The sequence below is a fragment of the Solea solea genome, chromosome 5, assembly GCF_958295425.1.
Source record: "Solea solea chromosome 5, fSolSol10.1, whole genome shotgun sequence".
NCBI lineage: Eukaryota > Metazoa > Chordata > Actinopteri > Pleuronectiformes > Soleidae > Solea > Solea solea.
Genome location: NC_081138.1, coordinates 17,604,796 through 17,676,884, shown reverse-complemented (window position 1 = coordinate 17,676,884; position 72,089 = coordinate 17,604,796). Strand labels below are relative to the sequence as shown.

General features: G+C 38.6%; 1 long non-coding RNA gene across 2 annotated transcripts; it reads right to left on the bottom strand.

Annotated features, from left to right (window-relative positions):
* Window positions 1-29,314: 29,314 nt before the first annotated feature.
* LOC131460008 (uncharacterized) lies at window positions 29,315-56,690 on the bottom strand. Of its 2 annotated transcripts, none has more exons than XR_009240312.1 (4): window positions 56,553-56,690; window positions 56,285-56,327; window positions 50,585-50,708; window positions 29,315-29,434 (listed from the first exon to the last, which is right to left on the bottom strand). It is a non-coding gene; the product is annotated as an uncharacterized LOC131460008 (long non-coding RNA). The 2 variants fall into 2 exon arrangements; XR_009240311.1 differs by lacking the exon at window positions 29,315-29,434 and adding an exon at window positions 31,319-31,832.
* Between the last annotated feature and the right edge of the window lie 15,399 nt (window positions 56,691-72,089).

The window sequence follows — 72,089 nt, the reverse complement described above, 5'->3', positions numbered from 1 at the left end:
CTCATTTCACCTCGTTAGTCCTTCTCTCTCCTCCCTCTCCGTGCCCCACCTCTCCTTTGTCCCCTGTTGTTCTTTCACCCCAACCGGCCGAGGCAGATGGCTGCACATCTTTGAGTCTGGGAGTTTCTTTTCTCTCCACTGACAGCTAGTGCTTGCTCATTGTGTGATCAGTTGGGCCTCTTTCTTTCCTTTCCTTGCCGTGCCTTACCAGGCAAGACGCCTTGTAATATTTATCTGTGTGAAAGAGACAGAGGTATGTGGAAGGAGACACAGGCCACAAATGATATGGATTAGGGAGTAAACAACTGTACACATGTATGAGGCACGTATGTTATTAAAGAGGGCACCCCGTTTTTACAGAGAGAAGAAGAAGAAGAAGCATGAGTACAAAATTGAGCAGCCAAACACAAGGGGAGAGAGAGTGAAAGAGAGCGAGCTGCTGAAGGAATGTGATTAAGTCTGTTTATGGAGTCCTATCACTGCCACACAAGAGCAGGACCACCTGCAGTCTGGAAGTCATTACTCCAGGGTCACGGGATATCCTACATGTAAACTCTGAGTCACTTCACCTCAAATTGGGTGTAAAGATCCCATTTCCTCCCATCGACAAACTGAACCACCTGCAGGGTGATAGGATATGATGTTGTCGAGGCCTGCGGCCTGCACTGCTTACAATAATATATACAACGATCCTTTATCTTGTACCATGTGTCTATTTAAAGTGAGGTCCTCTGTATACACGGTGTATTTTATGAATGTGTCAATATTTTTGCAGGGAAAATGCACTTGAGTCAATTGAATGCATCCAATTTTTAAGCAGGCCTATCACTGTCATGTTAATGTTAATACATTTTCTCTAAGTTCAGTGACGCACAAAATAAAACCTGACCTGTTATTTTTTGTAGTAAATCACAAGTGTAGTCATAGCCACTGCGACTCATCTGTATTTGAGTATAGTGAAAAGTATTTTCCTATGACTTTACCCAGATTCAAACTTAGTTTTTGGTTTTTTTGTATTGATGCAAAAATGACATGCAAAAATATACAATAAAAAAATAACACAATGTTAACACTCTGCTCTTGCAATATAAATGCTGATGAACTGACACTGAATCTAAAAACAATCTAATTTGAACTCCAGAATACTTTTATATAGATGTACGAGTAAATGTATCATCTCCCATCAGCAGGCAGCAGAACTTTAAACTGGGTGCCTAGAATGTTTTGACAATCATACTCCTTCTCTTCAAAGGTTTTAGACACCGATGTATACAGCAGTTAATATGTTCTAACATTTAAATTAAAAAAAAACAACCATACACTGAAAAACATTATTCAAAGTGTAAATGCATCAAATATCACTTTTTACTTTAAAAAATAACTCATCTTTGTTGTTGCAGTGGTTGAATTAATTCTATACATAAAGCTATTATGAATAAACTCTAAAATCTACACACCAAAAGGCGCACATACCAATCAAGATGGTGTATGCGCATATGTAAGGTAAGCAAAAGAAAGGTTAAGTTTCTCAAGTGTGGTAAAAAGAAAGTTTTAGTTTTAAAATTCTTCTATTCTCCCTTCACCATGGCAATCTATCCATTTCCAGAATAAAATAGAAAAGATACATCTACGGGACTGGCAGGCGACATGAGCCTGAATCCTTAATATTCTACATGTAATATTAACATAAATCTTTTACTATTATAATGACTCACTTGAGGTAAATTAATATTCCGATTTTACTAGGAATATTTGTGGAGAAAATTACCACCACAAAGGACCAGCACTAGCTTACATTACTTTTTTAAAAAACTAATATAAATGTGGCACTTTACTAAAGCTCTGGCACGAAACAGAAAAGCGCAAATGGAAACAAAGCCTCATATTTGTTGTGTACACTTCTCGCCCACAAAGGCAGGCGTATGAGCTGACAGTGTGGTGAGTTAGACTGATGCATCTCCACCGCGTGACAGCTCTGAATCATGGCTCTAGTCGCACACAGCACCAGCAGCTCTGGAATGTCTGATAAAATGATATTAATTCCACACATTAATGAGATTAATGAATCAGTGCAGCTCAAAGCAGAGAAACCAGCTTTTCCCTTTTTCGTCTGGCCCTGAAATAATAACACAAAGGTAATTATAGTGCATCCATCAATCTGCTGCTGGACAGTCTAATTATCTGGGCATTTCTGAAGTGCTCTCACTTCTTCACACCCATTTGTATTGTGTGATATGTTATTTTTTCATTAATGGAGAGCTCATCTGTGGCTCTCCCTGCATGTTACAGTGGCTGCCTGTCACCAGCAGCAGGGGCAATGATTGAGAGCGGAGGCCGTAGCAATTGAGAGATCCAAAATTTCCATGATGGATAAAGACATCATACGGCTAAGAGGTACACATCATCGACTCATCGTGCAACTTGACAAAGCACTGTTATCCTCCAGGAATAATGAGGACGCTGACAGCACATTCACTATAATCAATGGTTTTCAAATGAATAATCAACCCCACTAATTGAACAAAGAATTTATTCTTGGCTTAAGACTCTTAGTAAAACTGACTTACTAAATTTATCTTTTACTGCGGCAACAAGTTTAGTCTGAAAATATACAGCAGTCAGTTATAGTTAGCCATTTTGTGGAGCCACAAATGTTTTCACAATACAGGACAACTGCCTGTGGTCAGTGCACAAAGACAAATTGGGGAGCTTTACTGGTTAATCACTACTACTGGTTGTATTGTTTGGCAAAAAATGAAACGTGAAAATAATACAAACCTAAAATTCAGAGTATTCCCAGAATTCATAAAAGCGTGGAGAAACCATTTGAACCTAAATGTCACAAAAGCTGGAGTTCAATCTTTCTAACCCCAAGCTCACAGAATAGTAGTTTCAACATATTATATCTGGTAAATCCAACAGTACCAAACCCCTTAATGTCTTTACTGGTGTGCCAGAGCAGCTGCATATACCCCTACCAAAACTCAGTCTTTCTCAAACAAACTCTTGAGCTCCATCATCTGGATTGTAATGGATTTCTAAAACAATAATAATTACGTGAGTTGACCGAGGCGGAACAAGGTCTGACTTGGCCTTCCCTCCAACCCAGCTAATTGTGAAGCATACAGAGAGCCACTTCCTGGAGCTTCCTCACTAATGGTTACAGACGACTGACATTTCGGAACAAATAAAATGTCCCCCAGCTGTCTAAATAACCACGTTTAAAGCCTCTTCTCTCTCTATTTTAAATTTTCTACAGGCACGAACAGCAGAATTTATCCAACTATAAGTGTCGCACAGAGACTCCAACAGTTAACCTACAATTTACACCAGTCTCTAAGAGGAACTACACCTGAACAAACTATGACACAAAGTACATCTGTTACATTTCTTTAACCCATTGTTTAAGGAGGACGACACTGGCCAAGTTTCCATTAGCTCAAAAATGAATTGAGGAGAAATGCCTTTAAAAGTCTTTATACACCAAGCACGCCACAAATCATTTGACAGACAATGTTATGATGTGTCTCCTGGCTCGAGGGCAGAGTCACCCCTGACTGATAAACACTCTCATAGCTATCTGTAGCCACAGCCTGAGGGGAGTGAATGAGAAAATGCACAGTCTGTACTTGGGTTACAGCTGTAGAGTCAGCCCGACAGGTTAATAGTAATATCATGTAGCAACTTTAATTTCAATAAACTCATTAAAATTTGAGACAAGTCATTCCACTTGATTCAAGTCTAGTAAATGGCTCATAAATGTCTTTTCCCTTTTATAAACACCAAGGTCAGTTACTTAGTGTCCCTCTGCCAGGCCAGGAAGAGCGACTCTTACTCAAAAGAGGTCCTCTTCTTTGTTTTTACATAGAAGCAGCACAGTTGACAGTAAAATAAACAAATGGAGAGGAATATAAAAGGAGACACAGGCCTCATCCTGTCAATGTCAGAAAGGCCCTTACATGTACACACGCACACAAAATGAGGAGTTTCAGAAACACGAGCCCTCCGGCACTGTGCTGTGAGTGACCAAATCAGGACAACGGGTCACATGATGGCCTCGGATCCTAAACAGAAGTTATAATGCATACATTTACTATAACATAAAGCCATTACATAACATTTTCAAAGTAAACAACAACATTTTTAATAAAGTCATATGTATTTAGAGCGTACGTATATTGCAAATGAAATATTTATGCTGTTAAACCTTTGTGCAGACGATGAGCCAAATGCAGCCTCAGAAATACCATTAGTGCACGTACTTTTAGCTCAGAAGTAAAAAGTCATAGAAACGGTTTGTTGTAAACAATTGGTATAAGACCTAAAAGCCTCCATGTTTGGATGTGTCACCCAGTGTTTAAAGTCCCTAAGGAGCAGAAAAGCATCCTATTAAACTGACAGCTGGTTGGCAACCACTTTATCACAAACGGGTTCAAATACAGCTCAGATATTACCAAAAATACTTTTAAATACAACTGTTATTTATATGCCAGACATCACAAACACACCCTTCATAGTGAACGATCTCAGGCCATCGAGGTGACACTTGTGAGAGGGACCTGATAAAAACATGTTGCCGTCAATGCAAAACAGTGGATGTCAATGTGAGGGACATGAGTTTTCAGCATTGGTGACCAAATGTAGACTACATCAAATGTCACAAATGTAGACTCAAGCTCCTGCTATCCATGCTTTATGATCGTCAAAATACATCATGAAATAACGTGGAAAACACTGGCCAACTCTATATAATCATGCTTAAATATATAGAATAATATTTGAGTGGACAGATGACAGAAGGTCTCCTTTTTTACTTTACTTTCCTCTACTCTAGTCCATTCATACTCAACAACAAATGCAAAAATAATTCATAATTCTTAAATAGTAAATGCAGTAATAAAATGGCCATATATGGAGAAGAGGCCTGAACCTCCACTTCCGCCTTTTGTCTCCACACATCAAATCCAAATAAGGAAAAATGCATCGCTACTTACAATGTATGATGTTCAAAAGACACATGGTAAACATCAGGCAATACTCAATGTGGTTTAAATGTTTGGAGATTAAAGGAGGAAGTGGACGTTCAGGCCTCTATTTAAAGGGGTACAGTGGGAGGTCCTATCACATCTACTTCCTGGATACCTGGATGTTGAGGAGAAACCTGCACTTTTTTAACTCACTCAACCGTCTGTCTCTCACCTGGTTTGTTCAAAGTGAGATATTTCTTAGAGCTGAAATCAGCTGCCCAAATGTCTGCAATATGAGTCGGCCACAAATAAAGAAGCTACACTGATGAGTTTTGATTGTCTATATCCTATTTTTACTCATTTGCATTGGAAATTGCTTGCCCCACAGGTTTCCACTTATTTTAAAAGACATAACAACCCAAGACTGTTGCACCACACAGGTGAATATTACTAGGAAGGAGGGGTTCCTGAGATATTTCCTTCACAATGCAAAGAAATGTGTTAATCAGTCCAGGTAAACATGTGTACCAAATTTCAAGAATTTCTGTCAAGGACATCTTGAGATGTCAGTGTAAATTCATAGTTAAATCATTGAATCAGAATCAATGTTAGGGTTTTTTTGGGGGGGTTCTTGAGGTATCATGGGAACCCGGAAAGGTAATACCTCCAGCCCCAGAGTGACACAAACAAAGAAGGCATTTCCACAGCCATACACAGAAAACAATTTGCAGTCCAGTACTTTGAAAATAAGGTATTTCAATTACTATATTTACACATCAATCACTAGCATACTTCACCAGCCAACAAAATTCATACAGAGACCAAAGGCTCACGAGAGTCTAACAACACAACATTAGTGAATGTGACAGTTTCAAAATGTCCCATGTGAACGCCGCACAAGTCAGCATGAAATCTGCAATCCTGGGCTATACACGTCTTTGACTCAAACACGAGGAATTCAGCTCAACCAAGACTACGGGATCTTTTAGGCTGAGTTATTCGCTGCAGTATCTGATCGATCACCTTCCAAGCTTGACTCGTGTGGTTTGAGGCGATTTCATTTTCGAACCCCTCTCCGAAGTTATCTAAATGGATTGTACAATAATCTGCTGTGCCCCGAAACCACACAGCAAATAATTATTCTGTGTTCAAATGTTTGGCAGGAAAAATTAGTAACAATCACCAAGAGAGCAGGTGTTTTTCTTCCCCCCACCCATCACCTCCCCCTGAGTGCCGGCAGCAGAAAGGGTTGTGTACAAGGCTCGTATTGATTTTGAAACCATTTGACGAAGGATAAATAAGATAGGAGAGGAGGGAGGCCTTAGCGTGTGGCCATAAGCTTTTTGATCAATCAACATGTCACAGCTGGAACTAAATTCAATTCTTATTTATCAAAATCCCCTGCTTGGTTAGAATGCTATGCAACAATGCTTTGCAGAGGCCTTTAACAACACTCTGAGCCACAAGCATCACTGTCACTGGCATAGATTTCATGACGGAAATACTTTGCAGTGAAATCTTAATCTTAAATTGCATGAGCTCAGTGCATTTGGTATTCATAAACAAGTCTGCCATTTCAGGGAACCTACAAACCACTGCGGTGCTAGAGAGTTAGATACAGCACAGGACATAAGTATATGGACACATTTTGGATCTTAAGGCTTGGTTTACATCCAAAGCCTTCTGCACATATAGTGCCATTTAACATCTAATTGGGCATTTGCCTAAGATATGGTTCTTAGATATTTCATTTCATGTCAAATCAACATTGGTCCATTCTCAAATAGTTCAAACAAGAGTTGACAGAATAGAGAATTGGCTCAAATGAATGTGGAGTTGTGTTTAAGTACAAGGGGTAAATAGGTACAATTGTATCAGAGATGTTATGGAGAGTGTGTTTGCTGAATTCAGCAAATAGATACTCTCTTATTAAAGGGTAACTAACCCCCCCCCCCCCTCTAAAGCTAAGCAACACGGCATCTGGTTAACATGCTGGTGATTCTGTGGCTTTGGCTTTGGATTGGTGTGTGTGTGTGGCTGCCAGTGGAACTGGCACAATTGTGGTATTAATTATTTATTTCTGCTGAATGAAAAAAATAAAAAAAGAAGTCAATTGTATATAGCTTATTCCCAGTTTCCACTGCTAAATAGAGCAACGTGATCATTACAAAATTATGCAGGACCATTCCGGGGCTATCAGTCCAACGTATTAAATCCCAAACAATATTTCATTACTTATCAGTACGACAATCTAAACAACCAAAGTCACCTGATCTTTGTCTTTGACAAAGATGAGCAAAGATGTGCATTAACGCTCATCTTTTAGCTCATTGTAGATCAATGTAGCTGCAGTGAAGACCATCACAAAATATTAAATATGATGATTTCTGTTCTGTTTTCTCCTAATCTTTGAGACAGTTGTCACACTCAGGGTTTTCTATATCATTGGAAACCTACACACCTCAGATTTGCACTTTGATTAAATATCCATGTTTCCAGTAACCAGTATGACTGTCCCGAAACCCTGTAATTTCAAAAAATATATGTTCATAAAACATCAACCAGAGGTCAAGATACAACCAGTAATTTCACAACAATACAGTCTGATGAACACTGAACACCCAGAGCACCTCCACACAAACACACCTGATTAAGAAATCAATTTTCTGTCATCTACCCACAAAATTAGATAAAACACTTGCTGACTTGTGTTATTACTGAAAGAAAAACTGAAAAGAGGTCATGATTTTACAGTCCTTTAATAATCAACTTACTCACCGGCCTTTGCTCCGACAATAACCTTCATATACCTCTACTCAACCTATGCTGCACTCATCAGCACTGTAACATTCTGTGGGGTGCGCAATGCATTGAATGCCAAGGAAGGAAAACAGCCCCCTTTTGACAGGTTAAGTATATACTCATCACAACAAACCCCCGGATGACTAGTTACCTATATGGGAAATGTCTTTGGACTGAAACACTGAGTTTCTGGAGGAAAAGAACAATACAACACTGATACAGAGGGGGAGCAGGGCTGATATTAAAACCCAGAGCCTTCATATTAATATATAATATTAATAACATCAAGTCAAGCATTATAATTCATGACCACAGCTTTGAAATTAAAATAATAACATCCTGGTTAATAGTACACCAAACACACATTGGTCATGTCACAGGCATTACAATGAAGGTAAATTGAACTAAATGCTCCTCTGATTATAATGGTTAGTTATTGCTGGTGGATAATTGCAGTCCTCATAAGTACTATGAAGTATTGTATGCAGACAAAAAGCAAATGCCAAACTGACAAACTTACTCATGATGTTGATCATGTTGATTTAAAAAGAAGAACAAAAGATGAACAGGAAATTAAGACTGATGAGTCACACGTTAATTATCGTTTAGTCCCAGGTTAAACTGCTTTTTATGTGAGCTACATCAGAGATATGCACATAGGCTACACTACAGTATTCTGAAGCCACTGTTTTCACTGAGACTTTTGACTTAAGATTTTCTTACATTCTAAAAGTCAAAAGAATTAAATATTGAGCAAAACATTTCATCAACTTCATTAAAACTGAATCATTTTCAAATATAATAATACATATAAGCAAGTCATCGATTAATCGCGAAAAGTAATCAACAGATTGATCAATTATGAAAATGTGTGGCAACTGTGTCATGGATTTTCACAGAACACAAACCCACCAACCCATGTTTCTGGGTGGACAGAAGGGAAGCGAATTTGAGGAAGGAAAAGATATTAAGTAGATATTTCAGATTAATGTCTTAGAGTGGAAATATTTATCTTGAAAATTAATTTAGCTAATATACCCCTTTAGCGGTGTGAAAATAAAATTAAAAAAAATCCCTTGAAGGAAGGTATTTGAATGACATACATATATATTACAACAGTAAAAAAAAAAAAAAATCATGAATGAATTCCCATATGTGAAAATAATCAATCTGGAATGCTTATGACAATTACCAGTGTGAGATGCAATAAGAGCTGGGTGTTTTGACAGCTTAGGTTAGGATTAAACCTGGCTTAATAGGATCATTTTTCTCACAAAAGGTACTCCTTCAAAGCAGGGCAATCAATTATTATGAATTATACATGCATTGAATTAAGTGCCTAATGTCATTAATATGTCTCATTAGTTTGCACTGAGTGCAGGAGATTTTCCCCTCTGCGACTCCTTCATCAAAAGAAAGATGAGGCGGGGCTGGCGGGTCGGGGGAGAATAACAGTATTTGCATTGAGCAGAGGCGCCATTGTGTCAGTGTCAAATGGAGTGTTTGTAATGTCCCTCTCTCTCTCTCTCTCTGGCTCGCGCTCTGTTGCTAGAAAGCATGAGCTTTATTCATTTCAAATATTTTCAGTGATGCATTAGTGTCAGGATGTGTCGGTTCCATTTCTCAGAGACGAGCAGAAGCCTGACAGTCTGGGTGGATGTGTAAATACAACAGAAAACACTTAACTATGAGATCATCTGCATTGGGTTATTAATCTTGCTTTTTAAAGGGCTTGTGTGGCCTGACTCCATCTATGATCCTGCTGGCCTGGTGCTGCTATTTTCTGAGCCATGTTATCCACTAGAAAGAAAAAAAATATCCATTAAGGAGATGGATGTATTTTGGGGATGGTTAGAAGACAAAAGGAACACACACAAGTGCTGATTTGTTGGGTTATGGGTTAAGAGCACGTTTACAATGGGCTTCTTTGTTTGCATGGACTACAAGAAACCACACAGGGCAAAATGGCTAGTGCTGCTACTGATGCTGCTGCAAATCTGCATCTAAAACTGATTAAACATGCAAACAGAAATGTATTGTAGTATGATTTTTACTGATATACCTGAGCTTAGTGTCTTTTCGTTACACAACAGCTCACACAAATACAGTTCCACACATTCACACTTGTGTCAACCACATTATTGCACGGATTAGTATTCACGGTCATGTCCCCTCACAGAGAATGGGTCTTCTATTTATTCAAGACACATCTAAAAACTCAAAACAGCCACTAAGCATGTATTGCAATGCATTAAATGTGGATCCCTCACATGAACATTGAGCCATTAGCACTAACATTATAGACTGCTCAAAGAAAAATACCTCTGATTATTTCATCCTAAATGTATTCATAACAACTCACTGAGGTCATTCTCGGCAACTCCAGTACAAGCCGCGGCATATACTGCATCAACTAAATCACAACATTGACTTCTCGATGCAAAATGACCTCATGTGTCATATCTGGTGATGCTCAGTCAAGAGGTGATGACATCTCTGCTGCAAGGCCCAAAGCACTAAACCACAGGTCCATAGTGATACTGAAAACTCCTATTATAAAACCCTCGAGAGATAATAATCAAATGACCAGCAGAGATTTAAGCAGGCAGCCATCAAGACATGTGCTTTTATCCATTAATGATTTTCTATTCAAAACGGCCAGGCAGTAAAAACACAGTTGAAGAGCACAGCGTCAACATAATACAAGCGGCTTTCTGTGAGATGACACAGCAACCTTTGCCTTGTTGAATTCAATCCAGGTATACTTCAGTTAATTAGAACTAAATAAATAATGTGCAAAGAGCCTATTTAGAGGTTTTATTCTCAAGACATAAAAGCCATTAATTATGTGGGTCAATGTGAGACAGGGAGATAACAGAGAGGATGCATCAAAATGAGCGAAACGGGGAGAATTCTGAATGTCGGTTAAACAAGTAAACTTTTTTACCAAATAAATCGCATCTGAGGAAACAATAGCAGACCACAGACACTTTTTGTGCTAATGGCCGTCTCACAGATGCCATTTTTTTGTCTGAAATGAAAATATGGTGCACAACTAAAACAAATTAAAGACAACAACATTACCCTGAAATTACTCTTCCTTGTTTTTGAATGTCCAGGACGGCAGGTGAAGTCTGCCCTTATTACCAATGTCAGAGATTCGATTAAGCACGAGGAAAGCAAATGATCCCAATGAACTAATGATTAATCCGGCAGGTCTATTTACTAATGTACCCGAATGCATTAGAGGAATAAGTTAATCGGGACAGGACATCAATTCAAATACAAATGAACCACATTTGCATTGGATGCTTATTGACTGGTGTAACAAAACGAATTACAAAAGGTAATCTACTTATAAACCTTTGAGATGAATGAAACATGATTCCTAGCATATCTACAATTTAACCTGGATCCACACTCGCCTCCAGAAATGCAGCATCAATAACTGCAGATTGAAAACTCTGTTGTTCAAATAAAACATGACAATCTGTCCAAATGAAAGGGGGAGGCTGGAAATAATCAACCTGGCTTCCTGTCAATGCATGCAGACAATTGTTTCATCGAACTGAACGGTACAACCTACCCAGTTAAACTCTAACCTTTGAGTATGATTGGCTGGGAAATTAAATTATATCGCAAACTAGCAAAATATCTGTGTTTGTACACATAGTATTTTTGAAACCAGTGCCCCGCCGTGACCCTCAGGTGGTGGATTAAGCGGTAGAAGATGAATGGATGGTAGTTTTGTGACTCACTGCCATGATCATGTCAGTTAGTAGAAGAAATCTTCCCACACCCTGCCAGACAAAAGAAAGTGTGGGGGATCGTCAAACCTGCCCAAAGCGACAGTGTTAGGGCATTCCTGAAATGGCTCCAGCCGAGTGCAGGGCCTTCCCAAGGGGTGATTAAATAAATAAAAATACTCGTCTTATGCTTTGTGGATGAAAAGACCAGCTGTAATCCTCACTTTGTTCTTGTACATAGACGAACATGAAAGCCCACTTCTGTGGATTGCCTCTCTGGACCCAGATCAAGTTTTATCAATAGTGCTGCACTCGTAACTACGGGCTTAAATTGGTGGAAAATATTCCACAATTTGACAGAGATCTATCCATCCTCTCTTCCCAGTGGTAATGACACTTTTGCTAGCTTGTCGAATACCATCTAGTAAGTGATTTTTTTTTTTTTTTTTTTGGTAAGAAGAGGAGGGGGGGTTTAAACAGAGAAAAGCAGCAGTTCTATTTGATGTTTCGATCTGGGATTGATCTCAGAGGAAGGACTCACATTCTGAAAGTAGGATTATTGGCTTCACTGGCTCTCCTCAGATGTCAAAGATCTTTGAACAGCCTTGTAAAGTGCACTACTTCCAGGCTGCTGGTGAACTGCTTATGAACTCATCAAAAGAGCACCTGTCTCCATATTAATGAGGCACCCTGCACTTGACAAGGGTCCTCTTCCCACACATACCTGTCTCCCTGAGAACCTAAATGCTTTTCCTGGAAACCACAGCGCTTCTCAATATTCACACTTAAGGGATAGACCGACTGGTTTGTCAGGTACAGAGTGCCAGATTAAGAGCAGGTACAGTAAGAAATCATGTTCAGAAAAGAGTAGTACGGATATATAAAGAATATCTGAATGCACTTACATTTAACAGTAGATGGGACAGCATAAGGTTGTTAAGCATCATGCCAACATCATGCCAACTACACATATTGTTAATATGTTCAACAGCTGAAAAGCTTATGTACTTTATATATACATGTACCTCGAAAACGTAGTGGTGAAAACATTTTTCAACATTCCCTCGTGTGCAGATTTTACTCAAAACTGTAGTGCCTAACTTTTAAATATAGACAAATTATCTGTTACTTAACATACATTGTTATATTGTATGGCCACTAGGGGGCGACTCCACTGGTCACAAAAAGAAATCTGTTTGAATGGAAGTCATATGAGTGAACGCCAGTGTGATTGACAGCTGGTATAATCCAAAATGAGCCTTGCTGGAGGTTACGCCACTGTACGTCTAGTTGCAAAATATCAACATGGCAATGACCAATCTGATGATCTGAGGCTTCAAAATTAAAATTCTACAACTTTTTTTTAAATTATTGAGACTGTGGGTGGGCATTTGTAGCAGAAATGCTAAAATGTAAACATTTGACGAGTAATACAATCAAATATTCTATATTGAGCACATGAGCGCTATAGTGTCCAATACAGGGTCCACAACATGCCTAAGGAGCTAATGAGATGCATTTAAAGACCCTGGTAATTATTTATTTCCTTTTTTTTCATTTTTAATTCCACTTTTGCAGGATCTACACAGCATGTTAAACTCAGAGGAGCAGCTTTAAGATGCATTCAAGAAACCTCTTAAATGTCATCACTTCTGCAAACATATTTGCAGTCCACTAAACACTGACTGTTGCTGCCGCCTTGTGATAATAGATAACACCACAAGTAAGGTAGTAGACTGGAGTAGAAAGACTTGTTTTATGAATGCAATCAGTATCTTACTATATTCCGAGTAACTGATCAGCTTATTATAATCAAGCCAATAATCAAATTCTGATAAACTAAATTTTGTGTTTCAAAGATTAACGAGTCAGATATAGATGACATTGACAACTGATATTATACAAGTTCTTGATGATCCTTAAAGAGCAAGAGTTTAAATAGTATTGGGTGATTGTGCTAGTCATGGTTCTAAGTGTGTAAGGGTTTGCAGCTCAGTCTGTGGTGGGGTGTGGGTTAGGGGCATGGCTGAACTGTAATTGATAATGTAAAGGCAGATGGGGGTCTCTAGGGAGACCGAAAGAATCCAAGCAGATGGCCAAATTGCCACTTATTTATGTGGAGCAGAGGACTCAGCCCTCTGGGCCACATGGTATGATGGATCATTATAGCTCTCTGTGCATAAACACCAATATGCTTTTAAATCTGGATGGCAAAGCTGAAGACAGCCAACAAGCAAAAGTGCCATATTTCAAAGGTGCTGTCAGGAGCATGGGGTGGAGAGGGGGGGTTACGGTAAACAACCTATGCTACAATGAATCTAATTAAAGACTATCCACTCACAACCTCCACTGTCTGCCTCCCTTACCACCACAAAACACACAAAGCGGAGGCTTGCCAAAAACAGACTTCCAAAGGCTCCATCTGTACTTAACGCTGGTGTGATACAGAAGCGAGTAGCAACAGACAAAGAGCCAAAGTATACATATGTATGTTTTAGCAGCAGACGTCAAGATTAAGGGGAGCCATTTTGTGTCTTACACACACACATACACACACACACACGCTCGCACAAACGTCATCATCTTCGATCAGCTGTTGTGTGTGCAGACACAGACAGATTGGTTAATATGGTTGAGGCCTGTTTGATCCCACTCTGTCCTTGGGTTAACTCTATTAATGTCACCCTGGACCACCTATTTCATATTTACCAAGACTCTTTCATCTCCCCATGCAGTAATTGGCCCCCTAATGTGAGAGTACTGATGTGAAGGCCATCCATCGGACTGAAATTACAGAGCATGCTCTCACGTCTTCTCATAAAGACACTTCAATACTAACCAGCTTTTCCGTGTTGGGGATTGTGGCTTTAAGCAAGCTTCAAATCATTCGTACAAAGTTGTCCATCTTTGATCAAAAAATTGCATTAATAGAAAAAAAAACCTCACAGAAAACTCATTGCTTGGACCGTGGATGAATGACCGTGCTTCTGCGTTAGTGATAAACTGTTTATATATAGGGTCAGCAATTTAGCTCATGCAGACAGATTTCCTGAAACCAGCCTTTATGCTGATACTACCAAATTACTGCGAACATGTAACTGCCTGCAAAAAAAATTAAATGAAGTGAGTGCTTATTTTTGTACCACTTGTGAAAAGGCTATATTTGATTTAGAAATGCTCAAACGCAAACAAGAGCAGGTAGCCTGAATGCTGACATGTGTACAATGAAGAAGATTAAGAGTCATTTGAAAAACAAAACTGCCCACAGAGGGAGAGTCATTATATGTCAGATGTGTCATTAACCGGGGAATGCATCCCACCTCCCTGCCAGGGCCTCCCATATTTTACATTCCAGAGTAACACCAGTGAATATTAATATTTGCTTTTCATTTCAAGCAGCAGTGGTACTCTGTTCAGGACACGCGAAGAAAAAGCACAAGCGAGACAAACATGACCTTCAGACAGGATATTATAGCGAGTACGGGGTTGCTTCATTCTGCCAATGAAATAGAAGTTTACTGTAGTTGTAGGGGATATTTTTTTTCCCAAAGATAATATTAAAATAAATGTGCAAAAAGAGAGGCACATTGTGAGGCCTCATTAAAACTGAGAGTGTGGTAAAAGCTTTCTTTGAGACAGGTTTTTTTCAAAGCGTCTATCTGAGATTTGTACTCGGGCACTTAAGACAGTACACTTTACTCACCTAGTTTTAGCCAATGTTTACCTATAGGTTTATCAATACACTCTATCAATCAATATCACTATAGATACATTAAACATGAGTGCACCAAGGGAGTAGATTTATAACCAAGCCATATCCGCCAAGACAATGTAGAGCTCAGATGACTCTAAGTTGTTTACAGTTAAGCGTGGGAGTTATCACTATCTTATTGCATATTGGGGAAATGAAAGGGAGTAAAAACTGTATTTCTTTGTCCAAATGGAACTCTCTACATTTGATGTTTCCAAAATATAATTTGTGTCCAAAACTCCAACAATAAACTTGAGAACTATGCTAATTAAATTCACCGCACACTGGTAAAAACTAACATTTTCAGAAATGAACAGCAAACCCAAAAATTGCAAGAGAGCATAGGATTATCGTGACTCCTATTAGGGATAATTGTAAGACTGATTATTTTAATACAATACAGAACTGCCACAGCTCATACTGATGAATCACTAAACCCAGTGCCACTGAACCGATTTCTACATTATACATGATTTCTTCTGAGCAACATCACACGGGAACCATACACGGTTAGAACAAAGGGAAAACTAGGTCATTTGTTTGAAATACTGGGCAATTTTTCGTCAATCAAAAATCCTTCCTTTACCTCATGCACAATGAAATCCTAGAGGAGCACTCATTTCACACATGAAACAAAATGGAAGTGGGTAACTTGACGAAAAAGGAGGGCCATGTTTCGGATTTAGAAGAGCACTCACTCCTTCTGCACTTCAAAGGGAAACGTATGATTCTGCTGAAATGGTGTCAGTGTCTGCACTCAATTTTGGTAATAACTTGCTCCAAAGGAGGAAGAATGGATCTGGAAGCAATTTGTGACAGTACAGCCAAGTTTTCTCTTTCCTCTAAGAAAAGTTATTATAACTATTGACCTTTCCAGTGCTTGAATGGCATTTCCAAGCATTCGTGGATGCCACTGGTGCTCTAAAACGGAACTTTTTAATTTTGTGCGTCACTGTTGTTTCAGGCCTTCTCTCCTGGGCAAGACACTTAAACTATTACTGTATGCTCACTCTTTTACCACACTATTTCAACAGTGGGCCCTTTCTGCTATTCCTGTACAGTAAAGTGACAACTGAGAACGGGATTTTAGTTATAAACATTGTTTTGCAAAACTACAGCACGGTTCTGATTTATTTATTAATAAAATGGGATTTTTTTTGCCACTTTACAATGGTTTCATTATATGACTGTCATATCAGTAAGCTGCCAATCCAAACCAGGTGCGTTAAACACGGTCAATACACAAAAAACTTACAATAAAACAAACCCAACTGACGGTACAGCCAGTTGAGAGCGTTGTCCATATTACTCAAGGATTATGTTAAAAATAACAACTCAGTGTTGGTGTGTCAGTGTTTCCTGCATTTTTTAACACCTTAGATGTCCTGGATTGTAATTTGTGTGACTTCCACCTGCTTCACAAAGGAGCAAGTGTCGGTTCACAGAGAGCCATGTAACCTTGAAATTTCACTTTGTAAATACATTTTATTTCACTTCTCACCTCCACACTACTTTTGGCTAGCCTGCTACGGAACTAAGTAGCTGATAACTGTTTCGATGGAAGCGATCCGGGCTGAAAAGCTAATCAGGACGGAGACGCAGATAGAAGATAGAAGTCTGCCCATGCAGTCGTGACCTGGCACATTGGCCTTAAAAGGTCCAATGTATCCACCGATGGCCCATGATACCCTGCATGAATTATGGGCAAGACTTCTGGCACGTCAAGACACTGACGCAGAACCCGTGTGCTGTCACATTTTGTTTAAGGAAATGGGACACAATCTTATTTATTTAAAGGCAGACATAGAGCCAAGTGAGAGCATTAGTGTCCCACATCACCAAGATTGGGTTTGAGTTTCAACACCGGATATTTTACAAAGTGCCAGGACAGTGCAATCGTGAAGCTAAGCAGCTCCTGCCGCCACCACGGTATTTTGCCACTGGAAAGAAAAAGCGTCTTCTGCTGCTTCTCCAGCACCTCCAGGAATAAGGTGGTTAAGAATTAGTTTAATCCAGTAGCCTCCGAATTAAGACTCCAAATTGTAAGAAATCATCCTCCATTTCCCAGACGTGTCAGGAATTGTCTGTAGCCTTGGATACCAGGATGAATGTCGTTCTCTTTGATTTCCGTAGTCAGCCACCACTTCCACACATGCTCTGTTTCATTGTGCAAGATGGTGGCCTCCTTAAAGCAAGACCCCTGCATACAGTACCTATAAAAGACTTATTCTAGGGCGACAAAAAACTATTTTTATTTGAAAACAATTAAACACATACAAACTATGATTAGTACGTTCAATTTCGGTCAGTGAACATGCTTGAATGTCACTCACCGGACCTCCAAATGTGATTTGTATGTGGTCTAAACAGAAGGAGAAGTCAAGTGTTGACCTCTCTTCCTTTAGCACTACTGCTCCCTTGTGGTGTAGCCACATATGAAAGGGAGAAGTGACAATATAGTAGTCTTAGGTGATTAATTAATTACAGGAAAATACGTATTTATTTTATTCAAGTTGGAGGAAACAAATGCAAAGAAGTCAAAACAGCTTTAAATAGAAATAATATAAAATGCTGGAACTCTTTTACTTTTCTATTTTATCAGAAAAGTGCACATTGTAGATTTTATAATTTGCTTCAGTCTGTTTGGTCTGACATTTGGCTCTTGTAGTTGTAGATTTGACCAGCAGCAATTTTAAAAAGGTAATTGTTAATTTATGGCTCTATTTTAGGACTCCGATTACAATTGATTACTACTGTGGCAAAGCCGCACATCCACATCACCGCACTCATCTTTCAGTCACATCCTTGTCCTGTCATCCCACCACCTCCTTCATCCCAGCCCCTGTCTCTCACCAAAGCAATCAGGTAAATCCCACATTAACTCCTGGGAAACAGCCCATTAATATTTCACTTGTTTCCAAGCCTGTTTGTGCCATACATCAATGCCCAGCCACTCCTTTCAAAGCCATACATTACAACTATTTTCAAAATACTTCATTGTCAGCCTGTGGCAGCCTCATTACTTATTAAGATAAGCAAAAAGATGTGCAGGAGCAGTTGGTGGCACAGCTTGCTTTAAAAGCTCCTTTCTTACTGTTTCCATGTCCCCTGCCTGCCTCCGCCTCCTCCTCCGCCTCCTCCTCCTCCTCCTCTGTACTCATTTGTGTGCGAACACTGTCAGAAATCCCTTAGGAAGTTACTTGGCTGAAAGTAAGTGGGATGTTATTTTGGTTAAGGAAAAAAGAAAATATGCCTGGCATGCAGGGCAAAGTGTTCAGCTCTAATTTACCTACTTTAATAGTTTTGAGACATGTAGTAAGCTGTAGTGCAGTGACTGCCAGCCAGCATAGCAACAAAGCATAATTATGTGTACACGACAGCACAATAATTGATATCAAACTGGCCTGTCTTTAACTCATAACATAGAATGTTTTGTAGCACTAACAACACTTAAAGCTAGTACAATAAATGCCAGGCTTTCATACAGTGCATCTATGTGCAAAGCATTTCCTATCACTCCACTTTCATACACTACCACACAGCCGTCAGGAGCAACATGGGGTTAAGTGTCTTGCCCAAGGACATGTAGAGTAGCGAAGCCGGGAATCAAACCCACAACCCTTGAGTTGAAAGACAACCCGCACTTCCACTGAGATACTGTCACCCCAAAAACAAAAGGGTTAAAATAAGTTGGATACCTCTAAGTAGCAGGAAGGTCTTGGGTCTTTGCGGGAGGAAATTTAATGCTGAAATCACTGGTCAAACATCCATCTTCTACCGCTTTATCCTCCACAGGAAGGTCACGCTGTGCCAGTCTAAGCAGACATAGGGCGATATATGCGGGGTACACCCTGGACAGTTCGCCAGTCCATCGCAGCGCCACATATGGAGACAAACAACCATTCAACCATCCACTCTCACTCTCACACCTACGATCACTATAGAGTGTCCAATTTTCAACGCACACACAGGGATAAACATGCAAACTCCATACAGAAAGGCCCTTGTTCCAACTCTTCTTGCAAGTGCTAACCACTACCACCAACCTTGTAGTCTTCACTAGTCATTTCTTAATATACCATTTTGTACTCTAAGAGTGAAAACATACACGTGATCCCTATAAAACCCTCAACTACATGTGTTGGTCTTGCATTGCTTTATTGTCTGGCACAACATATTAAAAAGCACCTTCAGAATCCAATGGTACAATATGGTAAAATTGCAGCACATATAATCAGTTTCTGACACTTTGGGAAGCTTGCATAACAAGACTGGTTGTTTTCGGTCATCAACAAAAGCTAAAATTCTTTACATTCTGATTAAAATAGCACTTATTCTGTCCCTTAAAAAGCTAATGGCAGGACCAGCACCATTTTAGAAGTCTCTGGAGAACAATTAAGAAAGATCAGCAGCAGTATAATGCCATACTGGGGGCATACTGGCATTAATAATTGCATAGTTACTGCCTTATCCTCTCAGGCAAACATTTAATTGCTATTAAGGATGTTCAAATTCTACTGCAGACAGAGGGGGAGAAAAGATTAGTAAGGAAGATGTGAGAAAGAATGAAATCTTACTTCATAATCTCACTTCACTGTCAGACATCAAGCAGGATGCAACCATTAGAAAACAAGGTATTCTATTCCATAAAAACTAACACAGGAACTGTTTTCCAGTACTATTTCCATTTTAAATCATTTACAAGATTTATATAATTACAGTATATTGCATTACTATTCATTCAACTACACAAAAAAAACATTGTGGGCTCCGACACAATGGTGACAACTGTCCAGGTGATGTTCTGAAATAAAACTGTCAAGGTCAACACTGGGTTGGAAAGAAACTTCGTCTGAGATTTGTGTCGCCATAGGAAATTAATGCCAGAGCCTGTGGAAAGTGAGGGTGAAAAAAAAAAAAAAAAGAAACTGCACACATCTGCTGTCTGGTGCTTACGGTTACATTTACGTCGACTTATTAAAAGCAATGGATCTGACTGGGAAGTCATCTGTGGCCTCCTCGCGTCAAGTCACTCTCCACGTGACACGGACCCCAATCAATCAGTTAGTCATAGCGCTGCGTGTACAGTTCACCGGATTCACTTTTTTCGCACCACACATTTTCACTTGTCCTTGCAGAGGAAGCACAGGTGTGAGTAATGACACTAATTATGGTTTTGCTCCATTTAAGTGTCCCATGCCAATCAGCGAGGAAGCGTAATGGCTCAACTGTGGGTCTGAGGGAACTGAATGGAATTTAGCCATCATTAATGTGATTAGTTACACCTGTGTGTGTCTTGCTGCGATGACAAGTCTGTAGTGTGGAGAAAGGGCCGGGTTATGTTTGAGGAAGAAGATTTAAATCCACTGTGGGGTACAAAAGCTCCACCAGGGTGCGCCAAAGTTCCACATAGGTCACAAAGGCCTTTTGATTTGAATAGTGTAATACTTTTTTTTTTTAATTTAAAATATAAATAACAGTAAATAATTATTTTGTGTGGGGAAAAACAACTCAATTTAATATTTACATGAAGTCTAAATTTAAAGAATTAAATCTTGCAAGAACAATAGGTGTATGTAGCTGTCAACACCCACAGTATTCTCAGAGTAAAGGTAACAGAGGTAAAATGAAATTGTGAAATTAAAAGTAAATAATACAAATGTGTTGCAAATATACACAGGAGAAATACTCTGATACTTAACAACCACAGAAAACAATGTATTGTATTCATATTGGCTGATTTTAGTCAAACGTCCAGTAGGTAAGAGTTTAATTTTCATTCATTCATTATTTTTCATTTTTATTGCTATTATTCAACGACTATCATGAGGTATAATACATATTTTTCTCATGAAATAGTTTTTTTTCCTCTGTTTTTTTTGTGACTAGAGTACACATGAGTGGGGGTAGCGGGGTCCTCAATATGTAAAATCATGAAACACTTGTTAGTAACACCATGCAGTTAGTAATATGTTTACATATGCAGTCCAACATTGGGGCTACTGTAGCACTAATTTGATAAGCTGAATAGCAAAACGACTTGCAGCTACGGCTGTAGGTTGAATATTGACATTGTAGAACAGGGTTCTCAAACTCCCGGCCCGTGGACCTCATGTGGACTCTCAAATCGATTTCATATGGCCCACCACAACAGGTGAGTCTCTGAACAGTGAACAGATTCAATGTGTCAGGTTTAGCTCAACCTGTGTGCTTGCTCTACCTTCTTGGTGCATCAAGACCTTTCACCAGGGCCGGTGCTAGCCTTCATGGGGCCCGAAGCAAAAATGTAATTTTGGGTCCATTATCAACACCAGTAAATAGCAGTAATTACATGATGCTTGTGGGGGAATTCTTCACAGTTGTCGCTGTGTTGCATGCTCTTTCTCTTATGACTTAAATGGTCGTAAAATCAGTCTTAGTATTCAAAATGGCACAATGCTAAGAGGTGAACATGGTATCAGCACAATAAAATGGAACAAAATAAAACGATAGATGGTGCATTTATTGTAACCATGACAATGACTTTACTAGATTTGATTAAAGAGCTGCAACAAATAAACTATAATAATATATATATTATCATTAAATATTAAAGTTAAAATTAAAAACAAACAAGTTCACAAACAAGTGCAAATGCACAAAAGATGGCATTAAATAAATAATAAACAAATACTTAAATAGTAAATAAGTGATAACAAGATAAAACGGTTTAAGAACAAAATGTGATTACATAAACTATGTAATAATTTGCAAAAGACTAACTGTTATTGTTATGCACAAACACTTTTTGTTATGCACAAACACCACAGATTCTGGTGCACATGGGGCCCAAAGCAGGCGCTTAGTTCACTTATGTCTTGGGATTAATTTATAATAATCCTGATTATGAGCTATGTTTGTCAGCAGGAGTTGTGCATTAATTTTTGAACAAATATAGCCTCAGTGTCGTATACATATAATCAATCATATACAACAACAACAATATAATAAAATATGTTCATTTGCATCGTGTTCAAGAAAAGTTTGTGGGTCAGAAAGCACCGTGCTGAGAAAGTTTACAGAAAATTGCAACTTTCACACTTGACTTTCAATTCTTTCAAAGGGATATGTAATTCACTACACTAAAAAAATGCTACTTTCTCCACCAACTTTAATAAAAGGCACAGCTTGTTCAGCACAGGTACACTGATTAATGGGTAGAGAAGGGCTATATTTTTCAAACCACTCCCAGAGTGGGCACTTTTTGTAATGGTTTACAAAAGCTGCTCCAGGGGCCACGCAGGTACAGTACAGGAGCATCATCTGCTCCCAAGCAGATTATTTACACTGTGCCTTTATCAGCTATCTAAACTGAGGCTATTAGTCATCACTGCGCAGATGGCAAGGCGTGGAAAGTGAGTATTTATTGTTAAATGGTGATGAATGGAGCTGCATTTCAGTGGTCATACATCAATTGGGATTCACGCGTCTCTCTTAGAATGGCAAAGTTTAAATCCACTAAATTACTATATCATCTGCACAGTGTACATTTTAAGTCATAGTTGAAGACACATACTCCCAATGTTGTGGAAGCTGCAAAACAGAGTCCCCGCATCATATTTGAGCAATATTATTTCAAAAAGCCCTTGGATTCTGTGAAGCCACACACAGTGTAGCTGTAACAGTTGTGTACATGAAAGTCTCGAGCCAGCCTAAACAGATTGTTATCCTCCACTCTATAACCATTCACTGAAGTAAGTAATGCAGTAGAAATGTGTGTTATGCTTGTAGTTTGTCACTTTGGCACCCAGCATCAAAAGACTTGCCTTAGTGAGCATGAAGTCCCCATGAGTTTGTTTTTTGGCCAATTTTTTTCAAATCAACATCTCTCAGTGTGTGTGTTTGTTAGGATAAATCGTTGGCAAAGAGGAGACAACTCAGTGGACTCAGCGGGAATGTTTGGACATTAAACACACACACACACACACACACACACACACACCAACATTCTGCCTCATCCTTACATGGCCCACTTGCCCCCCTCGTATTGCACCCTACAACACACACAGTCATGCCAATAACTCGGTCTGGCTCATCCACCATTCAATACTTTTTGCTGTCTGTCTTTCTAGTATGTACACACAAGTATACATACGCACACACGCATATGCGTACACACAATATCAAGAAAAATATCAGGGAAAAGTGCAACAGAGAGGTAATAGTACACGATCTACAGGTATGTGTGTGTGGGTATAGGAGTTCGGGCAGGGACTTCCCTATACGCGAGTGTGTGGCTCCCCGCGACAGCCTGGGGAGCCACATCCATCTTTGTCTTTTTGCCAAATTTGATTTTAAATATTTATCACACCATACATCTTGGCTGAAACAAATTGCTGGCAAAGTGCTATTGTCTGTGAAACATGTAGTAAGAAGGATGGAGGTTTTAGAGGGAACATCAATGTTTCATTTGGTAAAATGTATGACTGGGAAGTGTATATGTGCAACTACAGCACTTTTAACAAAAAAAAAAAACAAAACAAAAAAAAAAACAGGGAGGATGACACAAAAGTAAAACTTTTTGTGCTCTACACACATACAGAGCATGTATTTCACCTTAAATGTCCTTAGTCAAACTGCATAATGAGCAAACTTTCCTATTTGAATAGAATGTTTTTTTTGGAAATCTCATTTTATAACTTTGACCTTGATAAAATGTCACTGTAAAGCTTTTGAACATGAATATGGCTGCTTGTTATTGCCCTGCTCTGGTTAACATAAGAACACATGGGGAGGTGTGGTGTATATTTGCTTTTTATATTTTTATTATATATTTTTTTTATATATTTTTTTTATTATTATTATTTTAAGGACAATTTTACACTTTACCTGTTATTTATTTTGGAACAAACCCTTTTGGTATAGATATTTATCCATAAGAAAAAATATGGCTTGTTATGACCACCGTGTTCTACCATGACAGCAGAATAGCTCTCTTACAGTAAGTGCCTTGCTTGGGGGCATTTATACGGTCTATATTGGGGGACAGGTGAGCAATACTTATTCACTTTCACTCAGAGAAACCACTATATTGGACCTATTGCTGCAACTGTTATAGTAACACTGGACCAAATTCAGAGTAATGGTGTCCTTCCCAGCAAACAGAAGATGATGTACAGCTTACCTGGGGGACTGGAAGGCCACCCCAGCATAACACACCTCTGCTGGATGATGCCAAAAAAAAAAAAAAGAACTGACTCAAATATTGTTCCACTTTTGTTACATTGCTTCGCTTAAGGGACGGTGCTGCCACAGATTTGATTTACTACATTGGTTTCTCAGCAACACACATTGTTGTTGCCTTTTATATGATGACAAAAACGTACATACCTGAGGAAAAGGGTCAATATTGTACATTAGTGAATGGAGCAGAAAACAATAAGGCGCGGCACCAGATGAAGAGCTACTGCGGTTGGACATGATGCATAAAAGAGGACTTATTTTAGGGAATAAAATACTCTTTCAACTCAGAGGAAATTATCCAACCAAATGCTTCCACCAAATCCTGCAAGCCTCCATTGCATCACACTGCCACAGAAGGAAATGAAAGACTAAATACAACACCCTATAGTCTAATGCTTCCATAACATATGGCTTTATTTATCTCCTTAATTGATTGATGACTACCTATGCAAACTATAACCAATACAAATCCCACAGTCATTGCTTTGTGCTGAACCCTGACCTGACCACACGATGGCGCTATTGTCTTGTATAGGGAAAAAAAACACCATTATTAGCATTGGGGACAGATTGTACAGACATTGTGCTTACATTCTGGACAACATGTGAAAATAATATACATGTTTATTTAATGTTTACGCATGTTTTCTCATGTGTGCATGCTATAATAAGCATTATACACTGCCATATTAATACTCTGTGTGAAGGCAAACTACTTTCTACTCTTGTTTGGCCACTGATAAACTGGTGTTTGTTTTATTAGTGCTCCATTTTCATCATGATTCGCTTCTCATGGCCAACCAACAACTGCATAATGTGTTTGTCTCCCCTGGCAACAGCAACATCGCTCACATCTTCCACTAGGTGGCAGTAGTGTAACACAGCAGCTGGGGAACCGAGACCATTGTCTAGCCCATTCCCTTAGCATGGACTAAAAGAAAATAGTTACCAGTTCAGTGTCATCATTATTATTATTTAATAAGCTGAATTATTATTATATTATATTAAAAAAAAAAAAAGGAGTGTCGAAATTGTGCTTCGCAAATGAACAGTTCTCAAAATTGTAATTAATTAGGAGTTTAAAGGCCGTTTGGAAATGCATCACTCAAAGCTTCTTAGCACATAAATATGTATTACATCTGCAACTCAATTAGACATGGTGAAATCTGGCCTTTGGAGCAGAAACCTGCGAACCTGCATAGATATGCCTTAACCAATGCATATGCCTTTAGCTGTGCGGTGTTCACCATGACAGATAATCATCCCAGCTGCCCTGTATATGGAGGCTGTTATCTAAAACACACTTGTGATCTGCTATCACCACAGGATTAAGGCATTCACCTGGCCCATGCCATAAAAGTGGATCAGGGTCTTGCCAAATAGCTTCATTAAAGTCAGCTTTGTGGAGCTGGGATATGCAAATATCCCAGACATCCAAATAGAGAACTGCAGCTTCATTAAATTTGGCAATAAAATATTTGCAATACCTCATTGGCTTCTAATGGCCATAATGAGGAGTATGACTGAATCCAATCGGAGTGTGTTAGATTTAATTTGTTTGGCAGTTCACAGATGAGAATGCATTACTGTGAGTCGACATGAGAAGTCGTTACTAAACAGGACAGAGATGCGAGCTCGCCTCGTGGTGAGCCTGGGTCACCGCAGAGCCACAAAGGCCTCTGCTCTTTTGATTCCCAGAATGCTTGTATAGAATATGCAGAAGCCTGAACCCTAACCACATACTAGACATGCCAATGGTTGATTTTAGCATATCGTGTTTCAACGTATCAGGTTACAGGAACTTAATTAATGCAATTCCATTCCTTATAACTATCTGCAGCTGGCGTGTGTCCAAGCGCAGATAAGATTGACCAACAGCCTCAGCAGGCCAACTAAATAGGAACCAGAGGAATAAACAATGAAGCTGCTTGTCGGCGGAGTAAAGAGGTGAATGCAGCAAAGAAAACGCCAGTGTAGAGTTGTTCTACAGAGAGCAGAATTGTATAATGATATGTATTAGAAAAGGATACAGTGTGAGCTTTGGTCTAACAAGCAAGCTGAAAAGCCACAGAAAGAGGGACTGCGGAGTGATACCATAGGTCTCCATACAACAGCCTCAGAGTGTATTGTGATTAAGAAAGAACAAAATGGTATCTTCACAAGCAGATGTCTCACATCGTGAATCATATTCTCAACAGAGTTTTCTTGTAATCTGTCCTTGTGTGTGTGTGTGTGTAAGTCATCAGCATTTGTCATACGTTTCAACATAATGCCGTGCTCAAAGCTGCAGCAGTGTGAATCATAATTTATAGAAAATACCAGCGCTAACAGGAAAGTGAATAATGAAGACCGTAGTGTCTGAACAATGCACATCAGAGCAAACGGATACATCCTGTCAGGAGAATAAGACTCAATTTGATTGCATCCTTTGCTTTTCAGGGTGCTGCTGCAATCTATTTTGTATACACAAATTGGCTAATCAATTACAACCCCGAGCTAATGCAAAGATGCTTTTCATACACAGCCCCCTCACTGTGCATTGCTAAGATAAATTGGCTATGACCCAAGCATGACCCTGGCTGATGTTCATGAGACCATTAAATTTCCTACAAAGAGGGTGCACCGGGGCTTTGTGACTGCGTGTGTGTGTGTGTGTGTGTGTAAGCACATGTGCTGTATGCGCGTGTACACTGGTCTGTGTGTGTGTGAGTGTGAAAGAGCGAGAGAAATAAAATGAGAGAAGCAGTGGGAGTGCAGAGAAAGAAAATGAAATAAGGGACAAACAAAGAAAGTGATGGAGAGCATTGGACTCATACCAAGAGTGCAGTTTACAAAAAAAACTAGTCACAATTTACCAGTTCATTTTCCTGTTTGTTTGGACATAATTCACTTGAGCCATTACAGGTGTCAGGGTTCTGAAATGACAGGTTATTGTACAATTGCCGGTATAAAAAGCTTGTCAGTTATGGCTTCTTCCTTTGGTATTTATATATTTATTTTTTTGTCTTTAACATTTTCCATTTGTGATCATGTTGCAGCTCACATTGTTGTTCACTTTACTTTGCTCGGCTCTTGCTTGGACACATCTGACATTTCCTCTGTGGCCCTGAGCTGTGGCTTTCCCCACCTCACACTTTCCAGTTTGCTTTAATGAACTGAAACTATATTTTGGGGTAAACTTTAGACTTAAGTGCTCACACATCATAAGGACTTGGATGACATTAAGGATGCTACGCCTAACCACTGTTTAAGTCTGCAATGTTTAAATGATGTACTAGAACATATTGTATTTAATTGTGTCCCATTTGACGATATACTTTTAAAATGAAATAAAAGTGGAGAATGAGAAAATTGAGAAAAATCAAGAACTTGACTAATGCTTTATTGCACTGATAAATTTAGCAACATACTTCACCTGATGGAGTTAAAAAAAGAGAAATGACTAATGCTGGGGACAGTCTAGTCTGAGTCAGAGCATTTTCATTTATCTATTATTGCATAAGGAACTGAGAATAACTGAGACTGACAAAAGTCGCACCTAAATTACAGTAAGCCAGAAAATACAAGTCCAGTGACACAGATGTCAGTTAAATATAAGCTGTGATGAAGATCGATTTAATAACAACATGAGACGTTTGAGTTCCGGAAAGAGAACACTATTTGTTTTGAACTTCAAGTGAGGATTCAAGTAAAACCTTTAATTCCTAGTTTTCGTTGCAACATGTTTGGATCTTAATAATTCATTCCTGTTCTGCTACAAGCAGACATGTAGCACCCTGAGTTATGTGTATTGAGGCAGACAGCAATATAAAAGAGACTGAATGTGAGGTCATCCTGCAAAGTCATGTTTGAAAATCATCTACATCCACACAGTTGATTAAATAACTTGAAATTCCATGGACAAGTGATTCCAGTTTGTCGTTTGTTGAAAGCCAATCGCTGACAAAGAAAACCCATTTATTTATCATATTATTTGCAAAAGGATAAAGCATATTGCAAATTACACTATAACCCATCAACACTGCAGTGCACCCCATCAATTACTGTTACACCGCAGGCATTTGCAGAGCTCATCTGTACAAATGTTATCTTATATTAGCTTACAGGCATCGAGTAGGAATGTGAATCTTTACACATTATTTTCACTGCACTGCATCTTTGTGGCGTGTCCCTGAACCCGTCTAATGGATTACCACAGTGTCCGTGGATTCAAGGGTCAGCCCTTATAGCTCAGGGGTTTGACCTCAGTGGACTGTGCCCACAGTGTTAAAACACTTCCACTCCACTGTGCTCGCTATCACACAACCATGTGGACATAGTGAGAGGCCCCGCCACAGCACTTTGTCATGTTAACATAATCCAGAGTGATGTATAGTTAATTTGTTTCCCTATTCTAATAACCCTCGCGTATAAATAGTTAGCACCAGCATGCATGTTTCATGCATCTTCACCTCTTGAGCCTCAGAGGAAATTAGCATTTGAATATGTAATCATTTCTCTTTTAAGCTGCATCACATGCCAAGACTGAAATTAGGAGACAATTAACCTGCACAGCTAAGTGGACAAGAGGATCTGACAAAAAAATAGCTCAGGGGAAAATGAAGTCAAGTTACATATTTCATGTGCCGTCCTAATCAGGTTGGCAGCGCTGGTTGAAATATGATTCCTGAACGGATTCACTGGCCTACAGGTACAGCACACATTATGTACAGGCACACGAAGCAAAATTAGTTTATTTAAGCTGGATGACATTATATAGTTTTTCCATTATCTAAAGTGTTTTCAGATGACTGTATGGGTTCCGAAAAAACGCTTTTGTACTCACCAGAGACGCTTCAAAATCCTTCATCGTTAATGTCTCGTCCTGTTCTGAACTTAGAAGATGACACAAAAGAGAGGAGGCACCGTACTCACAGCAGAGTGGGCTCCATTAGGTTGTCTCAAACCTGTATAGTGGACAAACAATAAGAGACAGGTGTGTTTTTTTTTTTTTTTTTTTTCATTCAACATTTCTTACCACTGGACCTCATGTGGTGTAAATCATGAGACCTAAGAACATGCATTCTTCTGTATGGATGGTCTACATTGAGAAGCAGCGACTAGTCAAGAGGAGCTGATAGGCATAATCGGCAATGTGAGAACTCATTTGACGATAGTTCATATTGAAAGGTTACCCACTTTCATTTGTAGATTAAGTACTGAAAAACATGTTGAGTTTTGGCAAATTGTGTTGTGTTTTTGTTCCATGCCAGTAACATGTAGTTCTAAAATATCTGAAGCAAAGTGCAACTCTTTGTGTTTTAAATGATTTTATAGTGTTATGAGAACAGTATCCTGATGTGTTCAAACCTGCAAGGCATTGCTTTCATAGTTTTCTTAGCCTCAATCAAGAGTCCTTTGTGCCAAAACCTGACCCCAGCTTACGCACTGCATTTAAACTAAACACCACCCACTCATATCCAAGAGATGGTGACGGTTGTTTCCAGCTGAGGTAATATTTGGATGCCACATCTGTGGTATCGTTCTAAATCAACAGAGAACTTCCTCATTCAATACAGCGGACGCATTTTGTTATTTGCGAAAACTATAACATTGACATATAAAAGGCATCCACCTTTATTTTCAACCTAATCCACATTAAAAACAGACCAGGTTTGTCAAGCATCATGAATATGGAGTGACTCAGAGGGACAGGAAGTCGGAGTTATTATTAATAAGTGGAGGAGAAAGAACACTGTGCTGGCAAGTTGGCTCATGAGCCAGCAAATTGAGCTTATAAATAGTAAGACACCACAGAGATATGCCATTATTCGAAGCAGAATGAAATGGAGAAACACATTTCGACAAAAAATAAATGTTCCGTTTGATAGTGAAATTCAGTTTTAGTCTTGGTTTGTAAATCACTAAATCAGTGACATCTTGGTGTGGTAGCTGTGCATTTAACACTGGCACTGTTTCTTTGCAGAACCATTACAAAATACATGTCTTCAGCTGCTCACTTTCTTCTGAAGCAAATGCTCACACCACTTCACTTTCAATACATGAAATCCATTCATTTATTTATTTATTTATTTATTTATTGTCCATTAGAGTACTAAACCACTACACTGCCAGGTGTTGTGTGAAAGCACTAATGGTTTTGCAAACATCTGCACAGGACCGCTGAGAGGCTGGAGGACCCTTGATATGGTAACATTTCTATAGCCAAATAGTGTTTTCGAAACTGTGAAAAAGAAGATTTAATTCTTCAAGCAATCATTAATGTGATTCCTGGAAAGTATCTTCTTGTTGAAGACGACTCGCGCTCCCTATTCGTCTTCTCATCAGGGAAAAAGGTTAGGGTTAGGGTTGAAACCTAACCAACCAAACTTACCGATGCACTGACCCAATAACCAGGAGGTCACTGACCTCCTCACCGAGGTTCCCTCAATCATGTACCTGCATCGACGTTGCATTTATTAAAGCTTTTTCTGCCTCCACATCTGAAGCATTTTGATTTTTCATTAGCATAAACACGGCAGCTGAATGTTTAAGCATACATGGAAATAACAGGCCAGTGGGGGTTAATGTGGGGCGAAAGGTAATTTGACATAATTCTGCACCCCGACAAAAGCACGGAAATTCCAAATAATGCAACGGTTCCATTATTTAGTGGAAGGTGTTTATATGTATCTGGATGCACCTGTGTGTGTGGTGTTTTAATAGAAGCAATATAGGGCATATCTTTATCTTTAATAAACCCGGAGCTTTATCTCCACTGTTTATGACCGTAACAAACAAAAACGGCTGCACGTATGAATACAAAACAAGTTGTTTAAATGCACGAGTATTACTTTATTATCACGGCAAAACTACAAAAGTATGTTGCCATTAGGGTTGCAACGGAGATAAGAATGTGGGGGGAAAAAAAAGCAATTTCCGAAAGGAAGATCTAACTAATCAACAACTCTCTTTTCCAGCCCATCTGATATACAAATTGTGCCTAATGAAGCTTGCAAAATCAATTACCCAGGTAATACTTTGCATGCAAGGGAAACCAAACACTGAATGCACGATGCATACGTAAACAGACATTACTCACTGCAGATTATTTTTGCTCCATTTACATTGCATTAGGACTAGAAACGGCAAACCACCGGGTGCATATTCCTCAATCATGTTCATTACAATAAAAATGAAACCAGGCCAGATACATAAACCAACACTAGTAAGAGCATTCATTACACCAAACACTGTAATGTGAATAATGTCCTAACATGGAGTGGACAAACAAATAGCAACAACTGTGTAGAGTGGAAAAGCTGGGGCGGATGACTCCTGAATGATGGATGATGGCACTCGCGTCTGCTGAGAAAGTTGTTTTTATTAGTTTATTTGGCACTGTCACTTTGGCATGAAATACTGTATCACACATATTGAAGATAACATTCTTAATGAAGTGTTTGACCACAACACAGTCGATGATCAGGGAACGTAAAAAAGAGAGAGCATCTGCTCTTCTAGGTGCTCTGCGACTATATGTAGATTATATCAGGTTCTCTATAGGAAGCCATATCCAGTGTAAGTGTAAGGCTTTTCTGATGTAGAAGCCCATCACTGAACAGAGGCACAGCACATACACTGAATGTATACTTCAGTGCACACTCTGTTGCATTTGATATAAAGTGGTATTTGATCACCAGTATATTGTGCTTGGTGAAAAAGTAGTTCAACGATATGTGAAGTTTAAAAGAAAAAAAAAAAAAAAACGCTGATTCACAGCTCTTCTGCAAAGTAACACGGTGGAGAATTTTCATTTTCTAAGCAGTGGCACAAATCTAAATCTAGCATCATGAATTATTAAAAGCCCCATTTATGGAACCGTATTCCACAGGAGAATATCCAACACAGTACAGTATGAGGTTGAGATGAAACGGAGGAGAAAGAAAAAGCAAAAACTGTAATGTCAAAAGAGTTTTCACCAAAAGTGTTGCTCTGCACTTATAGCAACTTCAGTCAGTTGAAATATGAGAAACAGCTTTGTGATTTTGAATTAGAAAACAGAGATAAAGGGTGTCCCCATTCACTTGGTCACTGTTGGTCTCTTCTGTGATAATGAATATTCGAATGCTTACGCAGCAAATGAGGAACTTGGCGAACATTACTACTTGGCACAATGATGACAGGAGAGCAGCGTTATCGCTGCAGAATGTCACTACACTTCGGTTTGGAGGCAAGTGTCAGTTGTGGGTGAATCTCTCCCCTTTTTTGTCAATCCACTTCATGCCTTTGTTAAATTGCTTTTTTTGAGTCTGAGCTGCGTTTTACGAAACATTTTTATCTCATCCCTAAGAGTGTTTCTAAATGGCATTCGAGTTAAGTTCCTGCAGAAAAGCTATATACAAAAGTCTGTCATGGGCTTTTTCATCCATTTGATTTGGACTGCGAGTTGTTTGGGTCTCGCGCTTGTTTCAAAACACGCACGACAAGAAAAGGCACTTCTTATTTTCTCAAAGCGTCATGTTCGTTGTGTAGATTGGGAACAAGGCACGTAGCCTAAATCTAAAGCAGTTGGATGACTGTGCGGATGGAACAGAATGTAAAGGTTTATCAGTCATATGGATCAATAGTCAGCAGTGTTTTAGTTCATACGTCATTTAGAATGCAAATGACAACATTGAAATGGGATCATTATCAGGGTTAAATAAGGTGTGACCTACATTCACACATTATGAATAAAATGCAAATCATTCAATGGTGAAAAACAAGCGTACGTGAGCTTCTCTGCTGTTGCTTTAATATGTCCGAAAACATTTTTTATCTTGTTCTTCCTATGCACAAAACCCGGGGGACCACTCGCAAAATCCAATAAATAAACAGCAACCAACAAATAACTGATCATATCAACAAGTAATGTCTGTGCAGCCACAGTCTGTTTGAGCCGGATTAGATTGCTTTTAGATAAGTAAAATACCATAGAACTTCATTAACCATAACCCTCCATAACCTCTTAAGTGAGATAAAAGAGCCATACTGTTGCACATTTATTCATTATAATAAACATGACAAGTGTACTTTGTTCCCTTTTCTCAAGCTAATTAAACCGGCAAAGCAAAGTGATTATGAAGCTGAGCTATGCTAAGAGTGCTCAGTGCTGAAAACACAGCTGTGGGGCTTTGGTGCCGAATCTATGGATATATACATCTGCCAATTCAACACTAAAGATTAAATAAAACATGAGTAATAGATATTCTGGATAAAAAAAAGAGAAGATGTATGGGAAAGGGGTTAAAGCCACTTGCCATTTGGCTGGCTTTGGTCTTCTTCTATGAACACTTAACCATTAAAAACTATAATAATTATTACAGAAGGAAATTAAATAATATGCCTACAATTCACCTACAGTGTTTGACATTTATTGTTTTTCATCTCATGCACGTCGGGAAACATAAAACCATACGACACGTATCACTTCTAATTATGAAGATATAACCTCATGGAGAATAATCTTTAATATGATAGAACATGACAATATATGATTTTTTTTTTTTACATCCTATACTGGTTTCCTCCATTTGATAATAATATGTCTCTGCCACTTTCTAGCAGCGTTATAAGTGGTAACAGAAGAGCTTCCAGTTTTCATTCTTAATAAACACATTGCCAAAACGGAACACCTGACAACACGTCACCTAACGCCTTTTTTAAAAATAAAACGGAAATACTCTCAAATAATATCATAACTGAAAACATTTCCAAGCGCCAGTCAAATCTGCGCTGCTCACAATGTGCATGAAAAACCCAACGTGATTCAAGGTTTTAATTAAACACTTTTTTTTTTTTAAACAGACTTTTTGTAATTAATTATAGACATACAGTGCTCCGTTATGTCTCCAACTTCAATTATCTTTTTTATTTCTGAATGACCTCATCATTCCTCACAGTAAGGCATTTTGATCACTATCACCAATGTGGGCAACCCACATTGTGAAGGATTTTAATCACTTTACTGCAAACATTCATTCCCATTTCCCTCCTCTTTGAAAATGTCGGCAATGTTCCTTGAACAATGCACACGGTTTTGTTATTTCCGGATAATAACTTCACACTATGTTACATAGTGACATCATTTATAATAACACACCAGTAATAGTAATAAATAGTAATAGCACTTGTTTATGTTATGTTTTTGACTGGAATTATGACTGCCCATAATATGAAGAATCCTTACCACCTACTAATAATCTATTGTGTCCAAGTCGTATCATTTATTAATGAATCAGTCATCTATGTATGTTATACTTTTTGCTGTTTTAGTATTAGAATGCTGAAGGTTTAAAATAAGGTGTCACTCTATTTGGATGAGGACAAGTTGTTGCTTTATTTATTTATTTAACTGAATTAATGTAAATTTCATTCCAGGAACTACATAAAGTAAAGGTTTTTTTTTTTTTTTTTTTTTTAATGAAAGCTATAGTTGTAGTCACAGCCAATTGGCTTCCCCCAATACTCTGGTTACTATAATCTAATGTAACTGACTCAATTTGTTGAAAAATTATTTATTTGTATTTATTATTTTTGGATTTACACTTGGCTGCTGTGGACCAGATGGCACAAAACAAACAAACTTATATGAGCAGATTCTTTTTAAATAAAGAAAACATGTAGAATAAGCCGTATAACGTATAATTGCATCCACACTGAATTTGAAATATTAGGATTATTGGGGAAAAACATGTTGATATAAATTATCATCTAAAGCCACCAACACATGTTTTTAATAATCTAGAGCACGCTCAACATGGTTAAATATATGATGTAATTAAATTCCCTTTGTGTTACACAGCCGTTGAAGCTTGGCAGGAATTAGTGCTTGTGGCAAATCTTTAATAAGACTAAGAATCAGAGAAAGAAAGAGAGAGAAAAACACAGCACCCAGAGTTACCAGCTTTCTAGGTTGGGGAAAGAAAAAAAAAAAAAAAAAAAACTGTTGATACCATTTTAAATCACCACAAACTAGGAAAAAGAAAGAGAAGCTGATATAATTTTGTTTCAGCCGAATCTCTCCACTTGACTGCATGTGTCTATAAAATTCCAAGAGAAAAGTAGGTTGCTAAAATGCACTTAATTTGGCATGATAGATTGAGTCCATGCTTCAGTGACTGTAATTGAATCTGTGACCTATTTCTTCAGAAGAAAATTGTCTCTTGGGTTATTTGTCACCATACATTTTAATGGAATTCAATAGACTGACACAGAATTTATACATTTTTATCCAATTATTAGCACTCTCTTTCCAATCTGCTGGCCGTTTTAAATGTAGCCCTACATACAAACAAAACAGACATAATAATGCTCTGCTGTGATGTGGATTTGCTTTTAGAAACTGCGTTTTCATCATAAAGAGTAAAACAGAAACAGGCAGCAGCAGTGGACCGATATTGGTTGGCAGGACTACTATTTACTTTGCTACCCCTCACTCTAAATCCCACCAGAGATCAGCGGTTAAGACGGAAATCACAACACAAGCCAGCCACATCCAGTTGATCATTGACCAAATGTCTCCATTAGCACAGATCACTGTTGCTTTTCTTATCAGCTATAAATAACTCCTGATGGACAAATATCATTAAAACAGACTGACATACATGTATTGTTAAAACCAATCTTTCTCAGACTGATAACGGTGTAAAACAGAGACTTCATATTTTTGCTTATTTCATAGTGTCAACCAATGTAATCAATCAGACACTTACATGGCCATCCTCCAAAAAAAAAAAGAAAAAAGAAAAGAGGACATGATTGTACAGCTTTACACACGTGATGTAGGAAGATGCTGTCCATCGAGACATCATGGTTTGACCTGATTCTCTGCAGTGAGGGCTGACAGAAGACGCAAACATAGGGGATAAAAGATCTTGTCAAACATTAAACAAAAGCAAAGAAAAAAGACACATTTTTTTTAGAAACGCATTGGGCCAGTTGGGATTCCTTTGCAGCTTCTCCAGGATCAAAAAGAGGACAAGTGAAGTGACTGTTATTGTCAAGGAAGGCTTCAGAAGTTGTGCCAATTGAATTTCTAATACAATTATTTATATCGTGCTAAGCTGTAGGCTTGTCATGCAGCAAGGGTTATGTTTTCAGACGGGACACGATAGAGAAACACACATCATGCGAGGAGGAATGTGTGCAGGGGGAATAACGTGGAGGAGGAGGTTCTGAGATCAGATAGAGGTTGAACACAAACACCCAAGAGACAATAGTGAATACATTGCTGGCTTGTTTAGAGCCAGTGTTTATGGTCAGAGCATTGCCTGTTGGGGTAAAGTGTAACTCATCACAGATGTATACTAGCTTAATTTTTATGTTACCATTCACAGGGGAAAAGGTGGCGGGGGTCAATGCAGGAAGCGCAGGTTTTACTGTGGTTTAGGGAAGGATTCTGTTTTTGGTCTTCAGAACCATGCTGTGGTCTCCTCCCATGCAAGTGTGTTCAATTTTGCAACATTCATTGGTGAAAATCCCTTATTTTACATTCCCTTCCAAGTGTATTTGAGAACCTGTGTAGCCTTCAGTTAGCATCAGATCTCAAAAGATGTTTAGTTTGTCCACAGTGGGCTGTGTAGTGGTCCAAACTAGCAGCCTCACAGGAGTCCCCGATCCTGATATAAAAATAGAAAGCTTATTTTGAGTTAATGAAAATCAACTATTCATACAATCAGGTGACTGTACACTTACGGAAATTTAAGTATTTTATCTTCAATTTCTGCCAGATTAAAATAATTTCATCATGATTGTACACACTGGACCTTTAAGTCAGCAGACAGTAGGCTACATTTACTGTATCTGACTCATGCATCAACTCTGTGTGCAGCAGAACCCACTGGAGGTATATAGGACTACCCCACAGTTTAGAAATGACATTAAAGGGCAACCCACTGCATTTAAGTGACGGCAACAGGTCATGACTGACTGAACCCATGTGAAGACGATATGAGGTGAGACTGTTGTCATTCAGTCAAGCAGCTAAATTCACATTGAATTATGTGTTTCTCTCTCTCTCTGACCGGGCTTCTAAAGCATCCCCTGCAACCGACGCAGTAATAGGACATGAGATGCAATCAGACTCAATCTAAGTCTAATAATATCTAAAACAGAAACACAACTTAAAGGTCAAATAGATTAGCCTTTTAACACGGCCATGCTTCCACAACCAGCTGCACATAATATACAAGCCTCCACTAATGTCAAATCCACAGGAGAGACAGCCAGAGCCTTTCTCGTGCAGTTGTATGCATAATTACATGCTACTACATTACATCTCCAGTTATTTCCCTCCTGACATACAGATACGCTGCATTCATTTCCCTGCGGATTCACCACCAAAACAGATAATAAATACAAAAACCACAATCCAAACAGTTCCTTAATGCAGTAAAAAAAAAAAAAAAAAAAAACTTGAAGTCATAAAATGAATAATAATGTGACTTAATGTGTAATGTAAAGTGTGACTTGAAATGATAAAGCACTTCTGTTGATGAAATGCAATTAGTGTACATCAACCAGTGTGGCACAGCTGATGCCAACAGCTGCTGTATTTACATTTATTTGAATTATCACGTTAAAGAACAATTAAAGGCTCTTTGCTAATTATGGATTAATTCAGTGTCCTGTGCGTGTTCAATTAAGTCAAAGTGAGAATGGTGTCTTCAGCATTTCATAGTAAACCACTGTTTATCATTTAAAGTTCAGCTGGTTGACTCTCGGTGGAAATGTTATCTATAACACAGTAATGAGTTCCTAGATATTTCTGTTGTAATTAATGCTTCTAATTCCGCTAAATTAATTGTTGCCGAGGATCACTCCCTCTGCTGAATTCAAGGAAGTAGAATTGGGTCAGGGTAAAAAAAAAAAAAAAAAAAATACTGATATATGGATTTAGTTTTCCTTCCTAATTTGTTAAGCAAAGCGTCTCGGCAGTCGGTCGAGTAGCAGATGAGAGCTAATGTTTGCACTGGCATCTATTTAGCATGAAAAAAGCCACTCTGGGAAAAGGTTTATCATGTTTTTGGGGGATCCAAATGTAACGCAGTGAAGAATGCGTTCAGAGTATGTTCAAAGCTTAATGAGTGAGGAAGGTTACAAACCACCATAAAGAGAACTCACAATGTTAAAGGAACATTCAACATAAATCATCTCAGAAGATGAAGCTCAATAAATAAAGATATTAATGCCAGTGATTCTTTTTCTACATTCTCTACACCTCTGTCTCAAGCAGGTCTTTGCCCAACACCAAATCAAGCTGAAAGTGTGGAGGATCACATTGAATGGTGTGAACTTACAGCCATGCGCTCCCTGTGTTATCTGATAATTTCTGTGTTGGTGCTTTAATGGTAAGGGTTAGACTCATACTGTGTGAAGTGGTGCTAGTCTTTGTCATATTTCAGCAGTTTACTTCTGTTGTATTCATCCGTGGCCTTTGCAACTCAATACATTAACGGTCAGTGGTTTAGAACATACTGCTCTTCCTTTCGGCTCATAATAATAATAATAATAATAATAATAATAATAATAATGATGATAATGATGTTTTTTCACATCTGCCACTTAAAAGAAACAACAGATGTGCACTGGGGCAGAAGGAAAACATTCCAGAGGCTGGAGTGATCAGGATCAGAGTATAGACAGAGGTGATTGGATATGTAGTGAGTGACTGTGGAGCCTTGAGGCGGTGGTATACATCCATGCACAGCGCTTACTGACCTAACACGCACCGTGCACATGACGCGAATAGTGTCATCAATGTGCAAGCTGCGCATGCAGCCCATATTTTGGATTGTGCACATGGACAACGCATGCCCAAACTGAACGGCATGTGCGAGGAAGTGTGTCAGGGCCTTTAGAGAGATTTGTAAACAAGGAGAAGTGCGTTAATATGAATGTGGTATTTACCTGGGAGCTAGTGTACTTGCAGAAGGGTAGAGGTGATGTGCTCTCAGGCCTGAATGTGGCAGGAGACCTTTGCATCTGAGCTCTGGACACTGCTGTCTATTTAACCACAGATTGGTCAAGAAGCAGTGCCTAGAATCCCAAATGTGACTGCGCCGAGCTGAACAGCGCTCCTGCATTAAACATGGGTGGCAGTCGGGCTTACTAATAGACAAACTGTCCATTTCTGGTTTATCAAGAAAAACATATAAGTGATCCGGCTGACATTTTCTACACAAATTGCCCTTATATATTTCTTAGATTCTGACAGCTTCTACAAAAAGTGGCCCAAACAATGATGCGCACATTGATTGCTTGCCGAGCAGCTTATTAGCCCTTGAGTGTAGTACTCCACATGGACTCATGTAATATGCAGGGGCACAGGATTATTTATAACACTCATATACCTCAGTTTTTTTTTTTTTTGTTCTATTTCTTATAAAAAACAAAACAAAAAAGAAACAGTATGGTATGTGTCATATGTGTTGGTGCTCTAAAGAGATTACAAAAGTATGACATATTCATATTATGGGGCACATTGACAACTGGGGTTTGAGACCAAGACATAAAATAACATAAAAATAAAAACTGTCACTGACAAGGAAATACAGAGAAACACAGTTGCAGGAAGTAATTAAAATGTATTTCATACTGTTCCAATTGCTCAGAGACCAATTAATAGTGTTGGACTGCTCAAAGATACCAAACCATCAAAACTGGATTTCTTGTCTGATGGTATTGTTTAACAAATGCTGGGTCTATTAAAACCAGCACAGCTGTGGAGTATTAACTACACTCCTTTGAGGTTTTAGTGAGCCAGATATTAGCCGCCACCAGCCTAAAATCAACATTATGTTTATATATTATTCTACGATCTGTTCAATTTGGTCGTATAATGACTTAATGTCTTTTGAACTATTTAGAAAGGAGCAATTTATATGACGGCATAAATGCCACTGATGTGTGCCGACAAATAAAATTTGCTTGTAAAGTGACTATGAGCGAGTATAATTAACATCGTCTGTGGCATTTTGCTTCACGTGCTGTTAAATGTAACAAGCAGATTTGCTGACTTGTGAAACAGCCAGATCAGACGGGGCCACTCACTTGGAAAAAGAAACACAGCAACAGAGAAAGAAGTGCTCATTTATCATTTATCACCACGTGTGCAAGTACAAACAGACTGTACAGTGCATTACAGTATAGTCAAAAACAAGCACAACAACTGTACTTTTTTTCCCCCCAACTTGTGATCAACAATAATTAAAAACATCAATATAATGTGTAGTTTTTACCTTTGTTCATGTGTCTGGCATTTAATGGCATTTGTCACTTCATACAGTGGCATGAGATAATGGAGTGCTACAGTTTATTTTGGGCATTTAGTTCCAAAAACAAAATCTAAAATGCTGGAACATAATCTTAATTACAAGGGACTCTTACTTTACACATTTATCCCATGTATTCCCACATACTGTATCACATTCCTACCTTTTCTGGAATGGCATGGTGATTTAAAGGTCAAATATTTACTACTTCCTGCTGCAGTATTAGTCATATTTGAGTGAATCTATTGCCCCTTTGTCTCTGTTACAGTAATGTAACATAGTGGCTCCTTTCTCAACAAGGCTGGATACAAGATGGAGCTCCAATCTGTACATGGAACACGTATAAATAATGAAAAATAAAACCAAAAGGGGGGGGGGGGGGGGGGGGGTTGTTAGTTCTCTGCTAAACTGGACAACGAGATGACAAGCGTGTTTTGAATTTAAATTCGTCACGGATCTGATCATGTGTGATATTTTGTAACATTATACAAGATAATAACATTCCATGTACTGACGTAATGTTTTATTTACTGTTAATTGAGTTAATATTTTAATTAATGATGTGACTTGAATGCTGCGGTGGCTGTTATTAAAACTATGAAGGAGTTTGTTTATTTTTCGAACGAACATAATACGCTGAACATTTATGAAGTGTTAGTGTTTCAAACGAAGTTGAGAGAGATGTCGCCAATGGAGTAGCCATACAATCACGCATGTACAAACAGAACAACTCGTCAATAAGAACATTACAACGAGCAAACGGTTTTCCTCAAAGCTACAGCAATGGAATGGATTTATCAGTTTCACTTCCATCAGCATACGGGAAGAACACCGGCGCTCACTGTTGTTTCAGTATAATCTGAACTTCTTGTGAAGCAGCATAATGATAAATACTGTTTCTGACACAGCAATCTAATTCACAAGGACTATAGACTGTTTCAGCAAGGTGACCTCTGTTTTACTGATCTTTAAAAGAAAACAAAAAACACTCACACATCTGTCACAGCATACAAAGACTACATTTATTCAACAAAGGACTGCATCAACCTGTGTGGTGTTTTCAAAAGTGTTCAAGTGAATAAAACATCCACACGTCTCATGCAGTGCAAACCTATTATTGAAGACTACGCAGGAGGCCACGCAACAACAGAGAGTCCGACCACAAAACCTACAGTTTACTGTGGCTGTTCAGGCCCAAGATATTCATTAAGTGGGGAAAGGGAGACGAACAGTCAAGTAACGCCTTTCTCTCAGGTGAGTATAGGATGTGTGTGATTGCATATTTCACAACCTAAAGACTTCTACATTTGCTGCCCCGTTAAACTATCAGCAGGCAGCTTAAGGTTACTGTGATCACCCATTTCCTCCACAATGACCTCCGAATACTATATACTATACTATAATACAAGGTGACATGTCCGACATCAATATATTACAAAGACGTAACACACCATAGCTACAGAGTATGTATTGATCAGTGAAGAAATCATGAATTAATAATGAGGATTATAAAAAATGTATAATAAATAACACTACTGAGAATGGTGAATGTGAATTAAAACACGTGTTTGGAGCAATCGTTAATTAAACTGAATCTAAATACGAAGTCAGGACATAAAGTAGCATTTGGAAGATCTGTGGAAACTGGGTTCATTTTCAGCCTGTATCTACTTTGCTCTCTTTAATAATAGAGACTGTGGACATGAAAAATTACATCTGGATAGCCATCAATAAGGAACATTTTCTAGGGGGAAAAAAAAGACAAAATGTGGTGTGGTAGGAGTTTGGAAAAGGTTAAAATAGCCAGCTACACTGCAACAAGCGAAACATTACACTTCCTCCCGTCTGCTCGTCTTAATCAAAGCTCCGCCTTCAAAACATGCAGAAGAAGCCAAGAGTGCTATGAATACAGCTTAGACTACGACATGTAAAACCCAGAACATTATCATAATGAACCATGCAGGTAGACAGGTCAGTTAATACTTTATTTGCGAGCTGATTAATCTGGAAAAAGAATGGCTGTGTTTATCACGATATTGGAGGAAAAGACACCACAACTAACTACAGACTGTATCTTTATTGCCATAATGACAAACAGGACACACATTCTGTGTTTCATGAATGTTCAAAAATTAATATATATCATAAAATGTAGCTGCATGTAGCAATGCTAATGTATCACTGTCCAAGACGAACAAACAACAGTCATGTCACCACTGACTGAGGACATACCACAGAAAGCAAAATCCACTATTTCAAATGCGTTAAGTATAAGCCACCAAAGGTCAATTGAGGGTTTCATATACAGAAAGTCAAAGTAAATAATGATTTCCATCCCAACCATCTGAAAGTGTACACATAATGTAGAGGTCTCGTCTTTGCCGCTAATTAATTGGAGGAGCAATTATGTGTGTGTGTGCAGCTGTTCCGGCCAGATGCCAGCGAACTCTATTCTGAAGTCATTCTGGAAAATTAAACTTGACAATCAGGAGACTTGCAATCAAAAGTTTCATGATAAGATCTGCATCTGGCCTGGCGCTCACCTGAGGTTCAACGATGCAGCATTTAAAATGATGTTCAAGTAAAAAGCAGTGGCTAATAATAATAACAACAATAACGATAATAATAAAAATAAAGCAGGGAATTAATGTTATTATCTATGTATAGACTTTATGAATGGATAATCATTTGTGGTCTATTAATGTGTGAATTGCAACTTCTGTTGCAATTGGTTGAGGTTGAATGGATTTTATGCTGTTATGCAGGTGGAATAACCTACCTTAAAGCACTGCCTTATAGTCTATTAGCGCATTAAAATCATGACACACATTATGAAGTAACTTTCTACAGCAGCTGTTAATGTAGTCAAATGTAAAATTGTAGAGCTTTTCTCTGTTAGACCAAAAACCACATTGATAAGCAGTATTTTTTCTCAGATTTAAAAAAAATGTGAAATATTATTCATTGTACAAAAGGTACAATTTGATTTTGTTGACTTTTTGAGCAAAGACAGTTTTGTTGGGAAATTATTCTTTATAATTGCATCAATAGAATAGAATGCTTTCTTTGTGATCGTAGATAATAGAACGAGCTAATGTGATGCAACCCTGGTCAGAGCATATTAAAAAAGATAAACATGCTCTAAAAGCATTTGAGACAAACAAAAATAGTTATAGAAAAAAAAAATCACAGACAACAATGGAACAAAACATGCAACATAGACTAATGCATCTGAAGTAAAAGGTAGGTAGAAAACCAGCTGAAGGCCATTAGGTAAGATTCGGCAAGATTGTGTTTTCATGAGCACATAAAATGCTTCAAACCCATCATGTCTGCATGTGTTTAGAAGACATCCAAAGTCTGTTAGTTATAGTTTCCCTGCTCATCTTCACCAGTGACAACTGCAAATGTCTGAAGCGACCGAACTGCAACGTGCTGCAATGCAGATGGATTTTTCATTGCCCTGCGTGGAGGGGGGCAAAGAGGTAACGTTGCCTCTGTTCTCGTCAGGGTCCCACCTTTCCCAGCAACCTCCAGTCAAAACGCATGATCATCATTCCCGCTCTCTTTATCACCACAATGTAACACATTCCCGCCGCCTGACAATTTCATATACGCTGAAATTCATGACCTCATCACAATGTAGAAGATTGATTTAGCGTGCTGTGATTTCCTCTCGCCGCTGAAACGCGCTCTGATTTTTACTTTCGATGGCAGCGGGAATATGAATTTTTTGCACTCTTCAATTGCATTTGATGTTCTGAAGTCAGATTTGGCGGCGCTCGGAAGAACACAAGCGGCTGGTCCGAAGACACTAAACAAAGGGACGAAGAAATATGGTGCGAGCCTATAAAGTGAGGACAAATCTCTGTTTCCGTTTTAAAACATGACAATAAATGTATGTCATGTCTCTTCAGAGTGAAGACACTACAAGGCCTCTGTTCTCTGTAAAGTCTTCAGTCCATAAAATGTATTTCCATCAGGGAGGAACCGGGGAATTATGCACTGCAATGATTTGGAATAGGAATTGAATTAATAACGGGTAGCCTTAATAAAGCGTTGTTGTCAAAGATGACAGGTTGAGTCGATGTATTTGATGGGTAGCTTTTGTAAATCCCATTGAAAGGCATCATTAATCTTCTCATCTGGATGCCATGGGACATAAAATTAAAGAGAGGGAAATTGCTTGTCATCCTCACAGCAGTGCACCGGAACATTTTAGATGGGGGTGTAATTGTTTTCCTGATTAGTTGAGTGTGGGTATATGTATTTATTTACATGTTCTGTTAACAAGAACAGTGTTTGTTGTGACCTACTTCTCCCTCCCTCCCTCTCCCTCTCTTACCCAGTTGAGGATGAAAAATCCCTTTGAGCTCTGGGAGAAGCAGCAGATCTGTGGGACATTATAGTAGTTTATGTAGACAGTTCAAAGATACATTTTCAGCGGTGAAAATAACAAATTATTTTCTTTATGAACAAAGAAATGAGCATGTATGAACACACTAAATCCCCTTTTAAGACTCTGGCTGTGTGAACACACTAATGGTAATGTATAGTTGCTGCATAAACCAGCTGGATTAGTCTTTAGTGTTTTTTTGTCACAGAATCATATACTTGTGGTTAATACTAAGCAGTTATTACTATTCCTTCCTAAAGTGGACCATTATTAGACTACATCATGTGTGTGGGGAATGCAACAAATAACAAAATAGGCTCCATTAAACTGCAGAAATAAGCAGAAATCAAAAATTGCACAATTTACTACGTTCACTTAAACAATGTAGCATTCATATTGTTCAAGTGTATCCTATCGTTGCTCCTTAGTTTGACATAGAAAGCATACAGAGACGCTCCACGTTTGGGCTCCATCCCTCCCTGACCTAAACATTCCCCTACGATCATTCAATAAAGTCAACTTTAAGGTTTTAACTTATGGTTAGACTAAAAAAAAAAAGAGCATGTTATATTGATTTACAGATCATGTTATAATGAGATACAGATCAATGATGAGACAACTATTTCATAATAAACAGAAGCAGCTCAGATATCTCCTGTGGCCAATCTATGTAGGTGGTGAAACACTGGAATACTCACAGTAAACCACGCACCTCCTCCCACCAGACATTGCAACAGTAAGAAAAAAAAAAAAACACACAGTGTCTGTATGATGACTATACGACATGTGTAGAAGCAGCAATGTGTGTCATCTCTAGTGAATGCTCATTGTATACAAACTAGTGCTGGAACTCTAATCTAATTAGCTAGGGGCTTTGTAATTAATTATTCAAACTTTAATCACATTAATATTTGACACAGGAAGCAACATTTTTCAATTAAAACTGACTGAACTACAAACTGATGACTGAACCTATTCATAGACACAATATGTTCAAAAACAAAATCAGGTTCATTAGTTTAGTTTTTGTAAACTTCCAATGTCTAGAAGACATGTTTGTGTGCGCCAAATTCAATGTTGGATAATTTGCACACGACCGTGCTCTTATCTACGCTTCCATCCAACCTTTTTTTTTTTTTTTTTCTTTTTTTTAAGTGAAACTTTCCATCCACTGGGCCAAGCAACGCAGTCTCATCCCTGTCAACCATCACATTCCACATGGAGCTTTGTTGACTAACGTCACTCAGCGCATCTGGTGCATCGGTGTGATCGCTACACCAGGAACTGAAAGTGTTGCCTGGAGTGTAAAAATAAAGTATGATTAAATGCGTTGATTGTTAACGCGTCATATTTTCATGTTATTAATTAATCGAAATTAACACACTACAAAGTCCCAGCCCTAATAAAAACATACTCCGCAGTGTATTTGCAGCGCTCACTTTTGGTGCAGGGGATTCATTTTCCATTTTCTTTCCAAAAACTTTAATTATACCTGCCCTCATTCTGCGCGAGCAGATGTTTGCATTTGAAGCACTGCCTCATAACTTGCATACTCATTGTAATTGAGAGGTAGTTCTGCTTGTCAGGTGAATAAATACATCCGTCATAACAAACTGCTGCTGCAACTGACAGGATTTATTGATAAGGGGTTGTAGAACTTCTCAGCAACCTGGAAATAATTTGAACTTTATAAGTGAGCCCCAAGCTGCACTGCGTTATCTATCCATCCTTCATCGCACCATATCTGAACTCTTCGGTCATGGCTGCACTCAGGCTCTCACTATGGCTGGATGAAAAATAAAAAAATAAAGAGCCGGTGAATGTTTAATGTGTTTGAATTTGTTTGGAGATAAATGTTTTTGAACTATTCATAAATAAATGAATATACCGCATCATTATAACACCGTTATTTGAATAGCATTTGGGTTGTAAAGGTGCAAGAGCGTGAACCAAACCACAGTTTAGTTCGCCCTGGAGAAATGTGTGCTGTTAAGTGTTGGTCACAGATGTACACGCCACACTTCATGATGCAACTAGATCCAAGCACAGAAAGCTGAACCTGATCATTCAAGTGTCCTGGGACTCTGTGGACGTGCCAAGAAGGCTCAAGTTCACAAGCAACAAAAACTCAAGGATGCAAGCCACCTGCTGCTGCTCAAACACAACAACAGCCAAACACTGCAGGTCACTGAGGCTACTCCACACAAGCATTGTTGACCAGCCAGTGCAACATTACCATTGATCTAGACAAAGCCAGTCCCACACGCCATCTATTATTGATGGTGAGCCACAACAATCACAAGGTTTTTATCAAATGACTAGTTGGCCATTGGTCTTTTCAGAGGCAACCAGCTGTGTTGCAGGCGAAAGTCAAACCAGGGCTTTGTTTAATCTTTCTATTTTTTGCTCGACTTAACTGGTCTTGATGACAAGTGACCCACACTCCACAAAAGCTTATTTTCAGAGTCACAAAAAAAGCATTATTAGGTCATTTAGCAAACAGTTTGAAAATAAACATATTGATCAAAACGTGTAAAATGAAAAACCATTAGTTTGGAGAATTTAAAATTCAATGGAGCATCCCAGTGCAAGTGCAGAAACGCTGACCTTAGCCCACATTAGATGTGCTCTTTGCTGCTGTCAAAACAAGGCTTTACATAATATCTGCTACTTCATTCCGCAGACACGGGGAAACGAGACTCTAAATAACAACGACCAGCTCACTGTACAGTCCTCAGCTGCTCAGGATCCAGCCAGATGTATGTGCACAAACGCAGAGTCAGCTCAGCTCAGTCCCAAATCATCCATCACCAGGGGGAGGGAACTATGAATCTGACAAGACAACTAGTATGTGTGTTGACGTGAATATAGGTGTCATAAAAGAGTCATGGAAAATCTGTGGGGAAAAAATGCCAGCAGAGCAAAGACAGGAAAGTGAAATTGGGAATCAATCTACAGGCAGTTTTACTTTGACAGCAACTTGGTTACCATAGCTATAGGTCACTAATGTAATGAACATATTTAAACTGGTGTCTGAGTTAGGCACAATGGGAACAACAAAAGTCCTACTTGGATCATTGAACAACATGTGGGACAAATCATCAGTTGGAGACATGGCGTCTCAATTAAAAATCCAAACTTCAAAAAGCGAATTTGTAAGAGGAAGCTCTGTCAAGGTCTGATTTGAAAGATCCGGCCCTATTTGTAACTCTGCCCAAGGACAGGGCACAACATAAGTGTCCATGTAATTTTTGCATTTTCACATTATAAAATATCAAATATTCTTGCTCCCATCAGAGTGACCATGAGGAGCAGTCAGGCATGCTGGCAGAGCAGCACTCTGTTGAGGCAGCAGAAGAGCATAGGGACATTGATATTTTTGCTGTAATTTTAAGCTCATATTATCATAATAATAATGATAATGATGTGCAGCTGCAAAACATAAAAAAAAAAAACCTGAGCAGCTCTGTTTTTTCTTTGTAGAGAAACATTCTCTTACAACCTGGCAAATCTCCCCTTATAACAGTAAGCTGTAACCTTGATTAACATGAATAACAGTGAGCAGGAGATGATTATAGGCTGTGCCAGATTCCACATCCCTGAGTCACAGAGGTCTATGGGCTGCATGACATAAATAGTATAACCATGTCCACGATGGTACAGATGCCAACAAGTGTAGGTAAACACTGCACTGCACATGTTGCATGTAGCACAACACACAACAAATGAAAGTATGGGGTGCCCTTAAACACATTTGTTAACAAGGCAATCAGAGATGGCTCACGCAGCAAGCCTCTGGCGGCCTCTGTTGGTCATATTGGCAAGTGCGGAAAAAACAAACAAAACAGACAGACACACAGAGCCCCTAAAAACAATACTTCACTCTCACTCTGTGGGGTGAAGTGATAATTAGGAAATTCAGTCCAACTCCTCTGAACCATGCGTCTGGAGCAGCAAAATTATTTTAGGCTGTTAAACTGACAGAAGGGGATTTAGACTAATGCAAATGTGATTTACATCATGTCATTAGGTCATTAAAATATAGCCCCTAATGTCTTACTTTGTCTTACTTTGTCTTTTATACTGACTGGGCAAGATGATTTACAGGGGCGTCTTAAAGGAGGGTCAATTATGACAATGTTAGAGTCAGCAACCCAAGGAAGTTTCATCCGTTTCTGCACTTAATCTTCAAAACTGTTGGCATTAAGCATTTGATCTCTCCATTGCCGATAGCCGAGTATGTAAAATCAAGCTTTATGTAAGTGTGTTAACTGATGAAAGATAAGCTTACAGTCGGTTGTGTGTCTTGGAGCACACAGTGTCAGTTTTACATAGTAAACACGAGTGAATGCAAGAAGGAAGTTGCACCTGCCCCTTTGTTCTTCCCAGAGGGGGATCTTTGTGTTTATCCCAAAGCACTGTGGAGTACAGTGACACATTTCACTCCACACACCACACAGCACACAGCCAATGACAATGACTGTGGAGTCTATTCCATGTCCTATTCACCGCTAGTCATATGTATTTTAAATGAGAGGAATTAAGCAGCAGGCTGAGCTATCGAGACGCATTTTAACGGCACAATCTCCACTTTGTTTGGGGTTTTTTTTGTTTTGCCTCTTACTACACACACGCACGCACACACACACCAAAGTACAAAAGAGATAAAGTAGGCATTCTGCCAACCCTATTAACATCTAACTGTTTTAAAAGGGCCAAAACACTGAAAATGGAATCAATTAAAGTGAATTGGATACAGTAACGGATGAAGCAGACCGGTTGTTGAGGTTTTAACAGCATCTTCAACACCTCCCCAAAAGAGTGAAAGAAAGAAAGAAACTCCTCATCTCTTCAGCTGCTACAGCCCCATCCTGAGAGATTGGCGTTTCAGAATAAAGAAGGCATCTGTACTCTTCCAGGTCAGTCATGCCCTGTTTTGAAAGGTTGGAATTTGAGATCTAAGGATAAACATCAGTTCCCCAGAGAAAATAGTTACTCATTTCTTTAATCCTGAATGGGGGAAAATGAAACTCTCTACAAGCAAACAACCAGGAAGAACACTTCCTGGCAGCTCAGAGCTCAACCTGTGGCTTCATGTTATAACGCTATAAACTAAGAGAATAAAGCTAAAAAAAAAAGAGAAACTGCAGAGCAAATGCAAACAAAGCGTGTTCCAAAATTGAAGGGCTTTCACCAACGAAAATCATCCTTTTTTTGTGTGTGTAAAATACAAATTTGATCTTCTGTGTAAAACATGTTCTTATCCTGCACGTTTCCTTTTTTATTTTCATTAACCATCTTTTTACCTGGAGAAAGAGTAATGTCTCCATGGGCAGAACCAAGAGTAAACAGCTGCGCCTTTGTATTATGAGTGGTTACAGGTAATCAACAGTGCATCCACTTACCCAAGACTCTTCACAGCGGAGATTGTTTTCAGCTGCACTCGGTGATTGAAAGCATTAGTGATGAATGGCAAACTGCTTAGATGGTTCACAGACCTCTACTGTGACCACCACCACTGTGTAATCACTGAAAAAAAATATACACATACACATATATATCAGTTAAGTATTTACTAATCTCTGACTTTTGAGTAATGTATTTTTGCATGCACAAAAGAGTTGTTTATATCATGGTTTTGCAGGAGGCCTACGTTTGGGGTTAATACTGTTACAGGAAGCACGATACACACTGAGAGGTGAGCTCCACGTGTATGTTTACTTCACCTTAACGTCAAGCTAAAAGGACAAGGACAGAGACACCTGTGGTTCAAGGTAAAAATGTGGGGTATTTACATGGGACAACATGCTGATTTTCCTGAAAATTTTAATTTAAGAACGTTCTCGGTTGCCCGTTCCTCAAAACACACGGTCACACCTGTTTTCAAAGCAAATGTTATCAGACCAGAGGGCAGCCAACCAAATCAAACCAACTGGGCTCAGATGTTGTGATTTGGTATGATTTCCTGTTCAGAATGCTTGCTTTTCAAGTAAACCTCACACTGAAGGGCTCTCATCATAGAAAACTTGCTGTGGCTTGAAGGCATCGTCTACATAAAAGTATGCAGTTCTGTACTTTTGTATGGTGTAAATATAAAGCATGAGCAAAACAATACAGTATTTTATATATATATATATATATATATATATCACATTTGTCTCTGTAAAATATTTATGTCTTTATGGCTATGTGAAAATTGTTAGAGAATACTGATTTTTGTTATTGTGAGCCTCATGTGGTTCTGCACAGCGATATGTTTGTGGCTTTGTGCTGAACCAGGTCATTCATTCATTGAGTACCGCTTCATCCTCCACATGAGGGTCACGGGAGAGCTGGAGCCATCCCAGCTGACATAGGGCAAGAGGCGGGGTAACACCCTGGACAGGTCGCCAGTCCCTCGCAGGGCCAACGAAGAGAGAGTCGACAACCATTCACTCTCACACCTACGGTCAGTTTAGAGTGTCCAATTAACCTCTGCATGTTTTTAGACTTTGGGAGGAAACCGGAGAACCCGGAGAAAACCAACACGCACACGGGGAGAACACGCAAACTCCATCGAGACGCCTGAACCGGATAAAATGGCACTAAATGCAGCAAAACGAGACTCGTTTGTCTCGGTGACTTAAACACTTTTTTCATGCATGTTTTAGAGCTTCAGAAATATTGATCTGTCAATGACATTGAATAGCAATAATAAGATAATCAGCTCTGCATAATGTTTTAGAGATTTTAGATTTTAAGAGTAAAAGAAGTGAAAAAAATAAAAGTGAAAAAACTATCTAAATTAATTTATCAGTATAATGCACCAAGAAATAAGAATTTTAAAATGAGTCCCCCTCAGCATTCACCTGGAGCTGCCTGAGTTGGACATTGTTTGTTTTTAATTAGGATTTCCTATAAAAGTCTGGCTTTAATTAAATGGCATTACTTTAAAATGTTCACAGACAGTTCTGTGCTTTACAGATATTTAAATATATCATGGCCTACATTCTTTGTAGCCACTCTTATTCAAAGGTCAGTGTCAATTTTCTTAATTTCAGTTAAATTTACTGTATGAATAACCGCTGACTATTTGAGTATGGAGCTCATTCATGTCAGCGACCTTGTCTTTTTGAAAGCAAAATAGAGGCAACCGCAAAATTGAAATATTCCTCCTGATCATGTCATGCATGCAAGATATAAAGCAAGCCACTGTTTACTCTACTACAGCACAGGTATGAGGGGAATATCAGTCAAAACAGCCAAAAAAAACAAAACAGCCATTTTGTCTTTCCATGTGTAAGTGTGGGACTAATTACTGTCTAATAGAAGCTGTAAGGAACAGGCATGTGCCAAAGAACTAATTTGATTGTAAGCAAGCCAATTATAACCTAATTACCCAGCTTACCTTGCCTGAATTAGAGCGCAGTGGGTGAACAGATTATGCATAGCTGGGTTTTAGTCAAGGCAAGCATTTATTAACACAAATGAGCTAAAGGCGATTTTTCAAATAAACGTCTTTTGCAGCTCATATAAACTTATTTTTCCACTTTGCACAGCACCTAAAGAAATCTGCTCTGGTGACTCTTGCCAACCTTCCCACACCTTAAACCTGCACAGACAGACACTTATATCGGGGCTGTAAATGCAACACAGACACTTGAAGTTGTTATGGCAAAAACAGTTGCCAGCGGTTGCTCAGCAGGTGTGAAACAACAGCAACATTTGGATGGAGCCACTATATTGCATGTTTGATTTTCACTCTACTTTTAGCTCTTTGTTTTGGCTTCATCAAACATTTTCACTGAAAAAGCAAAAAAAAGCTGCCAGGAAAAGCCATTGATGGTGAGGATAAACAAAACAAAACAATGACCCTCAAGAAAAACATCAACATGATCCACAGTTAACATAAAAAAGGTGTGTGTTTTGTTTTGTTTTTTTAAATATTCAAATATTAACATACAGCATATTGACATCCTCTAGGACACATGCACAACATCTGGTATTACCATCTGGGATTTGTAATTCAGCAGATATTTTGCAGCTCTGCCCCAGTCAGCAGTGGACAGCCTGCAGCAGTGTGTCCCAGAACTGGTTCCAGTTGTGTTGTGTTACACTGGATTAGAATCAGAAATGACAGCCTGGACAAGTATGAGGCAGATGGTTTCTAACATGGCATTAGTTACAGGTCTTACATGGAGAACCTTTCATCCTTTTGTTCGCCCTGCGCTTGATGCTTGCAGAGATCACATCATTAAAATCCCATTATTCACAGGCACACCATTTGTCAAACTGGTTGTGCGTCTCGTTTCTTTTGATAGTTCTCTTTGTGGTATATGCTTGTTAACGCAATCTCATCATTACATAAAGATCGAGTGGTTAACGCGGGTGCTTTTCCTAACGGCTGGCAAAGCAAATAATTGGTTTTGTTTATCAACGCACATCTGTTAAAATTCAGATGTTTCGGTTTTGTTAAACAAGTATTTCACTGAATAAAGTTTGCTTTAATTGCCGAGCTGTCAATCAGGTTCTCAGACCAGAGGATTACCGTTTCAAAGGATGACTCATAATGCTAAATACGTAGTCAAAAATAGGATAAAAATGGAGTTCATTCTTTAAAGCAGAAAAATAAAACACTCTGAATAAAGTAGCTGCGTCAAAAGCAGCTGCCTAAATACTGCTGAAAATACACAGAGAGTACAGTTGCAGCCTCCAGCTTACAGGCTAAATCCACTACTTCTGTTCAATCTAAACAAGGCTTACAAACACATCAATTTAACAATAAGATCCTTACAACCTTACCACCTTACAATATCATCACAGAGCAGAAAAAAAAAAATTCTCAGGTGGAGAGTGTGTTAGACCTGTGGACCAGTGGAGCATGACATCAGTGAACCAACAGCAGTGAACTGAAATCTCCAAAACACAGTGGATTCAGTTCACATGAACGGTACTATTATTTGTTTGCCCACAGGCTCCCCCTCACCCCCTTTTGCTCTCCTCGCATAACTTAATAATTAAGTGAAAAAGGAAACGAGGATTTTTCTGGAAACTTTAAGACAAACACTGTAGTTGCTTGGTTCTTATAATAAGAACCACATAAATGTTCGGCTCTGGGCCAGTTACAGTAGTCCTTGCGCATATGTGTGCTCTTAGTCTCTGTCAGTTTCTAAATTACTGTGCAAGTCAGGTCATAGACGATACTGCTACTTACAGAATATAGCTGGATTGACCTATTGTTAATTCATATTTACCACTGATCTTTAACAAAGTGTGTCCATTGTGCACCTGAGATTTGTTTTACCACCATGTTTAATTCACAACAGAAACACACCAAATAAGATAGAGATAAGATGATAGTCAAACTAGAGCAATACTGAAAATACACCTTTAGAAATTTTAGGGGAACACTTTATAATGAGGTAAGAAAAAACGTAGAGGGTTTTATTGTAATGGTATGCATGTTATGAGAGTGTACCAAGTATCTTTATCTTAAGTTTTCTTCCACATAACTTGAAATCTTGTCTAATCAAGACAAACACATACATCTGACTGTGACCCTTTTTTAGAATAATTTGAATAATCTGCATCTGGTTTGTCCTGCAGTCAACAAGTATAATAACAATGAGACAATATATATATATATATATATATATATATATATACATACATATATAGTGTTATTGTGTAATGTTCATATTATATATAGAGATGCAGTTCCTTAAATTAATTCGACAAAGCTTTGTTTGTGTATTTACCAAAGTAAAATAATAAAATGCACAGGTTTAAACATCTATACTATTGTTCTTAATTGAGAGAGAAGACGAAAAACAAGATGTAAACAAGGTGACGGACAGCCATTCAGTCACAATCGGTTCAACCGTATTAGGTGGGTATGAGCTTCTACAGAATGGTTATTTTAAAAACGCCACATGCCTCATTCAACATCACAATCCGATGTTGAATAAAATAGCTGATAATAGGATTGCGGGGTAAAGAGGTTGGTGTCAAGCAAGTGAATCTAACACTCTTTACAGGCCCGCTAACAACAAACAATGACAGTCTATGTTCCCACTCTCCAAATCATGCATTAATAGATTTGGTCTGGAAAAGATGTTGTCTGGCAGCATCTTAAACAAGCCACATGGCAATATCCTGAATGGAGCAGAGCAGACATTTCTCTAATTGGCATGCTGTTGTAGAAGAAATAATTGGCTCATTTTAGTCCGTTGAGTGATGACTGGAAAACATGCCCTTAAAGAGTATCCATTCTGTTCTTTGGGGATTAATCTGGGAAACATTCATATTTTTTGTCTGTGCTCAGAAAGACATGGATTTCCTTGTCTTGTGTGTCAAGAGTATGAAAGGAAGAGATGATTAATGATGCAAGTTTCCCTTTTAAGTGCCATTATGGGATGTCATTCACCACTGCTATAACCTCAAGCACCGCAGATCTTTATTCAGTCCAAGCTGCCTCTCTAAATCCATTCACTTTTGCCTCAGTAAAGGAGACAGACTGGAAACATCATGACTGTGCTTTGAAAGCAGGTACGCTGAACGGCGAAGGTGAAGTTTGGAGTTTGAAAAGGCCATGAAAGGAATGCATGGAAACAAAACACTCCTCTGAAGCCTTCATTGATTTACAATTTCTTCAAATTTGGTATTTATAAATAAGAATGTCTGACAGAAAATTAATTTGTGTTAGTTTGTTTTGGATGGATTTGAAAAGATGTTAACTGTGAATCAATGCTTGCTCTACAGGATCCTATAGCATTTTTTGTGCTAATAAATTATATAAACGTAGGCTCTCACAGAGAGTGCCAGGCACACAGTTTCCTTGTATCAACATGCCCCACAGCACCTTCTGCACAATGGGGAAAAAAAAAAAAACTATGATTTTCCTTTCCAACAGATTTGCTTCAACCAATAACCTGTATTTTTATTTACTCCAGAACCACTTATCTGATTAAGTTCAAACTTTGTGGGTACTGGATATTGTTCAGAACCCAGAACAGTGTTATGTAGACTGAAGTTTTTTGGTGAAGCTGTGCCTTAAAAAAAGCTTAAAACATAACTGTATTTGGAAAATGTCTTTTTATGTGAAGTAAAAATGGAGGATACCTTACCAGTGTCTTGTTCTCTGCAGTGTGTTGACAGAGTTGGAACATGCTGGAGAAAAACAAAGTAAAAAATGTGTTAAAATAAATGTTACAATGTGCATTACATTCAGAAATACAGATTATGTTCAGTTGCAGTGGCCAGGAGTAACATGGTTGGCTTACAAACAATTGTAAATTAACTGTTTTTAAATAACTAATTAAACATAATTGTTTAACATATAACTTAATACATATATTACCTTTCACTTAAGTAATATCAAACAAAAATACTTACACCACTGCGTCTACGTTGGTTCATAGTGTATGGATCATGGATGTGGACTGCTAGCATCAGGCCATGCCACCCATGGCCCATGCCTTCCATTACAAAGCTAAACAGGAAGCAACTTCTTCTTCTGGTGTTTATTTGCAGTTGGCAAACAAAGTTAGGGTGCATTACTGCCACCAACTGGTAAGCAGTATGGGGTGGTTCTAATGAGGAAGTGACAGCTTTACATTGATAGAAAAATATGTTGAGTTTTATTTTAACGTGTACAGTATCATTAACTTAGCACTTAGCAACACGTCAGTGTTTGTACACGTAAACTCTCCCGCACCATGTAGAGAAGCAACATTTTCACCATTTTGGTGGCAATTCAACAACACATTGTGCATAAACACAGCTTGTTTAACAGCTTTCTTCCACTCTCTAGCTCCATATTCCTCTTCATCAGCAGCACCTGTAGCCCATGGATGTATTATAAGAACTGAATAGAGCACCTCCCCCTCTGGCTTATAGCTCTTTTTTTTTCTTTTTCCAGTGGCCACCCTAAATAGTAACACACTTCAACTGACAGTCTAATTTAGTGCAGTGAAATAATACACTCCATGACTGCGAATTATCGACACTAATCTTATTTTATACAATAACATGTCACCAGTGTGTGAAGTGGGAAAAAATAAGTGCCGGTACTATATACAAAAGAAGTGTGTCTGTCTGTTTATTTGAATATTTAGTACATATTGAAAGAGCTTAAAACTTCTTACACATTTCCAACAATGATTTAAAGTCAATTTTTAGCGTCTTGTGATAGTGACAACCTCTGATAGTTATTGTTCGTGTTTAACAAAATAACAAAACTCTGGGGTAAACATCACTCTGGAAAATGATTATTCTGGACCGTAATAATTTGTTGGATGAAACTATGGGCAAATAACAATAATTACAATACAGCTGTGGCCAAAGCAAACAACATCCAGAAAATCAACTATGGCCTATATATATGTTCAACTGTTAACTGCTATATGATTTCACATGTGCTTCTGGTCATATTGATCTTTTTAATAACATGCTCAAATGAATGATTTATTGCAGTAATCACAGTTATGATCTCAATATGAAAGTACTTTCAAGTTAATCTTCATGAAAAGAATTGTAATTTCAAGTATTTCATGTTCAGTCGTCTTATAAAACGTTTTAATTGACTGTATTTTACACCAAATCAAGAATAAAAGCCTTACTGACGAGTTAGACGTCATACACGAATACAACACTGCTGAACATGAGGCATCACAGTATTTAAAAGTCTACACATGGAAGCCTTGTGTATGGTTTTAACCAGTGATATATCAGACATTATTTGACCGACATCGCTTTCAGACAATTATTTGTTCGAGCATTAGAAGTCATGTTGCGTTCCAGTGCAACTCCAAAACAGAGGATAATTGAGCGTCCAACAAAAAAAACCAGACTGGACGTACTGTATGGCCACCCTATTTCCAGGATAAAGGTATCTCAGCTTGCTAGACTACTAAAGGCAGTAGTGTAGGAGCAGGTGCAATTTCTCACAGCGAACAGGCAAACCGTCGCTAAAGTGTGTCGAGGGTTTTTATATCGTTACAACATGGAGCTGTATTTTTAGACACGTCTGAAAAAGAATCCTGAACACAACACTGACGAGAAGCCGTTCTTATTCTTTATTCCGCAGCTGTAATTTTCTCAGCCACTATTTTCCAACATTTATAATGTGTGAAGAGGAGAAACTATTATTTGCTTTACAGGGTCTCAAATAATTATAGTCAGCACACGCCAGGGTTTTGGGAAAGGGTTGGAACTCAGCTGTTGGGAAAATGTGTAGGACGTCATTCAAACGCTGTTAAAGTTGAGTGGTCAACTCCAGCTACAACACAGGATGACTGTGGACACAGGTTGTAGCCCAGAAATTGTGAAGATTCCCTTTGAATGTTGTGGATACTTGTGATTAAGAGACTTGATCCTAATGATATTAGTGAGTCTAAGACCTTTCCATCCGACCAGAGGTCTTGCTTAAAATATAAAAATAGGCACGTTAGTCTGACATTTACTGAAATAGAATAATACTGCAATAATTCCCAGAGTAGTCATTTTGTATTTATACTATGTTATTTAAAGGTGGTGTTTGCTGAGGCATTAAACTTGTCTAAATGTTTAATCTTCAACACTTGCCCTAAAGGTCCAAACAAACATGGTCTCTGTTGCCAAGCAACAGGCAAATATGTCGACGGCTTTAAGCCAACCTCGGCAGACTACTGGAAATACAGGGACTCGTTTGGTATGATATCAACTTGGTCATGATGTATATCTTGAAATTCTTCTTTTTAATGGGGCAGCATACGATATATTGCAAATAGGGTGAAGTATGCTTATCTCTCCGCTTACGCCTCAGGAAAAACAACATTTGCTTTTAGTGTTTGCACTGAAAATATGCACACTTACTCAAACATAATCCAATACACTGTCAAATATATCATTGCAATGTGCACTGAAATTATATTAATGTGTTAAGAGCGACTCTGTGACCTACGAGGACAAACAGAGGGGCCTTTCCCCCCCCCCCCCCCCCCTCGAGTTCTGAGCTATGTTTTCGTTACGCAATTTCTGTTCTTTACTCCTTTTGTCCCAGCAAATCTCATTTGACCAACTGAGATTGTTATAGAGACTCGTGAAAAAGTCCCAGACAGGGTCAGGACCTAATGAAAATGATTTGTATGGGCATTATACTCCAGATTTAATATAGTGTCTAAATAACTCACTGATACACTTTGTGCATGAAGCACAAGTTCAAGTTTGGCTTGCATTTCATGCTGTGGTATCTTTCAGTAAAAAGTTCAAAAACAAAAGTCTCAGCAAGCGGCTGAAAATACTGTTGTCACATAAAATGCCCATAATATAGTTAATAGTGTTGCAGACTCCCAGTGAGGGGGCAGGAACAGGAGAAACCCATGATTTAGTTTCTAATAAATTACCATTATAATATTTAAGGCTTATGTTGACAGTTTGTATTAAGTTATAGTTTTTTACACAGTTGTATTTCTCTGTGTATCTGTGTAAATAAACAAGACGATCATTTTAGAAAGCAGTATTAAAGAGTGTCCCACATAAACAGCTCAGTGACGTTGAAAAGATAGTGACGCTTTGAATCACAACCATATCTGCACAAAATTAAAAGGACATTAATAAATTACTCTGCCAATTATGTTTGTGCTGCCTGGATTCTGTTTAGTAACAATTAGTAACAAATGCATTTTATTTAAAGTAGGAAAGATTTTCTGCAATGATACCTCAAGAATGTTCTCCACAAATGTAACCATCCAGGTTTTAAATCACTAGTGTCAATGACTGGACGTTGTGACACTGTCAGGGTGAAGTAACAAAAATAAAAAAAATAAAAGAAATAAGAGGTACTATAGGTGGTGTTAGGAGGTGTAGACTGTGAGCTCAAAGTCCTTGATGTGCTTGGCAACAATCCAGGAACAAATGAGACACACTGCTGTGAGGAAACTGTTAGCAATTACCATATTATATGAGAAGTTGAAGAACATATTATTTAAGGACATGCTCACATCACTTTTCCATTACACATTAGACCCTGAAGGGCACTTAAATGAAATATCGTTTTTCTTAGCAGTAAATGCCTTATCTGGCCGTTACGACGCCGTTATCCCCCTAACAGCTTCACAGCCTTACATCTGTGTGACGCTACAAAAAAAGTGACAAAAGTTAAGAAAAGGACACCTAAATGAGTTAAGTTCAATTAAACTAAAGTCACTGTTTTTTTATGTTAGGATGAATTCCACACTTAAAGGTGGGGTGGGAGATTATTTTCTGGAGTGTTTTTTTACTGTATTGCTTAAAATCCCCTTCACACCCCGATTGTATCCAATTAATGAATGCAATGTCACAGAAACAAAAAAAAAATCAATCACCTGTGGAGCAGACAGAATTCATTGATTGGATCGTGATGCATCGTTCAAACTGCCATCTCCCCCCATGTGAGTATACCCCTCCCCTTCAAGACATCGCCACAGCTTACGCTGGCGTGCGAAATCCAACGAGTTGCAGCAACGTTTTAACCAACCTCCAACCCGTACCTTTTACAAAGAAAGCCCACCTTTTACTCGCTGAAAAAAACGTCAACCTGACCGTTTTACAATATTAAAGGCGACATTGAATGCTTGTATCACACATATATGTTAGTTATGGAGGTCTACTTACATATATTAACTTGTTTTCATGATTAAAAACCTCCTAGTCGCTGCAAACGAGCCGATCAAAATATCTCCTCACTGACGCTCTCGTCAGCCGCGCTTTCAGACCAAAACCACACCCCCAGAACGTGGACTGTGTTGTGATTGGCCAGCCAACGAGAGCTTTCCTACTGTCCTGTGATTGGCCAGGTACCTGGAAGTGACATAATAGATAGGCCAGCTCTCAGATACACAGCTCCCCCTCTGGCACGGTGGATGCTCTGCATCTCAGCAGCTACAACAAGAGTAGTTCTTCTTCTTCTGCGGTTGAATGTACGCAACTGGATGTACCCGAACTAGTGCCGCACCAGGAGGCGCTACGGTGGTGAGAGGAGTGGTGAGGATTTCTGATGACGACATCAAATTACGGAAGTGCCGATCCGCTTCGCAGAGCCCAGGAAAACAATACAACACTATTTTCTCAGCAGTGGCTGAACTGTTTGTTCTGAAACTTTAGGGTTTCATAAACGAGGTAATGACACAGATACACACACACAAACGCAGCGTTAATTGGAGCTTCCGGTCTATGGTGCCTTTAAAGAAAACTCTTACCTTCGACATGCAACATCCCATCGTGCACTGCAGAGAGATGAGAAAAAAATAACGTGAGACGAAACGACATTAGACTTAAACGAGATTCAATCCTGAGATGATGAGACAGAATGAACGCTCAACATTAAACTTAAACAGAAAAAAAAGAAGGTGTAACAGTGAGACTCAAATCCAAATTAAAATAGGAAATGTTTGTTGAAGATAATTGCAGTTGCTTCTTAGGGTGTGCAGATAACAAAACTAATCAACAGAGATCATTACTGTTGTCACCAAATAGTCATTTTATCAGCATGTCAGGGCGTCTTACTATACCACCTTTAATGCGTAAACCTCGAGATTGTCTCCATTTGTGAATGTGTTCATTTTAATGTCTCTATAGGTCTGCAGAGCCGAGCCAGGGCGTCATCAAACTCGCCACATCACAGCAGAAAATCATCCCAAAGGATCACGACAATGAAGGCATGGCCTGGCCTTTGTTTTTCCTCGCTGCCCTACTTTTGTCGATAGTTATTGAGAGAGCCTTTTCGGTAGCATTGCAGCATTTCCAGCTTTTATCCAAACATAATAAGGAGGGGGGAAAGAAACCCTTTGAACTCAGCAGGAGCAGCAAACAGATGATAATGAACACCATGTTCTTGCACAGGCCGCTGGCAACAGGATTAAAACAGTTTAAAGTTGTTCTAAATATATCGAACTGACGATCTGTTCTGATCATACTCAGCCTGGTGAGAATTATACCACACTATGCACACTAGTAGAGTCACTGATTTGTATATGTAAGCACTGTTTACTAAATACAGTGCTTATATATCTATATATTGACCTTTAGGGCATATATAAAGGTATATACAGGTTTTCTCTGTCATTTGTGGAGATATCTGTAAGAAACACATTATTAGAGACAGTATTATTTTCCATCAACTCAAAAACTAAGTGAGTAAGAAAAATTAAGATTTGGATTCAGTGTCTTACTTTAATAAACATTCAAACAGACCGTGGCCCTTTTGTTTGGGTCAATTTTCATAATTGACATAATTTGTCATAATGTGTTCACAGTTTTTTTTTTTCCTGAAGAGAATGTTCATTTGTAGAATAATCATATAATAAAAATAGGAAGCTCATTCCATAATCAATTCACGGCGCAAAGAAAAGATGTTTCTAATATATCCAACTTGTTTTGAGTCAAGTCCATTATGGTAGTGAGTTAACAATCCTCACACCTTCCACCCCGGTCCCTGTAACTGAAGAGCAATGTGTAATTGGTTATTTTAGGGACTTAGTTCATCTGCGGTGGACTGTGATGTATGCAGCGCTGAAAAGACGAGGCATAAAATGACACACTTTTAACTGAGGCAGGCAGCCGGCTAGATTTGGTACAAAAGGTTGGAAAATGTCATGGGCTGCATCCTGGTGTAGCAATAACAGGCAGTAGCATAACACAAACACGAGCATGAATAATGTATTTACAAATACTCTTCCCTTCTCGTGCACACACACACACACACACACACACACACACGCACAAGTGTGCACTCGCATACACAGAAAACAACTCGCGTCAAATAAATGCATGATTATAATGTATGAAATGTTTCTGATCAGTCAGCTGAAAAACTAATTTCATTTTCTCATTAGAGGTCTCTGCCTGAGGCTCATTCCCATGTCAGTGTTTATTACTCCGAAAACAGAAAATTAAAATCATCAGCTTGGTCAGAATCAGAGCTGTGAATCACTATTTATGACTGAGAAAGCCAGAGAGGGCGGGAGAGAGAGAGGGAGGGAGGGAGGGAAAAATATTAAAAACTGGACAATTGAAGGGATATATCTCATCTTACTGTGGCAACGGATTTATAGCACACATGACCTTTCCCTCTGCAGAGATTTGTTGCCATGCCGTAATCCATCATGGTTCTAATTTGCCATAAGGTACAGTAGGTTAGTGAATAGTTTCCATTAGGTTAGTGAGTAGATTTTGACAGGGTAACAAATGGGTTTTAGTGCTGAAATAATAATATAGTACGACAATTTCAAGGACCAGTTTGGCCATTAAATGGTTTGATGAGCTGATCTTTGGAGACTTTAAAGTGTAATTAAGCATTTCTTGTGCCTTATAATTCATCATAACACAGCGCGCAGACCTCAGTATTCTATTAAGCACAAAATAGGACCAACGAATGTCAATCAAAAGCTGGAAGATGACATATAACGGGTTATTTTTTTACATTGAATTACATACAATGCACATTTTCAAGAAAACGATATAATCCCTGAATATTCCGTGCGTGTGCTATATGACCTGCATAAAAAAATCTATTTGAGGACATGTGTACATATTGACAAGTTAAAAATATGCTACGCCTTCAAGTACCAAAAACAGAATTCTTCCTCCTTCCCTGGATCTTAGTATAGCTCAAATATTTCTTTATGCCACTGTGCTGTGCGATATGGAAAAAAGATCAGCATTTGAAAGGCACGAGGCTCCTTCAAGTTTTTGTTGTGTGCGTACAGTTAATACATATCCACGTTACTCCCGAGCCAAATCCCCTCAAAAGTGTGAACTTATTTTTTGATATGATTAAATAAAGACCACACTGCATGTTACTCCCTTGGGGGTTGATTATGCTGTTCACTAGGATTGTTTTATTAAGGTTTACCTGACCTCACACACAGACTGCATGTGTGTGTGTGTCTCAGTACAGTCATGATTACTTTTTGGTCTGCGATGAAAACATTCAGCTGTATAATTATTTTTATGTAAATAAAGTAGAAAGCAACGTCCAATGCCGCGTTACTGAATTGAAAATATCAAATAAAACATCAGCACTACACCGTCTGCGATGTTTCAGCCCTGAGTGCGCGCTTACAGGCTGCAAAATTTACATTTATACCCCCGATGCATCAAATGAACTGCTCCTGAATCAACTGTGTTACAGAAGTAGAACAAAAATCATTCCTCTCTTCACTGAGCGATGTGCCTGCACTGTTTCTACCCAGAATACACTGGAGGGACTGATATACAGCCATTTTAGAGCGCACGCTCAGATAAATCAGACATATTGCAATCTTTTATTGAGCCTCAGTTTTGAACAAACCCCTTTGTGCTGTATTGCACATTGAACACGGCTTGGAATAATGGTTAATTTATGAATAACCTTATACTTTAATATGATAAATCTCTGCAAACACACTGTATTTCCTCATCATGGTTCCTCTAGAACATCTGGTTGGCTGTTATGAATCCGCTGATGTTGGTTAAAATAAACAAGTGTCAGTGCTTAAAAAGACTTTCTTACACAAAGCACATACGTGTTAGCGTTTATCCGTCAACCGCAGGATTGCTTTACAAATTCATCAGACACGATCGTAGAATAACGCAGAAGGTATATTTCTCGGAGGTTCATTGAGCCTGTGCCATGTTGAGAACCCTTTGTGCGGAGGTGCAGTCAGCAAAACCTCGCTATAAACAGACTTTATGCCACATCAAAGAAACATGTGTCCTGACCTTTCCGCCAAGACCTTTCATTTATTTTCTAATACACTTCCCCTTGTGAGTTACTCTGCTCTCATAGTCATAGAAAAGGTCAAAGCAAGAACTCATGCCTGATCTCTGCCTACTGAATTAGCCGCGTCACCTTTAATTTCTCCAGAATCGGACCTCACCACTCTGCCCAGTCTCATTTGTACTATATGTTCGGTGTTCATGCCGCATTAGTCATAGCGATTGTGCCGTACATGAATATTCAAGGATGAAGACAATGGTAAATTAAGTATTTACAGAGGGTCTTCTTGTCTTGTGACCCCAGCTAATTGTTTTAAGAGTTAAAAGTTTTAGCTGTGATTTATTAATAAAAGCCGACAAAATATTAAGTCATTTATATTTGTATTATTGCAATGAGGGAGCACCGTGTCTGTATAACGCTCCATTTCTTTCAGAGATAGAAGTGCACATAAAAGAAGTGCAGAGTGGTGCATCTTCTCTTGAAACCCCATTCATCCAAAACACAGACTTTCCAATAATAACCAAAAAAGAATGAGGGGATGTGATTATCCATTAATCAACCGTGGCATGGAAGGCTCATTTGTATTGTTCAAAGTGAAATTCTGAATTTAGGACATTGTGAAGAAATGACCCCCTTATGCATATGAACAGTCTCTGGGGTGGAGGTGGTGGGTGGAGTATGTCACAGCGATGTTGATCGATGATTCTGCCTTGGATTATGAACATAGAATTAGCACATTAGGGCTTCTGTGATAAATAGGCCAACCTCCAGCCAGTCCCCAAATCACCTCAAAGAGCAGTTAGACAAAGTGACTGGACCCACACCTTAAGCTGAATTCAGCGGGGCCAGCATTATGTTTGCATAGGATCTCTACTGTCGACAGCATCAGGTTGGGCAGCTTACAACTGTGCATTGATCTAAACTCTACAGTATAGACATGGACACGCCAGCGTTTAACATACTACTGCAAGATCAATCAATTTTAATAGCGCTGCGTGATGAATGTGTTTGCTGATGGGATGCAAAGTCAATTCAAGCTAATTTGTATTTCCTCATATGAAACCTAAATGTAAACAAAAAAATAAATAAATAAATTGCATAAAGGTTTTCATGCTTAATGGAGACTATAATGGAAATGTGTGTATCATCAGTTGTCATTGGCTCCTTTTTTACATCATCAGTTGGAGATTTCTTATCCTTTTTCTGTTGTGACCATCCTCTGCTTACCACGGCGAATGAACTCTACATTCTATTTAAACAAATTTTTTTATATCTTTTTATATTGTAATTTTATATTGGTAATGCATGTTTATTATTTATTATCTTTGCTGCTGGAACAATGTCAATTTCCCCACTGCGGGACAAATAAAGGACTATCTTATCTTATCTTAAACTCGGTTAGTGATGGGTTTTAGCCACTAGTCACTTTTATTACACCCTCCTCCTGCTTTTGTTCGACAGGAGAACCACGGCTTACCATGAGTGTGAATGACAGGAGGTCACTAACTGATGTACAGGTACTGCATGTGTTTTTGAATAAACTGTATTCGCACATCAACATGACCACACCAAGACTGTCTGTGAGGGTTCCCAGTCAGAGTACACTGAAAAATATCAGTCATATTTACAATTTCCACACAGAAATGTTTAGTACATTTTACTCAGGATATTCTCAAGTAAACTTTACTAGCATTTATGAATTGCTGATATTAAAACACTTAAGTAAACTTTACTTGGAATTATCTGTTGTTCACTAAGTTTTACTCAATAATCAATAATAATTTTACTTGATGTACCTTTTTTTTAACTTGCTTTTCTTTACTTTTATTTATAAGTAACATTTACATAATATTTCATCTAATTTTAACACCACTGTTCTAATAAGCATTTGTTTCATGGGCCTTTTTTTAACTCAATAAAATTGCATTAAATTAAGTGTACTACAAAACAACATACTTTTAAACAACAGCACCTTTATTATGCTTTTCATAATAGTCTGGTGCTTCCCATAGAAAACTCTGCACCTACAGTATATTGGTGCTGCCAAAAAGTAACTAAGTGAAATAGATTTCCAGGAATCAAGTGCATTTTCTTTTAGGTTTACTTGTTTTAACCACCCGTTCTGCTATATCTCCACATCCCAGTGATGATGTTTGAGAACATCGTCAGAATAAGATACAAAATGCAGTTGTACAAAGTAGTATTTCCTCTGAACATCGAGTTAAAAAAAATATCAGAAACATACGTGCACACACTCACGCTAGACGTTTGTTGCGCAAAGACTGAACTTTGGGAGACAACTTCAGGAAATCAAGCTCATGAAAGAGCTTCTGAAACACTTTCAAATGTGTACTTCATCTTGTGTGGGTAACTTAAGTTCAGTGCATCGATAAAGCCCATGAGCAGAAGGAAAGCGTTTGTTACAGATCTACAATCATCAAGAACCTCAATTCCCTCGATGATGATGGACACATCGACAGGGGTGGGGCCTTCAAGGGCGGAGCCTGCACTTCCAGGGAGGACACAGATCTTCATGAGATACTCAGCAGAGTCCTCTTTGAGTCCGTCTTTGCCGACATCCTGTCAAAACACGTGAATTGATACTCAGATGAAATATACTGTACATGTTTTCTGTACAGCTCCAGAATATTAAGTTATAATTATTAAATATTAAGTAAGCAATTATTAATGACCCTTTCCTTTTACATAGATAAAGACAAGTAATTTTGTAGGGAATTTGTACTCACTTTTCTTTGGCAAAATGAGTTATCAATCTTACTTTTCTTTTTTTTTTTTTTTTTTTTAAATCGAACCGATTTAAACTGCTTTGACCCACAGAGGAAGTAAAAGCAGACAAGTATACTGGATTCAGTGTAGGGGTGTTACAGGCTCAAATCTTTCATTTTACTTAAACAAATTCTGAATCAGAATGTAAAAAAAAAAAGAATTGAGGAATTTAAATCAGGTAGGCCTATGTTAAATGCCAATTTAATTTATCTAATGCCCCAAAATTTCTTAATCTCAATTAAAAAGGGCTCGTTTTTCCTCCGCATAGTGGCTAACTGACCTGTAAGGATCATCATGTGCAAATATTAAGGTTAAATTATTAAGTTGAAGAGCAGGCATGGTTAGCATTGACACAAGAATGAAAAATGTACCCAGTAGTCTTTGATGAGCTCCACTGCAGACAATTTTCAATTTTTGTAATAACTCATATTACTTCATATTTACCAACAAATGCCTCATTGTTTACAACGTGTTCTGAAGTATTAGAGAAAGGGAAGAGAATAGTGAGAAGCAACAAAAATATTACATTTTTCAATAAACGTTAAGGAGTTATTGTATGTCAGTTAAAGGAGAAAGATCAATTACTCTGCCAACATGCAATTCATCTGTAATTCATCTGAAATCTCTTCTCAGTAAATGTGAGTTTGGGTCAACATACATTGACCCAAATTTTATACATTTTTAACTTTACCTGACTGAGTGAATCCAGCATAGGCCTTATTTTTGGTCCTGCAACCACGCCATTTGTCCTAAACATCTCCCGCAGTTTGGGAGTGTACAGATCAAGCTGTGTCAAAAAGTTTCGCTCCAGATGCACTCTTGTGATCCTCTTCTTTGACCTGAAACAAAAGGTGATAAAAACGAAACATGTTTCTGGGAAGTACTTAAGAAGTACGACTGGAGTACATACTCGCCAAGTACGGGAGTACACAAGTATGTTCTCTTCAATTGGAACAGCAGCTTCAAACTGTTCTACTGTGTGCTACCTACAGTGTTGATAAATGAACATATGAAATACTTTTAATAAATGCATATATATTGTTATTATTTTCACATTTTAAATATTGAACTTAATTTATCTATAATGTATTTTTATTAAAATATACAGTACCATGTGGAAAATAGATATATTACAGCAGTGTATATATATATATATATATATATATATATATATACATACATATTATATTTAAATACACATACAATCACAGTGCGACTTTAATATAAATCTAAAATTCAAAGTTAAATTAAATAAAAAATTAACAATATACAAACTGTCAGGTCAAAACGTTCATATGTGTTTATTATTGAAGTATTGTATTGAAGTGTCTGTCGCTGCTGGCGACGCTACCGCCGGTACTGGAGGAGCGTTGCTGATTCCCCTGGTACTGGGGGCAGTGTCGCACACAGCAACAGACACTTCATACTGCCCCGGTACCGGGGGAGGTGATGAAGAAACGCCTGGGGGCTTTGGCAGACTTTGTATGTAATCTACTCGCGCCATTCGCGTTTGCTAGCTAGCACATGCGACAACCGCTAACCGGCTAAGAGACCGACTATCCAAACACTGACTCAGTAGTGACAACATTTACGAAGCACATAACATACTCACATGATGCCCAAATCAAAGGAATTCTCCGTAAGCCATATGTCCTTCCGCAGCCCGCAGTTCTGTTTCCACTCCGGCATCAAGGTAACAGCACGAATTCTCCATGACGTCACCAAAGGTTAAGTTCTGTTGCCCAAGTACATTGTACTCAGTTTGATCAGGTTGCACAGTCAATACATTTTTACCAGTTAATGTTACTTGGTGTTATGGTTCAAATGTACATACTAAAACGAAGATTCAAAAATACATATAAATACCAAGTCACACATTAAATAAAATGTGACATTTTTAAGTAAAAACACTGAAATAGTTATTTTTTGTAAAATGTACAAATGTGATTAAAGTAACATTAATATTTTTTTTTCAGTGATGAGCCTTTCTGCATGAATTTGTCATAAAATGTGATCTGCTCCTCATTTGAGTCACACATATTAACAAACAGAGCTCTGGCTAAGAACAGACACAACATTTTTAATAGTTCATGTGTTTTGCATGCATATATATACATAAAAAAAAATATATATATATATATATGTATATATACATATATATATATACTGACTTCAACATAAACTGATTCAGGTTTTCAGACCAAAAGAAGCAGTAATTGTTGATTTCCCTTATCTGTTGTCATTTTATTATTACATTTTCTTGTTGTCGTCTTCTGTATGTACTTTGTGTACATTTCTGTGTTGATTCACAATCCAGCACTTTAAAACAAGCAGATACTAACAATAAAACCCATACAAATGTGTCTAATATGTTGGTTTACAACTAGAAAAGGAAGGACGTCGGCTATACTTTGTGTAAAGTGCTGACAAACATTTGCATGCTAAAGCAATAACATGGTAAACATCGTAGATCTACCTGGTAAATGTCATATTTGTATTTTACTCCGAAAACCTGCCTGCGATAGATATTTATGCAGGCGATGTATTCACTTCTCATCATTTGAATGGAGCTACTTGTATCAGAGACACAAGTCGGCATTTTAAAACCCATTATCGCTCTTTCTTAAGTATCCACAGAGAAAGAGAAGCACAAACATTTTGCAAACAAAGCTGTTTTTTTTTTTTTGCCTCTATCCTGCTCACATGCATGTAGTGCAAGTGGGAGGTGTGAAGTGTCTGTAGTGCGTATATGTTACAAAACACTGGCACACATAATAAACATTCGGGCGTGTGACCTTTTCGGGACTGAGAGGAATCTAGGTGAGAATGTGCTGAGGGTAAGTGCAGACCCCTGCACCCAGATAGACCCCGGCGCTGCTCCTTCTCTCCCCTTTCGATGGCCCCTTCACTCTCTGCAGGCAACTGAACAAAGAGAGGAGCTGAACAATGGATCACTTTCTATGAACTGAATGGCTTTACGGGTCAAGCACTAACCCCCTCCCTCTTTGACAGAAACACAGCCCACACTTGTTCTGCTGAAGGCTGACCCTCCCGGCTAAGAAATAATGAATGCTGCCTGGGCATTAAACTGATAAAACTACTGGGACTGGAATCAGTATGGCAGACAAATCACCTATAATGGCACACGGCTGGAGCCTGTCTTCTCTCCTGTCTGTCCCTGCTTCATTATGTCTTCTACTGTACACTGTCCAGGTATCCACACGGCTCAGCAGAGTCCATAGCTCAGACACAATGCAAAGACTAGCTGTCCAGATGTCTTTGTTTTAACATTTACTTATTTATTTTGTTTTTTTCTTTTCTGCAACAGTGCGACAAAGAGAGGCCACCGACGCACCGCCCATGGACAAGGAGTGGCACCGAGTTATTTTGTTAAGCAAATTGACTGATCAACTGCCACAGTGGCTTCTGTTTATGAATAAAACTCCACCTACACCCGCACTCGGGCGCAGGACCCGACACCAAGCTTTGCATGTTTCATAGTCAAATTCAAAACAAACAAACGCTTTTGCAAAACGTCTCATTCTCCGTCTTCATATAATTGCCTAGCATATATAGAATTTCAGGTAACACAACTCATGTTTTAGATCACATGATAAAAGCAAAAGAAAACATTTTCCAGCTGCTTTCCTCTAATTATCTGAAACTTCTTTTTCCCCCCCCTCTTTTATGGCAGAGAGAGAACACACCCAGCCATCTGGTAAAGTGGTAAGGAATTATTTTAATGTTATGAATCATGTGAAAATGCAATTAGATCCAGGTCTGTTCATAGTCAGCATAAGGAACGATAAGATAAAACTTAATTATCCCCATGGGGACAGTGAGTAAGATCATCATCATTTACTAATCCCTCCCTCCTTTGCCATTTAACTGTTTGTGTATCAGGTGCAGTTGTATTCCTGTCAGTTTTGTATACGGCGGCCATGGCGCTTCTGTGTGGCTCAAACAGTGGTTGTTTTTCTTCCTACGGCTCGCCCGTCTGCATGGGCAGCTGAGGTCCGGAGGCATGCAAGCTGTTTGGTCTTTCACCTTCGCCTCGCAGCCCCTCCCCCAGGTCAGCAGCCATACATTAGATCAAGCTAGGCCTCACAGGGTCGAGCACCAGTGCCAATCACAACACAATGCAGCATAAAGCAGGGTAGGGCGGAAATGATAAGCCCTGCCGAAGCACACACACACACACACACACACAGCTTTTTATATCCCCTGTTCCAATCCGTGTTTATTGAGTGGCATTTGGTTGGTAATGAATCTTATTTTTTAGTTTTATTTCACATCATTTTCCAATGCATGTGCCCCACTTTACACTTGCTGTTTTAACTTTCATCTTAATGAACTGTTTGCTGTCGACAGGCTGGGGCAAAAGCATCGTATCGCTGCCATAATTAGTCAAATCATCGATGAGTTGA